The sequence below is a fragment of a genome, unplaced genomic scaffold, assembly GCF_019419815.1.
Source record: "Pyrus x bretschneideri cultivar Hongxiangsu unplaced genomic scaffold, Pyrus_bretschneideri_v1 Contig6, whole genome shotgun sequence".
NCBI lineage: Eukaryota > Viridiplantae > Streptophyta > Magnoliopsida > Rosales > Rosaceae > Pyrus > Pyrus x bretschneideri.
Window position 1 is genome coordinate 9,245,081 of NW_025999798.1, and position 70,620 is coordinate 9,315,700.

At 37.3% G+C, this 70,620-nt stretch overlaps 8 protein-coding genes and 1 pseudogene across 11 annotated transcripts; 3 read left to right on the forward strand and 6 right to left on the reverse strand.

Annotated features, from left to right (window-relative positions):
• Positions 1-11,168: 11,168 nt before the first annotated feature.
• On the forward strand, positions 11,169-17,511 carry LOC103955607. 4 transcript variants are annotated; one of them, XM_048571758.1, is made up of 15 exons: positions 11,170-11,448; positions 11,532-11,606; positions 12,184-12,265; positions 12,526-12,629; positions 13,263-13,389; positions 13,769-13,863; positions 14,434-14,557; positions 14,772-14,852; positions 14,990-15,088; positions 15,443-15,601; positions 15,705-15,765; positions 15,855-15,928; positions 16,126-16,170; positions 16,466-16,642; positions 16,738-17,511. In XM_048571758.1, exons 2-15 carry the CDS (start codon positions 11,569-11,571, stop codon positions 17,242-17,244), a joined length of 1,773 nt encoding a protein of 590 aa, XP_048427715.1. In that variant the 5' UTR covers positions 11,170-11,448; positions 11,532-11,568; the 3' UTR covers positions 17,245-17,511. The 4 variants fall into 4 exon arrangements, with proteins under 4 accessions (XP_048427718.1, XP_048427715.1, XP_048427716.1 ...); XM_048571759.1 differs by having other exon boundaries at positions 11,170-11,371; XM_048571760.1 differs by having other exon boundaries at positions 11,172-11,448; positions 16,472-16,642.
• LOC103955606 lies at positions 17,304-20,932 on the reverse strand. Its single transcript, XM_048571757.1, has 2 exons — positions 18,410-20,932; positions 17,304-18,210 (listed from the first exon to the last, which is right to left on the reverse strand). Exons 1-2 carry the CDS (start codon positions 20,504-20,506, stop codon positions 17,770-17,772), a joined length of 2,538 nt encoding a protein of 845 aa, XP_048427714.1. The 5' UTR covers positions 20,507-20,932; the 3' UTR covers positions 17,304-17,769.
• A 3,206-nt stretch (positions 20,933-24,138) lies between these two features.
• Positions 24,139-25,490, reverse strand: LOC103943550 (guanylate kinase 2, chloroplastic/mitochondrial-like). The gene has a single exon (XM_009353857.3). It carries the CDS (start codon positions 25,284-25,286, stop codon positions 24,405-24,407), a length of 882 nt encoding a protein of 293 aa, XP_009352132.2. The 5' UTR covers positions 25,287-25,490; the 3' UTR covers positions 24,139-24,404.
• A 6,267-nt stretch (positions 25,491-31,757) lies between these two features.
• On the forward strand, positions 31,758-32,429 carry LOC103943697 (NDR1/HIN1-like protein 10). Its single transcript, XM_009354039.2, has one exon. It carries the CDS (start codon positions 31,758-31,760, stop codon positions 32,427-32,429), a length of 672 nt encoding a protein of 223 aa, XP_009352314.2.
• A 2,153-nt stretch (positions 32,430-34,582) lies between these two features.
• Positions 34,583-38,138, forward strand: LOC103943551 (BTB/POZ and MATH domain-containing protein 2). Its single transcript, XM_009353858.3, has 4 exons — positions 34,583-35,300; positions 35,817-36,165; positions 37,048-37,327; positions 37,682-38,138. The coding sequence occupies exons 1-4, from the start codon at positions 34,879-34,881 to the stop codon at positions 37,861-37,863; spliced, it is 1,233 nt and encodes a 410-aa protein (XP_009352133.2). The 5' UTR covers positions 34,583-34,878; the 3' UTR covers positions 37,864-38,138.
• A 485-nt stretch (positions 38,139-38,623) lies between these two features.
• On the reverse strand, positions 38,624-44,581 carry LOC103955612 (mitogen-activated protein kinase 15). The gene is made up of 10 exons (XM_009367510.3): positions 44,091-44,581; positions 42,801-43,209; positions 42,537-42,664; positions 42,360-42,419; positions 41,412-41,561; positions 41,135-41,290; positions 40,841-41,052; positions 39,986-40,087; positions 39,709-39,869; positions 38,624-39,567 (listed from the first exon to the last, which is right to left on the reverse strand). The coding sequence occupies exons 1-10, from the start codon at positions 44,112-44,114 to the stop codon at positions 39,275-39,277; spliced, it is 1,695 nt and encodes a 564-aa protein (XP_009365785.2). The 5' UTR covers positions 44,115-44,581; the 3' UTR covers positions 38,624-39,274.
• Positions 44,582-47,399: 2,818 nt separating this feature from the next.
• On the reverse strand, positions 47,400-50,745 carry LOC103955614 (endo-1,3;1,4-beta-D-glucanase). The gene is given in 8 exon segments (XM_009367513.3): positions 47,400-47,915; positions 47,996-48,096; positions 48,434-48,523; positions 48,688-48,778; positions 49,095-49,215; positions 49,801-49,822; positions 50,402-50,461; positions 50,464-50,745. Coding segments are annotated over 8 exon segments (705 nt in total). The 5' UTR covers positions 50,543-50,745; the 3' UTR covers positions 47,400-47,774.
• A 290-nt stretch (positions 50,746-51,035) lies between these two features.
• On the reverse strand, positions 51,036-54,113 carry LOC103955613 (endo-1,3;1,4-beta-D-glucanase-like). The gene is made up of 7 exons (XM_009367512.3): positions 53,834-54,113; positions 53,244-53,265; positions 52,630-52,759; positions 52,231-52,321; positions 51,951-52,040; positions 51,706-51,806; positions 51,036-51,411 (listed from the first exon to the last, which is right to left on the reverse strand). Exons 1-7 carry the CDS (start codon positions 53,979-53,981, stop codon positions 51,271-51,273), a joined length of 723 nt encoding a protein of 240 aa, XP_009365787.2. The 5' UTR covers positions 53,982-54,113; the 3' UTR covers positions 51,036-51,270.
• Positions 54,114-59,153: 5,040 nt separating this feature from the next.
• The window catches only part of LOC103955656, a 14,197-nt pseudogene continuing 2,730 nt past the window's right edge, over positions 59,154-70,620 (reverse strand).

Genomic DNA, 70,620 nt, shown 5'->3' on the forward strand with positions numbered 1-70,620 from the left:
ACTCGTCATCCTCAAAAAAGTTACAAGGCTGTTAAGGAGTGTGTTGTGTGCGAATATGTAGGTGGTCAAGAACACAGTGATTGGATGAATCGTGCTACAGATAAAGCAAAACAGGAAGCCATCCCTATTCAAATTCAGAGTGCAAAATCACCATCCGATGATGCTTATGGTAAGAATAGTTGAACCTAGCTAGGAATGGATGTTATATTATGGTATTAGTATTCACGTATGTCCAGTGTAGGCAGGATATCAACCTTTAAAAAAAAAAAACAAATCTCTAGTCTTTTGCTCTATGTAAACATTCCTTCTCAGTTTGTACCACTGTAGAAGATATGGATGTTTATATTTTGAACCTAGGCAGTTGGTAACTATATAGATTGCTTTGTTATTTTTGTTTCTGTATGGATGGTTTATGGAATCAAAATCATGTAAGACTACTCTGTGTATTTTGTAATTATAAAAATGTGTACCATTTTAACTTATATGTATTCAACTACAGTTGCACTAATTAAATATCATAACAATATAACTGGTCAATTCATAATTCATAATTCATTTCATACCTTGATTATATTCTTACTGCTCAATGATCGAGTGCGAGATAAAAAAGAACAAGCAACAATGCTATATCCAGAAGACTTCAACATACTGTAGTGATTTGAATTAGAACAAACCCATGCTCCAGTGCACCTCCAATCATCCTTCCTACCTGAAGCTGCCACATAAAGACACCAGTTTAATATATTGCATATAATACCAAATCAAAAAATTATTAGTCAAGGCAATGCTTGGTTCAGGATTGAATGTCAAAATGTACAAATATTTCCATATCATACAACACTTCCATCGAATCAATACTTCCTATAACTATTACCTTAATCAAAAGTGAGATGCTTTTATAAGCATTCTTCGAAGTCATGGGCGTCTACATTGCTTCTAACTCGAACCTCATCATTATCACCAGTTGCATGTTCCACATCCTGTCTATCGCACGGATCATGATCATGTGTTGAGGGCATATCAAAGAAATCATGTGGTCTCGTTTTGATTGCAACGTGCTATTCAATATTTGTTGGGTCTTGTACATAGAACACTTGTAGTGCTTGTGATGCGAGAATGAAAAGGTCACTCGCAGACGAAATCTTGTTGAAGTTAACCAATCTAAAGCCATATATGTCTGTTTTTACTCCCTGACTAGTATTTCTGGAAGTGCCATCAAACCAGTTGCACTTGAATAATATCAATGTGTGTTCCATATGGTACTTGATTTCAAATACATCAGTCAGAACTCCATAGTAGTCTATCAAACCAATAACAGGATTCCAGTCATGTGGGCTAGCATAACTTGGAACATCAGATTGTAGGAAAACACCATAGTTTTGGTATTTTCCATTGGATTATGTGCCTCTTACTTTGAACCTGAATCCATTACATACAAAAATCTTATATCTCTGACACCACTTACTAGGTCTATTAGCAAGCGCCACCAAGTTGTCAGTTGCCCTTGGATCACCTGATTGTTGCAATTGATTAACCTACACAATTTACACACAGGTTCATATGCATAGTTAAGAATAGGAAGATAAATAGGAAACCATTACACACAGAATCAACTTATTCCATACTAACATGTTTTTCAAACCAATCTGGGAATGATCTAGTAGCTTATTTTTCTGCTTATAGCATGGTTACACCCCTCCCTCGAGTTCTTTGAGCATTCTCCACGCAACTTTTGTATGTGAAAATAATGTCAATGTCACTTTATATAACCACAAGTTGAGTTTCAGAATTTGGTGCCATTCAATTACAGTATATAACATTTAAGTTTAATCACCTCCTATATGCCATTGACTTATCATAATTGGCTAAAACATACGATTGTGCAATCTCCCAATTGTGGTTGTCAAGATGATAATCTTCCTGCATACCAAGTGAATGCCCGGTGGCACAAAATATGTCAATGTCACCTTCATGGTCAGGACGTATTCTATCTGCATTTCTGCTTGGACGGTTCAAACATGTCTCCATGCCTTCCAAGTACATCGCACAAAAAGACAAGCACTTCTTAGCCAGATATCCTTAGGTCATGCTTCCATCAGGTCGATTTTTACTTCGAACATACTTCTTCAAGGTCAGTAGGTACCTAATTTAAATAGTACACAATCAATTTTGCTGTAATAAATTATATGATGCAAAAATGTAATACCCATGGAAACATATTAAAAGTTAAGGAACACCTCTCAATTGAGTACATCCATCTATAGTGTATTGGACCTGCAAGTGCAGCTTCTTTGGCAAGATGTATTGTGAGGTGAAGACTGACGACAAAGAATACATGGGGTAATATCCTTTCCAATTGGCATAGGATCATAACTATTTTGGGTGTAAGTTTGCGAAAGCCTTCCATTGACCCTTTTTTAGTACACAAATGTCTAAAGAATGCACTTAGTTCCAATAATATATGTGCAGTACCATTTGGGAGGCTTTTGCGTATGGCAATTGAAAGGAACTGCTGCATTAAAACATGCCAATCATGACTTTTAAGTCCCCTTGCAATCTTTTCCTTTACATGCACAAGCCGTGAAATATTTGACGAGTAATTGTCAGGCACTTTTATTGAGGCTAAAACCTTGCAAAACAATTCATTCTCTAATGGTTTCATAGTATATGCACCGAGAGGCATATTTGGCTTTCCATTGATAAATTTTCTCTGCAACTCTGGTTTCATGCCCATCAATTCTAGGTCCAACCTTGCATTCAAGTTATCCTTGCTTTTCCCAACGATACCCAGTAGAGTTGCAACCAAACTTTCAGTGACATTTTTTTCAATGTGCATAACATCAAGGCAGTGTCGAAGGACAAGATGTTCCCAATACGGCAATTTGAAGAAAATACTATGTTTCTTCAATGGCCCAACTATTTGTCTAGGTGGTGGTTTTTTTCTCCAACCTCTTTCTGTGGGGTTTTACCATATTTGAACCGTAAAATGGACAACCGCCGAGGGCATTCCCATCCATTCATGGGGGAAGGTGCTTACTCTCTTTCGTCAGAAAGATTAAAGGTTTTCCTCTGTCGACGAAAAACATGTGACATGGGCAAGAAACGACCGTGACCCATATAACAATATTTCTTACCCTTTTGTAGATATGTTGACTCAGTCTTGTAGTTACAATGAGAACATGCAAATTTCCCATGTGTGCTCCAACTGGACAAGTTCCCATAAGCGGGGAAGTAGCTAATAATCCACAAAATAGCTGCTAGTAAGGTGAAGGTCTCTTGCCTAAACGTATCATATGTAGGAACCCCTGAGGTCCATAATACCTTCAGCTCGTCTATTAATGGTTCAAGGTATACCTCAATATCATTTACCGGAGATTCTTTTCTCGGTATTAACAAAGCCATCAATATGAACGGTGATTTCATACACAACCAAGGTGGTAAATTGTATATGGTCAACAATACTGGCCAGGTGCTATAGTTGATGCTGCATTTTCTGAAGGGGTTGAATTCGTCACTTGCTAACCCAAGACGTACATTACGTATTTCGCCACCAAATGTTGGAAATTTCATATCTAATTGCTTCCATGCAAATGAATTAGCTAGATTCTTAAGAAGCCATCCTCGGGGCGAGAAAAACCATGCCAACACATGTTCTTTGCAAGCGAGGTGTAATAGGAAAATATGTTAGCACCTTCCGAACACACCACATGTATGACAAACATCTAAACCACTGTTATGTTTCCAATACAGCATGCAGTCATTTTCACATGCATGGATCTTTTGGTAAGGCAACATGAAAATTTTCAGCAATCCTTTTGTACTCATCACCTTCTTCGATAAAGAATGACCATTTGGGAGTATATGTTTGAAAAGATGAAGATTAGCTTGCACTGCACCCATATAAGCACTTGTTTTGAAATGCTCGTATTAGGAAATCCATTTTCTTCATACCACAACCCAGATATAATTCCATGTTGGCGTCTTGCACCATGGCTTCAAACTTACATGCATATGCAGGTATTGGAGCTTCCTGACCATTGTGATTATTAATAGGCATGCCACCCATTACACTGGGACCTAAGAAAATACCTTCAAGCAAGGGGCCTAGTTGACAATGAGGAGTATTAACAACAACAATTTGTTGTGCAACTTGGCTACTTGGAAAAGGGTCACCTAATGTTTCTCTATGCCATAGCCATGAGCCTTCCAAGTATGAATGGCCCATACCTTCGACAATTAAATACGCTTCGACTTCATTGTTGCTCAACCAGAACCTATTCAAGCATTTAGCACATGGACATTTGATGTTGCCATCATGAGAAGAAACTTGCAATGAGTTTGAGATAAATTTTGCTAGCCCTATTCTGTAATCCTCTGTAAACAGATTCAAAGTGGCCTAACTTTTGTCCATTGTGATTTAATATAATCAATAGTTTCCTGAATTGGAACAATAAGGTGCCTAATGATTAAGAAGTCAAGTAAAATATGTAACTGAAACAAATTAAGTAAATATAGTATGCAAATAAAGAGGAAAATTTTTACAAACGCAACTGCAAGGAAGAGTATATATTGTACGAACGAATCATTTGTAATAGGAAAACAAAAATTCAATCGATTTTATGAGTGACATTGTATGTATGAGGACTTGTACATAGAACACATGGTGTAGGGGATAGTAACAAGTTCATATAATTCACCAGAACAAGGAAGAAAAAAAGTTCATATACTCAATACTCTCGGTCGGGTAGTCATTAATATAACGAAGCTTAAAAACTGGGGAAATAGAAGGGGCAAGAAACTAGGAGGCCGATAAAGAAATTCTTTAGTTGAACCCTAAAATGTGAGTAATTGGAGAAGTGAACGATTAATAAGCATGATAAACAAATTGAAAAGTTTGATCTAAAAAATGTTGAATATTAAATATAAGAAACACAAAATTACCTATTTTTACTCCCCAAAATCAATTCAATGTCTTGCAACCCTAAATTGATTGTACGAAACCCAACTGAAAATAAATAATGAACTGAGGAGCTTAATCCATTGAGAAATTGAAAGGGCAAGGTTTGAGAAGCAGATAACTAGCATCCTGGGAGTGGAGCTTCCACTGCCCATGCTCGTCGCCAACTAAATGAGGTCGCTCACCGTCTCGGCCGCTACTCCCTGTCCGCATCCTGCGAGTGCGACTGGTTCACGAAACTGCCCAACTTCATCATTGATGCAATAATGACCAAGAAATGCGATTATGGTCCAAGGCTCTGTCCTTCTATGGGTTTTGACTTCTGTTTTCCTTTGTATTTCACTTGCATCCGTAGATTCTCTTCTCGAGACTAGTCTTCTCCCGTTGCAATATATATCGCACCGTTCAAAACAAAAAAATTGCAATATATATCCCAGCTTTCAAAACAAAAAAATTAACCAGCACCACTTCGATGCCTACAAAATAAATAATAAAATAAAAAAGTAGAAGAAAAGTTATTTTAAGAAATAAAGCTATTTAACAGACACCAATCATTGGTGTCTCAATGTTGAAGGCCACCGATATCAACGACATCCCACTGTAAAGACACCAAAAAATAGTAAGAGTGAGTTCTTTATATCTATGGCCACCAATTACAAATGGTGTGCAAAAAATGGTGTCCTATAAGCATAATTCTAGTAGTGCGTGAGTATCACTAAATGGATTTCTCCATTTGTGGTGGCAAATCCAAATCTTTTTTTACTGATCTGATTATGCACTTGGATTATATCTTGCATGAATCTAGACTATTGAAGTGTGATTTTGAGAGATATATGTATTTCTTTGAAATACATGGTTGTTTCCATCTTCATGTTTACTTGAATTATAAATATACAAAAAGGATAAGGCAAGTTTTTGGTCTTCGATATGCGAAGAAATTACAAAAAGGAAAGGATAAGTATGCTTGTGGGCACTGCATATATAAGTATACATGTTCCTTTTCTGGGTTTGCCTTAAAGGCGCTAGTTTGATAGGATTTGCCAACAGATGCAAGTTTGGTGTTTAATTTTTATCGAACAATTTCATGAAAAGACATTCGGTGCTTTTAACCAACACAATCAGTTATGATTGGTGAGGTTTTGTAGTGAACCAAAAAACATACGTGGCTTTCCATTTGAATGGATGTATTTGTTGCGAAGCAGTATTCTGCTTTCACTGACAAAATTAGAACACAAATTTTTGTATCAATCAAATGGATTGATGATTGATCTTCATATGCAACATGTTTCCGATAAGCATGAGCATTGCATTCGCATAAATAATTGAGTTTGTGCAAGAGTATTTGAGAAGCACATAGTGCTTGCATTTGTCAAGGTCGATGATCATGACAAAGGTAGTATAACGAATGGGCATGAGGGCGAAGAGGTATTTAAAGTATTTCCTCTATCACCGACTGGATGTATTATCATATAGTGATAATAATGTTGCAAAATCATTTATATGCTTTCTTCGAAGTGATATATTTATAAATTTCAAGAGGCTCAGAGTGGTATTGAGTGTCATTTAAAATGCTGAAAGTGAGGGGGTCATTCAAAAAGGACAAGACCATATTGAAAATGTGAAAAACATTTCGCATATTTGAATTCGACATAATGATGCTTATTAAGTAAGTATATAAATGGACATGGCCATTGGGTCATGCATGTTTGTCATAGTAAGGAAAGAATAAAAGTCAAGAAGTGATTTTCTTATAATTTCTAATTAGGCATGAAGGCCTAAGAAGATAGATAAAGTCTATCTTTATTGTTTCCTACTTAGAGTACAAAAAAATGATTGATTGAGCAATAGCATTAAAAGCAACAATAATTTTGAAACAATTGTGGAGGTAGGTTAAAAGTAATTTGCTAATTGAACAAGACAATCCAGATACCATATTTTCCAACGAGTGATTGTTTAAGGTATGGTAAGGTTAGAGACAACTTTCAAATACCTTAAATGTGGGGGAAGTCTACTTCCTAGTGTTAGCAAATTACTTACAAAAGTCCCAACACATATATATACTTTTGAGGACTTAAAATTGAGAAACAACTACTCTCATTAAATATAATTTTATAAGATGGATTGTGCACACCATTAAAGATAGTCAACCTTAGTGGTACCAATTATTAAAGGTTTAACTAGAGAGTAAGTTGATCATCGAGGGGAATGAGGCTAAAGCCAACATAACTAATGAATTAGCCGAGCGGAAACCTAACTTAATTGACTGGAGATTTCATGGTCTAAGTTCAATAGGCAAATTAGTTCGGTACGATTCAAAGAAATTAACACACTATATATCTCATTCCTATGATGGAATAAGTGTGTTGTCTGCAGAAGTTTAGGATGTATATTTATACTTAATGACAATGATATCTTATAAATAAGAGGAATATTGCAGAGTATTCTTTAACAGTGATCACCTATGTAAGAGTAGAAATGGGTTGCTTCTATAAGTCTGAGATGGCTAAATTCTTTAAAGCTTTCATGATTTCGGGATTTGTTCAGAACCAAAATGAACACAATCGTATGAACCAGAATATATTAGGATTAGTGATATGTGTTGCTTATTGTTTCGGTTTACTGCTGCGGTGAACAGTTTAAGATTTCATATCCAGCGTCACCAAGTAAATCCAATAAGCATTCACTAGGGTAGGTTCAAGTCCAAAAAGACACATTTCCCGATGCATCTCTTGTCCCCCTGTACTCTCAAATTCTTCTAGGTTTTCATTCGTGTGGGGGATTGTTGGAAATTAAATATTATAATTATTATATTATAATATTTAATTATAAAATATGAATGAAAAAATAAGAGTCAGTCAAGTGTTAAAGGTTTTGTATCAAAGGGTGCCGCAAGGGGTGCCATCCCCTTTAGTGATATGTTTGTTAAAGGGTATTACTTAACTACCAAAACCCTAAATGATACATCTCTTCGGCAAACAGTATATTTGAGTTCTATAAAAACTCAAAAACAATTGTCTTTTAAGAAATTTTTTAAGAGAAGAGTTTTCGCCAATGTCTGAGTAAAAATCTGAGTCGTGTCTTGAGAGTACGGAATATATGAAGTTCGTCAGAATCTGAAGATTGAAGTGCTTTGACTTCGGATTATAGATTGTTGAATCCTGGGAGATGGACGCTACCGAACTATAAGTACAAGAGTAGGGGCGAAATTCTGTCTTTAAGACATCACATTTATGCAAGTCTCAATCTCCAAATTTGTCAGTTTTTCTAACTTTTTCAGAGTAGGGGCGAAATTCTGTCTTTAAGACATCACATTTATGCAAGTCTCAATCTCCAAATTTGTCAGTTTTTCTAACTTTTTCTCTAGTTGTTTATATTAATCTCATATATAATTGATGTTGTGAATTTCTTTATAATTATTATCATTGGAATTATATTGTTAATTTCATATTTTCTAATATTGCTCCAGCAATGAGATCATATCTGCTGCTATCTGTGGCTGAGTTTTTCACCTGCTTTCCAGCTAAAGCTTTGTGTTGTTGTGTGGGAGAGTCTATAACTAGTCTTGCTAGCATCTGCAATTCTGAATCTCCAACAAAGCACTCAGCTTTTTAAGGTACAAAACAGTTTATAAAATTTGGACGCCAATGTGATAATAATGTAGTACATGTGCGCGCGCGCCGATTTTGGTTTAGGAAATAGGTTACTTTACTCTCTTGGTTGAATAGAAAGAGACTTACATCTGAGACGTTATTGTGATGGTGTTTTAATGTGTTTAATTCTATCACTTGATAGTTTGTTACTGATTTGAGATATTGTCACAGTGACATTCTGAGCACAGATAAATTATTCTCAAAACAAGTCCAAAATGACTTACTAGTCGGATCCAATGTGAGGTCAATGTAACCTTTACTTCTAATTAAATGAACTTCTCTCTCATTTTTCACCTATCTTAACTTCAATTTTTTTTCTATGTACTTCATTCTTCTATGTTCTACATAACTCATTAAATGTGTTCATGCAATATCTTTTTGGCGATGAGAAGTAATTTTTCAACACAGGATGGTTGCACGATGTGAATGATTAGTTGACTGTTACTCATATTCCGCGACTGTCATGTCTTGCAAGTTGCAACGAAGAAAACCTAGTGCATATTTTGAAATTGGACTTTCTTCTTTTTTTCTTGTAGGGTCTAGTTTCCAATGGGCCACAATGAAGTGGGATGACATCATCATTACTATTATTTAAGAAGAAGAAACAAAACAATATGGAGTAAAGTACTCCGCCCATGTATAATTTGTTAAAGCTAAAATTAAAGGATGCAAATTGGACCGTTACCTTTGTTGGTTTTGGCCTTAAATTGTATCCTATTTTTGGTGGCCAATGCATTATTTGGCAAGTGACTTTACCTCTAGAATATATATTTTGTATCCAAATAATTCATCTGCAAAATCTAAACTAAAGTTGTAGAGTCCAACCCAACATTATTCTTTCCGGATTTTTTTGATGAGGATTATAAGAATCTGTAAATTGTATCTGTTCATTGTACATCGTATTTTTATTAGGTATTATTTGTATTTAATTTTAAATAAAAATATGTAAAATAATTTCTAACTACACGATGTACGATAAACAGATATAATTCACGGATCTCTGAGATCCTCACAAAGAGGACCCGGCGAGGAATCCGGTTATGAATCCAACAAACTTGGTCAGATGATGGGCTAGAAAATAACAATACTTGTGTTTATGTGCATGACATCACTTCCCTTAAACATGATTAAGCAAAATATCCAAATGTTAATTATTCCTTTATAACAATTAATTTTTTCTTTCTATTTTTGTCTTCTACATACTCAGGACTCGTTTGAATGTGTTTTTTAAATAGCTAAAAGCATTTTTAGTGAAATTGATTTTGGGTTCCAAAAACACCTTAAGTGCTTTTTGGAAGAAGTATCAGATATTTAAAGTAATTTTTTGTGATACAATTGAATTTTACTAAGGATTGGTTTAAAAAATATTTTCACAAAAAACGGTTCCAGTCATTCTAGAAGTAATTCTAAACGAGTCCTAATTATTTGTGTGACAAATTTTTCTTGTTGTCGGAGTTGGACATGAGAATAATCGTTATGCTCTAGTTAATCTTTTATGTACGAGGAAACGACTATTCTTAACATTTTTTATTCGGCCCTTTAAATGGCTAGCTACTCTTAACATTTTTTTTATATAGTTTTTGGATGACTAGTCTTATCATTTCTCGATGTGATCAAGGTGGTTAGCAAGGAATTGGGACCAGAATGATTGATTTGCTTATTGCTTGAAGGCAAATGGATGATCCCGTGACACAAAGTGGGAGACCATTTGGTAAGCTGAGTGCTACTTCACATCATGAATTACCAACATTGGTAATTGGTCATTATCATTACCTATTTTACTTTATCTACGCAATTTTTGATTGCAGAAGTCAGAAGCTGTCCTAATTTAATACCCTACATGATCTATAATCCATTTGCATTAGTTTACTTTTCTTTGAATAGAGAGATACCGTGTAAATGATGAGGAAATGGTGCATAATTGTTTTTAATAAAAAATTTACCGGGAATTTTAGTATGGTCGAAGGAAAAAAAGAGTGTTCCGCACAAACAACTGAACAATTAACTATCCTCTAAAAATTTATTTTCAAAAGGGAAATAGTATTGGAATTTATATCAACAAAATCAGATTAAAAATAAAAATAAAGGATTGTTTTATTCACACCTTACGTATTGTGCTTTTAGTAGTTAGGATCTTGTTCTACAATGAAGGACGTGAGTGACTTTGAGAGCTTGAAGAAAAGCAATCTTAGAATACAAGTCTAAATTAACTTGGGGTGTATTTAGAAAATTGTTTATTTATTTATAATTTTTAAGGCCTAAATAGTCATTTTATATTAGATAGATAAGCCACTAAGCAATAAAATTTTATGTGGAGTGTATTCAACAATAAGTGGGATGTTAAACAAAAAACCCAAAATAAAATTATAAGTAGGAAACCACTATCTCTCATTTGTATTAAAATAAATACAGTTAATTAGTTTCTATTAATAATTAATCGCATATATTTTAATACATTTTTATGAATATAAAATACATTCTGCACCGAAAACCCGACCCTTTTACCCGGTTCCAGCTCTGAAATGGAGACGTATGCGTACGTGCGAGGAGAGAGGGAGGTTGGGAGAAAGAAAAAGAAAAGAAGGGCCAGAGAGGCAAAGAGAGAGACATGCGTCGGGACTCGGAAGGAAAGAGCAACAGCAATCAAATTAATTAAATAATAATAATTAATACTTAAATAAATACATATTTTTTGTTCTTCTTGTTTGCAAGGAAGCAAACACAAAAATTCTTCTCATATTTCCACCCCAACAGCACCGGGCAGGTCCTTTCTTCTTCTTGTTTTCTTATTGGTCTCTGCAACTCCTGATCACCCATCAAGTTCAATTTTTGTTTCTTCAGGAATTATTTTTTGTAATTTGATTGGTTTTTTGTAATATTTATTGTATTTTTTGCTGAAAGAAGTTAAATTTTTGGAAGAACAGCTAACAGCTCGGAGAGGGAGATCGTTTTTTTGAATCTATGGAACAGCTTGTAAACTTTATTATTCGGCCTCCCAGGTGAACAATCACCCTTTAGCCCTCAGTTTACTCTGTAGCTCTTAGATTTCGTATTTTTTGGATTTTGGGATTAGATTTTGTGATGGTGGGTTTTTGTTTTTGCTGTGTTTGGTTGCTGAGAAAATGGATTTGGAGCTGAAAGTTCGAATCTTTAGTTGCTTTCCTGTTTGGGTTCTCAAGGAAAAAGAAACCCTTTTGCTGAATTAGCCCAATTCAACTATTTGTTTATTTAGAATTCATAATTTTCTACTATTTCCTCTTGTTTAGTAGAAAGAAATAGAGTATGAAAGCATATGATTTGAAATTTAATTTGATTAGCGTATTTTTTTATGGTAGAGGTGGAGTTGAACCTTGTTTCTGTTTTTCTTCTCCTTCCTCGTATGTTGGGAAGTAAGATCATTTTGTGTAATTTCGGTATTTCTCTGTCCCATATTTGTTCTGGTGTTAATTTAAGATTTTGTGAAGTTTATTTGTTGAACATGATACTTTGAGCGATTTCTTTGCCTTTCAGAATTAGAAACCGGAATGATTTGTAACTGTTTGAAGAGTATATGAGTTTACGGGTGTTTGGTTTCAGGGCTGAGTACGACCCAAAAAATGATTTGTTGGATCAAGAGTTCATACTGAAAGGGAAATGGTACCAAAGAAAAGATGTGGAGGTAAGCTTTCCATATTCTGTATGTCTGCGGAAGGTAGATTAAGTATTTTATTTCAGTTTCTGAACTTACAAGTGTTCGTCCTGTTGGAGGGCGTAAAAACCTTTTGGATATGCAACCCTTGTGATTGTTTGTCTCAGAAGTTTTTTTATCTTGATCATTATTTTCTGAATGATGTTCACTTTCTGCCTGCTTATGACTTGAGAATTCCTGTGGTTGTCACTTGTCACCTTTCAATATAACGGTGTTTGAAAATCCTGCAGGTGAAAAATAGTCGGGGAGATGTCCTGAAGTGTAGCCATTACACGCCCATTGTTAGTCCAGAAGAAAAGCCTTTGCCTTGTGTAATATACTGTCATGGAAACAGGTCTGAAAATTTATGCTTAGTTTGAGTTTCCATGTTTATTTCATGGGCGTTTCATCCAGTGTTTACAGCCTTTCTGACATTTCAGAACTTGGAAGAATGCAATTTTACTGTTAAAATATGGATTTCATGTAGTAACTAGTAATGAAACAATTCTAAATGCCCTTGATCTTCACCAAGAAAATGAGGTTGCTCGACAAATACTGAAGGTCATAGTTACCTCTGGTTTCACATTCTTTTTAACCCTAGGATATACAGGTGATGTTTATCCTTAATGGTCACTTTGATTCAGTCATATTAATATAGCCTGGAAGAGTACATCCGGTCAGAGTCTTATATCAGTAATGATTTACTATAGAAGAATATAATACAAAATTATGTTATTCTCTTGAGGTTTACTTACAAATGAGAAAACCTAGTTGTCTTTACATGGGCTCTGGGATTCAAAGGTCCTCAACAACCCTACTGATATTATTTGCACATATCACACGTGTGAAGCATATTTCATACTTCATAGCTATGTCATCACTCATGTATATGCTTGTTGTGTCCCTCTGATCTAAATGATGTTTTATGCCTTTTTATTTTTCCTCCATAGAATATAATGTGACTGACGGCAGCATATTTTGTTGACAGTGGGTGCAGGGCTGATGCCAGTGAAGCAGCCATTATTTTGCTTCCATCAAATATTACAGTTTTCACTCTTGATTTCTCAGGATCCGGAATCTCCGGAGGAGATCACGTGACTTTAGGGTGGAATGAAGTAAGTACTCAATAACTATTTATAACAGATTCATCATAACGACTGGATCACAACAACGTGGAATGGGTTTGTTCCACGTTATTTCTATATTGTATGACGACTACTGTTGACTTAAAGAATTTGTAAGTTGAAATTGAAGGTGTAATAATGGGCCCACATAGAAGAGAGATTAATTTAAGAATTGGTCCATTGAGTATCCAAAATTGTAGTTAATATATCTTTGAGGGTGCTCCATAAGTTTTCTTGGTTTGTCAAAACCATCTTTGTGAAGATGAATGCTAACTTCTTTATGAAATTTTCTTTGTTTCTCCTTATTTATGCATATAGTTACCATTCTGAATCATGGGAATTGGCACCTGACTTTCTAACTATTTTTCAGAAGGACGACCTGAAGACTGTGGTTGATTATTTGCGAGCAGATGGAAATGTATCTTTGATTGGTTTGTGGGGCCGTTCAATGGGTGCTGTTACTAGGTTTTGCTCATTCACTTATTGCTTAATTGTAAACGTGCATATATGAATGTAGATTTAGGAGATCTTTCAGTTAATTGTATTAAAGGTTGGATAAATTTTGAAACACAAAAAAGGCGTATCAATGTTTCTGCAAGATTTTTATGGCCAGTAATTAGTTCATCATTTCTTCTGGTTCTTGGTATGGTGGCTAGAGTTATGACCATTTCATGAGCTCGTACCTTGATGGCTGCAAAGCCTCACATGGCACCCGTGGTTTTGAAACTATCTAATCAATCTGTACTTTTGCTTGTATTATGTGTAATATTCCCCTAAGTGTTTGCATGTGGCCATTGTCCTCCTTAACTGATTGTATAATAAAATACGGATAACATTTAAAGGCTATGACAACCATAATAACAACAATTGAAGAGTCCATTAGGTTGAACAACAAGTGAAGAGATTATGGTGTGCAAGGTGGTGATAAGATATATTAGTATATGAAACCAGATGTACGCTCTGCATCAATACTTGGATCTTTGTTATTACTTGAGGGTTAGCGTATCTGCTATTAACCATATACATATTTGGCAGTCTTTTGTATGGAGCTGAGGATCCTTCAATAGCAGGAATGGTTCTTGACAGTCCGTTCTCTGATTTGGTTGATTTGATGATGGAATTGGTGGACACTTACAAAATTCGTTTGCCTAAGTTCACTGTAAGTAGATCCTATGTCTGATTGTCTGGGTGTTGCAACTGAATTTTGGTGCATATTGTGGGAATCGATTGCTCTTAATTAAAGCCCTTCTGATGGTTGCTATCAGTTCTTGCCTATATTGGGCAATGAAGTTTTGTTGTTTATCAGTTGTAGCTGCATACTGAGTCATGACTGTTATAACCTCTGACCTTGACCTTTTTTTTCGCTTACTTAGGTGAAGTTTGCAATCCAATACATGCGGAGAGCTATCCAGAAAAAGGCAAAATTTGACATAATGAACTTGAACACCATTAAGGTACCTTATCTATGAATGTTTCTGAATATAAGACAAAACACATTGGAATAGAAAACCCAAATTTATGTTCTTTGTCACGATATTTCATACACTTAAAGTTCTCTTAATTTCTGGTTGACTATTTTTTTTTTTATTAGGTGGCAAGCTCTTGCTTTGTTCCAGCTTTGTTTGGGCATGCCATTGATGATGATTTCATACAACCCCATCATTCAGATCGTATATTTGAGGCTTATATGGTAAATATCCATAATGTGATTACTATAATTTTGGCATGACATAAATTCTGGCTTGCATCTTATGGGTGAATCTGTGTCTTATACAATGTTGGGTGCGTGTAGTGTCTCGTACGGTGTTTACATGGAGTTGAAACAAATTAGAACTCTCAATTTTCTGTGACGTCTAATGAGTTTGGTATCATTACACAAATCAGCTAGCAATTAGTCTAGTGGTATTTCTTGTCCAATTGTAGAAGAGCTCCCAAGTTAGATTCTCCTTCCCAATTATAAAAGGAGATGCCTCCTGCTTCTACTCTCCCTTGGTTTTCATCATTCTGTCTTCCAAATATCCTTATGTAAATGAGAACTTTGCAGGGAGACAAAAACATCATCAAATTTGAGGGAGATCACAATTCTCCACGACCTCAATTCTACTTTGATTCTATAAACATCTTTTTCCACAATGTTTTGCAACCCCCGGAGGATGAGGTTGTGGAAACATTTTTTGACACTTTACACGAGACCTTTGGTAAGGTAAAAAAAGCTGCAATTCATTTGGCTGTAAGTTTCTATTGTATAAGAATTGCTAGATTTAGCGTTCACAGCCCTTCTCAAATGTTGACTGCTGTACCTGCAGGGTAGTTGGAGAAGTGTGCTCACAGCTGATTATGATCACGGATGTTCAACTGCTGCTGCAGGTGATTAAAGTGCCTTATTTTCTCTTTAACTTCTCAAGTGCACCGGCTCTTTATTTGGCTAATCTCCTATCGATTACTTTTACCTGCAGAAGCACCACCTGGCAGCGGCCAACAGGATGCCATTAGACAACTCCGTTCAAGAAGACCCATGAGTCGGATGGAGGTTAGTGTTCATTCTTATTTTGTTTGCACAAATGAAAAACGCTGCATTAAAAGAATATTTTAAAAAGGGAGTACGTAGATATTTACAACTGTTAGAGTGGGGAAATACAGAATAAAGCATTTTGAATGATGTTTACTGTTCTGCAGGTGGATTAACTATATTTTTTTTTCTTTTTATCTTCTATGATTTTTCCTCAGGTTCCTTCTGGTATTTCATCTACCGATGGGCAATCTGAATCCAAGGTATTTTGCATTTTCTCTTATGATGAAACTGCTTCCAAGTCCCAAATTTCCTTCCTTGTAATTAACATGATGCAGTAGCGTGACATATGCCTGATCACTTGATCAGTATTCTGAAATAATTGCTCAAATTAATAAAAAAAGAAACCTTTGTGCCAATGTAGCTGATACTTGTGACAGATTGGTACATGATGTGGCTCACAAATTTTATGGTACATTGGTGCAAGAGTAGTTCGAAGTCATCATGTCTGGTTCTATCTGTTAACTCATAACTAAGTTAAATGTCTTGATTATATAGGTGCAGAATGGACAAACTGATAATGGCCCATCATCTTCTGATATGATTAGCTTTGAATTCACAAATGGCAGTCCTTGTGGGCCCCATGTTCGAACCACGATGGACGATGATCAGTATGTAGAATACCAGCTTGATGACCTGGAAGGTTTTCCAAGTGATGTTGATGAGGAAGAAAGGGTGAGTTAAATAGTTGACCTAGATGAGTTCTGGATTCAGGACCTTTTTGAATGACTGCTGAATTTGAATTAACGTTTTAACTCATAAATTACCAGATGTTCATGGAAGCAGTGATGTTATCACTAAAAGACTTAGAAATGAGAGGCTCTCAGGCAGAGGAACAACCGCCCTTGGATACACCTGATTCTCTAAATTTGTTGCAAAAAGATGACCAGCCGGATGATGCATCTACTGCAGAGAAGCAAGAGCTGTTGGAGACAGAATCTACTTCCACTTCAGTTAGGCACTTAGGATCCTCGAAAACAGAATCTATTTCTACTTCAGTAAGTAAATCCCACGATTCGAGACCTGAAGATCAAACTCCAACAAGGGTTCCAACAGCAGAACCTGCATCGCAAACGCCTCTATCCATAATGGATGGGAGCGCGGGGCCATCTAGCCAAAGCGATACATCAGAAAGCATCCAAAGAACATCAGATAGTGACTTGTCAGCCAAGACGACAGCCACAGTAACGGTGGTAAAAAATCCTGCAAGCAATGTCATGGATGGTTTGATACGGCGTTGGGATTTTAACTTCTTTAGAAACAACCACAGTCGATAGATGACTCTTTTCCTTATTTTTTTCGTTTTCTCCGTGGACAATATGATTGTATTTGTTTGTAACTAAAGTGTCAGGGTTCATGATTTGTAAAATGCTCGTCTGGAAAAGGAAAACCCGAACCGGAAAACGGAAAAGAATAGAAAGATTGCTGTGAAAAGTTGTATTGATTTTAGTTGTAACATAAAAAAAAAAGGTGGTTTCTTCTGGTTCCAGATCCTTATATTGTGTCCGCAACACAAATGAATATATTATTTTGTTTTTCTCGGAGTTCTGATGTGCAAATTATCTGTCAATATCTTCCTTTCACATGTGCCACGTATAATTTTTAACAAGTTATGGCTGGTGAGCAGAATCGGGACTTCAGGTGTAAGGGTAAATGCTCTTGATAATGTCGTGACAGAAGGCAACAACTTCCTCGGGTTAAGTAGAAATTTGAATGTTGATAATTCGTGTATTGCATTTACAGTACAAGAACTTTCTCCAAAATATTAACGGAGTTTAAATATGTGTTTTAAGTGTACTGCATTATGCTGCATCATTTGACCCTTCAGCTAGCAACCCCAAAGCAGTCTCTACCAGTGAATGGATCATGGTGCTGTGCCGGCTCATTCCTACGGTACCAGAGAAAATGTTGAAGCTTTCGAGTTCTGCGGTTGTCTCTAGCACAAAATCCAGCTCCTTTTCCATCCCCAAATCCCTGAAAACTCGGACATTTTCCGGTTTGTCTCTCATCATACAGATTGCCAGCTCTATGGAAAACCTCCTTATTCTTGGAACTTTGATCGGTGGATGCCTGTACTTCTTCAGAATTTGGACTAGTTCATTTGCCACTTCTCCCTCAGTGATTCCGGCTTTCTTAAACATGAGGTTTGATTCTTCGGGAGACAAGAATGTAAGAACCGGTGCTGCTAGTCCTACCATTGCTTCCTGCAGTTTGTGTTCTTCTGAAGTGATTGCTCGAATCACCTGCAATCGAAGACAAATGAGTAAGAAATGAGTCTCCAGAGCAGAAAAAAAAAACCTACAGCGACTCTAGTCACATGTTATAGTCGATTTGTCGAACTTAAATGTATCAGATTCTTCGGCAAGAAAACATTACTCGTACTTAACATATGTTAGTGCCGAATAAAAGTAGAGGTAGGCAATGCAGCAAGGAAGAACTTACTGTAGGTGCTGCATTTGTAACTCCCTTCAGCTGGTGGAAACAGTTTGAGCCGTTGTAGGTGCACAGATTCCTAAGAATCCTAGCAGCGTTCATGCGAAGCAATTGATCCTCAAGAGCTTCAACGAGGTTCTCAAGTACTCCCAGTTTTAATATCCGCAGACAATTATTCTTGCTCTCTAACACCAGCATAGCCAGCGCTTCTCCAGCTTTGGTCCTCACCTGTTTATTATTCTCCAGCATTCCCTTGTTGAAGAAAATGTTGAACAACTCCTTAAGAACTCCACCTGTTCCACCTACTCTCTCAGTTGCATCTGCTTCCAGTGCCAGACTCGTTAAGATTTCAATTCCCAATTCTTGCAGCATTGGATGTTTCTCTCCACATCTCAAAATATCTCTGATATTGCTGATTGTGAAAACTATCTCCGAAAGATTTCTCCTTAGGTTCTTTCCTGTGTTTCCGGTTGTGCTTGCAAGCCTCTTCACCAACTGGAGTGATCGTTTCAGCGTCAGTATCTGATCGTTTGGCATATCAGTCACTTCATTTAGAAGCCTCTCATCAGCATGTGTAAAGTCTATGATCTTGGGCAGGAGGCCTCTTGTGTTTCCAATCTTCCCACAGTTGTCGTGAACACGCGCAAGTTTCTTCAAAATAAGTAATCCCAAATGATTGAATGTCAAGAATCCGTAGTTTGGGTGGTCAGAAATGATCCTTTTTTCACTGATCTCGTCAGCTGCACCACTTGAGCTCCTGCAGGTTTGGAGCAGAGATGAGATTGATTCCATTGCGCCGGGAACTCCAGCTACCCGAATGGAGTTCTGATTTTTGCCAGCGAGTTTTGACAAAATCTGTGCTGCTGACCTTCTGATCTCCTCCTCCTCTTGATCTGTCCAATTCAAAATCTCAACCAATCTTTCAATCACTGCAATATTTAGACCAATCTTCTGCAATGTATCATGTGAATACCGCTGGTTCATTGAAAACTGTCGAAGAATTCTCGCTCCAATGAGCTTCTCATCGGGGGAATTCGAACCCAACAAGTCTATTCCAAAAGTGACCATATCCATCTTCAAGCCATCAAAAATGCTTCCATCAATACACCTCGAATACGCATCATAAAAAAACCTCCTAACCGAAACCAACCCCGAAGGCCCCAAATCACACTCCTTGTTCACCTCCTCCAACAATTTACAATAGCTTATCATAATCTCACCGTAAGCTTTCTCCATAAGAAACAACAGAGCTTCTGCCAATGCTAACGAATAAAAAATAATAAGAGCAGACTGCCTGTTCCTCTTGTCAGTGTCCCCCTTTGCGACCTCTCCATAGTTGTGCTTCACGAGCTTCACGAGCGAAAGAGCCACGCATGATGAGGCGGACAGGAGCTGGAGCCAGTAGAGCAGCTTACTTACATGCTTCGCCCGAAAAATCCATTTCGCGTAAGGCAGGAGAGGGACTTCCGAGCTTGTCCAAGTCCGGACTATCTTCCTCTGAAGATCAGAGTTTCGCGACGACTCTGAATTTCCACTAGTCCTCGTAATGTCTCTGCTGCGTTGACTTTGTTTCCTGACCGCAAGTTTCTGCACAGGCCTGAAAAATGCTCTGATGCTGCGGATCACGGCACTTGAGCTGATTCGCAGCTCACGAAAGCTGTTGATACCAGCATCGGTTATGGACCATGTGGCCTGGTGCTGCCACTCCAGCTCATGGCTCCTGCTGAAAATTCTTGTCCCTTCTATCAGCAAAATGATCGTGATGAACCAGAAGTCAGTCTGGTCTAATACAATGGCGAAACCGCCTAGCAGAACCACAGTTGCCCAGATGAAACCGAGGGTTCCTAGGCCGGTTGCTGTCTTTTCGAGCACTGCTAGACGGAGCGCGAAAAGGGTCAGCTTTTTCTCTGGTGCTGGGACTGGCTGTGCAGTTGGAGGACCAACGGAAGCTGTAGCGCTGCTGTCTGTCTTCCCAATGCTGTTCTGAGGCTCGAACACTGTGTTGATCGTGGCGCTGCTTGTTTCGTTGAGGCGGGGATGAAGAAGCTCGTCAATCTGCAAATGAATGCTTCCTTCACCTTCTCCTGAGTTATTGTGCTCAACCATGTTGCTCTCTCTCTCTCTCTCTCTCTCTCTTTGGTTTTTCAAACGTAGGGGATTAGGCGAGATTAGCTGCTCTGGATGGTAGAAACACTCGTGACCCTCACTTCCGATTCGCCTCCTCTCCCGGTCTCGATTTTGGATCAAATGTGATTGTATTGCAGAAGTAGATGGTAGAATTGAAGCTGTAGAAAAGGATGAGGGGATGGATTTATAAACAAGGAGGGAGGAAAATGAGCTTGGGGAGCACGTTTAATCTGTGGAAATGGAGAGGAAAGAGTGAACGTCATATTTTGCTTTTGTAATTTTCCTCCTTATTTAACTCCTAAGTTTGTTATGTTTTGTTGGAGATTTAGTTTTTGCTCTTCTTCCCTTAGATTCAACGTCTCTTTCTTGCTTCCACAAATTAGTTTATTGATTAGCGTCGCAATCAAATTGGTTAGAGTAGTATTTTTTTTGTTTTTTTGTTTTTTTATGCGGAATTCATTTTAACAATTCTTTTAATATATTGTGAATTTTCAAGTCTAGTACATGGACAACACAAATTAGATGTCGTGAAACACATGTGATCATTGTGCTTCACACACATGACAATCCGGATCTGATATCATACTAACTATATTGAAATATTTGAGAATTGAAGAGAAAACGAAGAAGAAAATATGAACAGTGGGAGATAAGTTTGAATCTCCTAAGTTAGAGAATAAGCATACCATGATGATACCGTTGGTATGATATTAGAATAAAGTTAATAAGAGCAACTAATAAACACAGAAGCCTACCTACTTTCAATAAGCAAAAAGTGCCTTTTATATATAACTTTTCACTTTATCTGAAAGAAAACCAATAAGAAAGAAAGGGTGGTGCCTGCTAAAGAAATTGCTTGGTGTTTTTCTCTCAATTTTGAATTTTCCACTTTAGCTTGGAGACATTGACTTCTACTTTTTTTTTTTTTCTAAAGACATTATGTTCCCAAAAAGTCATTTATGTAAATCACAGTCTGATTCATGTACAAAAACAATTTAGTAAACATAAAAGAAATTTTATGCACGTCAAACATCTGTAAAAAAGAATGACCTAAGTATTTTCCTTTTGTTTTAACGATTCTTAGAGATATCCGCATCTGTCTTTTTTTATATAATAGTAGCCCCTAATCAATAATTTCCTCCCAGTCTTCCTCTTATTAGATAAACTTTCCAATGAAATGCTATATTAATATATTATGCCAACTAAGCATCTGATAATCGTTAGGATATGAGAACATAATGTTTTTAAACTAGCCAAAATTTGAGTCCTATTAATTAATTTAAAACTCCAGAGCATTTGCTCTTGCATCCGATACTTCGTGTTCAAATCTCCCTTCCTATAGTTTAATATAGATTATCGTATCGTTTATAAAAAAAAAAAAAGAATAATTATTTAAAACTTCATCTAATCATATACATGCATAAGCCAGCATAATTGTTCCTCTAACATCAATTTATAAAAAAGATCGTGGATTTATTAAAAAGAATATTCCTCTTATGTGTAGGATTCGCAAATTAGTTGGTCATGGTTTGCAGAAAAAGGTTTTTATTAGTTCTATCTACACATTCATTTTTACTTTTGATACATTCTTCTTAATTTTTAACCGTCAAATCCGATCATCAAATCGAACAAATTCAAGAAGTATAGCGCTTCTTTTTGGATCAAATCTTGCATAAAAGGGTTATGAGTTCATTTGTGTCAAGTTGAAGGCTCAGATGGGTCCCGCTCCCCGCTCTCCGCTCTCCTACAATCCCTTCAGAGTTTGAGTGCACGGATCCAATTTCTGTCAAAGAGTGTTTTGGGCAACAGCTAAGCCTGGAAGGCCGTGGCTTTTAGTTTTAGTTAATTAAGGTTGCATTTGATCTTTATTGGCTCTAAACTTGGTTCCTTCTAGTTAATTCCACGTACATAGAAAGTCTCGAGGCCGAGTGATTTTCGGTTTATTTGGAACACGGCTACGTGATGTTACTAATTCACTAAATCATGTTACCTATAATTTATTTTCTATTAATCCACTAAATCATGTTACATGATTTTCAGCTTATTTGGAACACCTCTACGTAATGATACGTAATGATACTACACCACTGTAGTCTATAGTTGTATTCCTAGCCAATCAAATAGTTACAGTCCTTGATTGTTTTGAGATGCCGCCACAGTTGTATCTAAGTTTTAGGTAATCTGTCCATAATAGTGGAATGAGTAGTGGAAGCAACATTTTAGAATTGGGTATTGAATGAGTCTGCTGTTTTGGGTGGATTTCAAGTTTGAAGTCATGGGTGTTGAATGAGTCCTATGGATTAGGTTAGATGCTAGAGTAAGATAATTTGGCTGTGCTAGGGGGAAGACATATTTTAGACAACTTGATCAAATTCTTCTACCTAAGCCAGGTCATGACCAATCGGTCCAATCTTCCCGTGGGGCAGCATCGAAAGTTCGAAACCATCAACCAAATCAGCTCAACACATAAAATTGAATCTTCAATTCAGACTGACTATACTATATAGAATAGCAGCAACAGTCGCTAACATACGGAAAAAAACAGATAGCGGCATTTACCAACGTTCTCAGGCCTTTTCAGAACAAACAGAATACAGCAAAAACAAGCAACACTAAGCACTTCAGGTCCCTCTCTTAGCTAAATTCCAGCTCAAAGTAGAAAACAAAAACTAAAGTGTGGCTCTAAGCTTATTAAGCTATATGATGGCTAGAGGAAGTCAACGTCAACACACATCAGCGTTTAATCTATACGAATTCAAGACAAACAAAGAGATGACAACGGGGTAGGATTGAATTATGAACTTAACCACTTAAACATCATCATGAAACATAGCAGTCTATACATTGGAGAATATAAAATTAAATGTATGATGCAAGATCTAATTCTGGACTATCGATACCTGACCAAGAAAATCCAACCGGTGAGCAGCTTGGGTTATGAATTGGGAAAACTATGTAGCCCATGAGCAGAAATTATTTGAAAAATAGGAACTTTATGCATGTTTAACAAGCCTAGCTACAACACAACAGATCCATGTCAATGGCTACTAGATTAATTAAAAGACTTTGCACAATGGTGCAGTAAATATTTGCATCCTTCAAGTGACAAACAAAACCACATAATTCTTTGAACCAGTTGAGCATAATATGGGGAATACCGGAATAGGCAGGTTGAGCAGACAGGTTCGGCATTTAGACCGCCATAGATGATATCTGATAGCAAGGAGATCGAAACCAGATTTCACTCTAAACATGCAAAGCTAACATAGATTGATTTCTCTAATTCACCTGTTTAAATGTCCCGCTAATATACAAAGACAGGACTTCTGTAAACGTTGAGCAAAGCCAGCGTGAAGTGAAGCATTTTGGTTCAGTATGGAGTACAATGGCTATCAAGGGGTTGTATAGCAATAAAAATATGTCACTTCTTGTTGCTTATCTCGTAACGAACTCATTTTACTAAAAGTTTGTGCCATAAACATCTCCAATGAACCTGAATATTTCGTAATCAACATACCTTCCACTAATTAGTGCATCAAATTCGACCATATCTAACACCATACGCTTAAGGATCACTAGTGTGGATGCATGCTTAATAAAGATAACTGCGATAAAGATAATAGCTTGCTTCCAATTTCTTGAACAACACATTGTGATTCTGTGAACTGCAACTACTTAAAGCAGTTGATTTTCCTAGGTTCTAAAATTCACATTCAAATTGTTACAAAATAAACAACTTCCTATAAAACCATTAGAACTCGGATCATAGCGTGCATTCTTCCACACGCGAAACTAATCCATTCAAATTGAACAGTTTATAACTAAAATTAAAATCGAAAAACACAAATTCGACCTGCTACCACATTTACCTCCACAGCTATATCACAGAACTCTTCTGCTGCACCTTAGCTTTCTCCGCGTCAATAATGGACTCTACCAACTTAACAGCACTGTCCAACCTCCCCTCCGCATTCACCACCACATAATCGAAATTCTTAACATGCTTCACCTCCTCCCTAGCCGTCGCAACCCTCACAAGAAGCGACTCCTTCGTCTCGGTTTTCCGGTCAATCAGCCTCTCCACAAGCTTGGCCTCACTCTCCGCCATCAAAAATATGAAAACACCCGAGTTCCCAAGAATCTTCCTCAGAGTCTGAGCACCCTGGATGTCGACTCTCAAAACGATGTCGTACCCTTTCCCCAATTCATCCCTAATCTGCTGTTTGGGAATCCCCTTGTAGTCTCCATACACCAGCGCGTACTCCAGAAGCTCGTTCCTCTCCACCATTGTCAAAAACTCGTCTTTGCTCACAAAGTAATAATCTTTGCCGTGAACTTCGCCGGGACGCATTGCGCGGGTCGTCGCCGTTACCACGAAATGCAAGTTCTCGTTGGAATCCTTGAGCTTTTTTATGACGGCGTCCTTCCCGACCCCGCTGGGGCCGCTGATGACGATAATTAGGGGGCTGGGGCTGGGCCAGAGCGGCTCGGAGCTGAAGGCCGATCCCAGAGAGGACTCCAGAGCGCGGAGGAGCTCGGAGCGGTCCGCTTTTTCGATGTGGGGAATGGGAACCGAACCGGGTCGACGGGCGTCGCCCATTTGGGAGGATAAGGGTCGGGTGTTGGAGGGAAGTGAGAGGGTAGGTTTTGGGTAGGGGCGGTGGAGGGAATTGGGGGTTGGGAGGATTTTGGGGCGGAGGAGGAGGGGGGGAGGAGGGGAAAAGCGAGAGAGAGAGGAGGTGAGGAATCTGCGAAACATCGAGAGGGAGAGAGAGAAGGGAGGAAGGTAGGTGGGGGTGCACTATATGAGGTTGGGGAAGCAGAGCATGGAATCGAAGCTCTGCGGTTATCGGTTAAAGTAGATATGGTCCTTTTTTGGGCTGAGCCTAACCAACACCAACAAGGCTTGGGGGCCTTGGAAAGGATGGCAGGCGGCGGCACCGTGCAATTTAAGGGGGTGTATTATGTTTGTGTAGAGAAAAAGAAATATACGGAAGATGTCCACTATCACCTGGTGTTTCAATTTAGTAAAATATGAAATGTATTGAAACGATATGCTACGATAGTGTAAATTCATCTATACAAGTTACCCTCGTTATACGAAGTTTGATAGATTTTTATAATTGCAAGTGGCTTGTAGCTAAAGTTAGTTAAGAACATTCGCTCATGCATCTGAAATCTCGTTTTTGAATCTCCCTTCTCGTAAGAGCAAGTCCACTCATTTTAGGAAGGCAAGGGCAAGGGCAAGGCATTGAAATTGTCCTTACTATTCACTATGAACAATAATTGCCTTTGTGCAAGTCCACTCATTTTTGGAAGAGTAAAAACAATTACTAGTACAAATATATTTTCAACCACTCTCATCACATCACGTGTCATTATCCATTAATGGCAGAGTAGGTATCAGAGTAGGGACCACTTCCCGGCCCGACTCCATTACCGTAGCACGATATTGTCCGCTTTGGGCTTACCATTCCATCACGGTTTTATTTTTGGGAACTCACGAGCAACTTCCCAATGGGTCACCCATCATGGAATTGCTCTAGCCTCCTTCTCGCTTAACTTCGGAGTTCCAATGGAACCCGAAGCCAGTGAGCTCCCAAAAGGCCTCGTGCTAAGTAGAGATGGGAATATACATATAAGGATCACTCCCCTGGGCGATGTGGGATGTCACAATCCACCTCCCTTAGGGGCCCGACGTCCTCGTCGGCACACCACAACCAGGGTTAGGCTCTGATACCAAATTGTCACATCCCGGCCCGGGTAGGACCACTTCCTGGGCCCGACTCCACTACCGTAGCACGATATTGTCCGCTTTGGCCTTACCATTCCCTCACGGTTTTGTTTTTGGGAACTCACGAGCAACTTCCCAGTGGGTCACCCATCATGGGATTGCTCTAGCCTCCTTCTCGCTTAACGTCGGAGTTCCAATGGAACCCGAAGCCAGTGAGCTCCCAAAAGGTCTCGTGCTAGGTAGAGATGAGAATATACATATAAGAATCACTCCCCTGGGCGATGTGGGATGTCACACACAAGGCCCCAAATCCCCAAAAAATTTCCATCTAAAATTTATATGTAATAATGCTATATATTAAAAAATAATAATTGCTTTTATTAGCATTTAAAATCTCATTGTGCATTTCCTTGTAAGTGTAATTTTTTTTTCTTTCTAAATATAAAAATTTGGAGTGTACAATGAGATATTTAAAATGCTAATAACAACACCCTAAAAACGATTTTTTTTCAATTCTATTATAAAATAATGTTATATATTCAAGTGAAACTTTCAAGTTAGAGTTTTTGAAGGTTATATTTGTAGTTCTTTTACTTATTATTTAATGACATTTATAAATTTACAATCAGTGAGTCTTAAGTTTGTTTTTATTTAAGTTATTACTTTCTAGCATCAGTACATTGTCTTGCGTTCTTCTTAGCAATAATTATTGCAGTAGGATAATGACTAGGAGGATTTGAAGGGCATTATGACATTAATATTTCCAAGGTTTAGCCAAGGCTTAGCTCAGGACCCTACTACTCATCGTATTTGATTTGGTCTTGCTACCGCACAAGACTTCAAGAGTCATGATGATATTACTGAGGAACGTTTTTATCAAAATATTTTTACCTTTCATTTCAGGCAATTAGCAATAATTTGTTTGTGGACTTCCGAAAATCTGTTTCATGTAGCTTGGCAAGGAAATTTTGATGCATGGGTACTTTTTCTTAAAAACCTATCTTAAGAAGAGGTCATTTTATAAATTTCGCACATGACCCCTAAAATCTTAAAGACGACCCTGGTTGTTATGCAATGCCTCCATGAACCTCCCTAAAAAGAAGGGTCCGTTGTAGCTTGTAAACCTGCTCAACAAAATGTCAAAAACCAATGATTGCTTGAAGGTGTTTGGAAGAGCTACCAAATAATGCCGGTGAGCCAAGAATTTTCCTACGGATGGGCGACGTGCAAAACTCCCAAAAGAATTTTAAGCTAAAAGTACTCATATAAATCAAACTATACTTTTTTTTTTATATAGACCGAGTTTGATTCCCATCGATTTTCTTTTCCTTGTCAAATCGTGAAATCTTGTCCTTGGAATTTTACTATTCATTACGTATCTCGTAATTTAAATTCGTATTTCATGTTTACGTTATTTTCATTAGTTAATTTTAACTCTGTTAGTTTTAGGAATTAAATCGATTAGTTATTCGGTTTGAATTTTCGTAATTAATCTTTAAAATTCGTCGACCTTTTGAAGTCACAATTAGTGTTTTTAAACAAATCTCAAAACCATGAGCTCATGGACGAAAGTCGTTTGCGAGTCCGGATTCTAATGGTATAGTTACGGACATTTGAATTGTTATTTAAATTTTAGTTTATAAATTAAGTAAACTCCCACTAGGTGGGAATGAGAACTAATCAAGGGCTTGGTTTCGGCTCAATCGGTTAATGGGTTAAGTGGATCAATCAGCTAGAAGGAGAAGGGACCAATTAAAAATTAGAAAGGAAGGCAGCAGCCAATCAGGAGAGGAGAGAGAGACCCCACTTTTCCCGTCTACCATCCCCGCGCAGCAACCCGTTTCTGATCGAGCGATTTCCGGCCACTTCCACCATTTTTTCAAGCAATCTTCACCCATCCAACACCTGCAAGCCCTTCCACAATCCCCCATTTACCTTATTCACCCAGATTTGAGGATTTTTAAGTCCAAAACCGTGTAAAATCGTGTGGGTGAACCGTGGAGTTTTGATGGCGATTCCGCCATTCCGGTGAGTCTAACCACCCACTACCACCCTTAATCAACTCCCCTTGGACCCAGGAACAAGATCAACCAGTTTTAGGGGCGTCGGAGCACTGAGGAAGGAGAATCGAAGCTCACCCATTCTAGGGTTTCTGGCGGGTTTAAGTGAAATTGGAGCTTTTTCCGGTCAAATTGGACTTGGTCACAGGTATAAAACTTACTCTACTCGTTGAGATCTTCATTCCTGTAAAATTTGGAAATTTTTGGAAAAAGTCGAATTTCTGGCTAGTCAGGCGGCGCGTGGGCCGAGGCACCCCCTGACCACCCTAAGGTACATTTGATTCCCCGATTCCATATTTGACATCCGATTAATAGAATTCTATCGTTTGAGTATATTTTCGTTAAGGTCCACCACTTGAATATTCTAACAAACAATGATCCAACCATTGGATCACCATCAAACTTTGAGCTATTATTGTACGTAATATTTAAGGACCTTAGGAACTTACAAATCGAAAATCTAGTGGTTGAATCTTACGGAGCAAGTGACGAAGGATAGTAGACCCTACCTTTGAGCGACAGTTCAACTTCTCTTAAAATATTATTAAGAGGAACCTATTGAAGCTATGGTTATATGAATTATTGAAGAAATTCTAAATGTGGGCTTATATTGTGTTTAAGGCGGCGATAGAGCGTGACACCTTGATTCTCGTGCTTGGGTGCGTTAGCGCGGATCCCAGGTGAGTGACTTTAATATATGTGATATAGTTATTACCCTGAAAACTCCCATGCTAGTATACTTTGTGGATGTACCATAGATTTCTAAAATATGTTTTTATGATAAATAATTGTTTTTATAAAGTGTGCCATCAATCTACTTTATGAAATGTTATGTGACTTGGATATTTGAGCTGTTTATGAATTGTGTTTTAAAATATGTATTTGATTGTTTAATAAACATGAGGGCTAGTAGAGGACTGTTACCCTCGTGTCACGGGGTTAGTTAACGTCGAGTTTGCACCATGTAGCAGTGGTACATGGATGGTCCTATTTGGTTAATTCGCGATAAAGGACCATACTATTTATGGATTGTGCTTGGTTAATCCGCGATAGGCGATCTTTATATCTTTGGTATGGCCATACACAAACTTAGGGGTGATCATGCTTGGTAATCCGCGATAGGTAATCACTGCCTAACAGATGTGTAGGAGTGACTCTGCTTAGTTAATCCGTGATAGGGGGTCACTGCCTACTTGGTTAATGCAAGGAATGGCTCTGCTTGGTTAATCTGCAATAGGGGCCATTTCCTGTTTGGTTACTTATGTAGGCTTCGGACGAACTGCGTCACTTTAGCCCTAGTTTTTAGTGTTTCCGTGAACTATAGTTTTGAGAACCTTGTGTTTTGATTTAGAAAAACTGTTGGATGTCTGGGTGACTCATTCGGAGATTTCAAAGACTTGATATTGATTTCTTACGAATGAATTATATTTGAGGTTTATAAATTGTGATTGATAGCTGGTTTTATTATTATTATCACATACTTTGCATTATTGTCACTCACACGAGGTTCGCAGCTTATTCGGGTTGTTGTTTGCCTGATGCACCATTCCGATGGTGTAGGCACTGATCATACAGGTGACAAGTCTGAGTAGACTCCGAGAGGTCCATAGGTGGGGGTAGCAGTGCAGTTATCGGAGACTTAGAGCGTTAGGGTTACCCCTCTCTTGTACTTTATTTTTTGGGACTTTCTTTTGAGCACCTCGGACTTGATCCTAGTCTAGGGAGGGTTGTGTTTCTTGTTGGAGTGTACATAGCCACCCTCATAATTATTTTGGGTTATTTGTTAAAGTATTTCATTTTGTAACTTATGACATATTCAACGAACGTTACTTCCTTTTGTCACGTGTCGATTCTTGATGTATGTCGAGATCTGGGCGTGACATAAATAACTATTTAACCTACTAATGCTATAGCTCTACTAAAATAATAACGATAATAACTAGTCTTTGTTGAAATATCCCACATTGGGCAGAGACAGAGAAAAAGAAGACTAAATATCATAACCCCACTCCAACTAATACATAGACTTTTTATGATAAAATCTTACACCTGAAAGAAGTAGCAAAACTACAATGAGTGCACTGGATGCACGGAGTTTTAGTTTTTCCTCCTTTTTTTTTTTTTTTTTTTTTTTCCTATCGGCCTCCACCCCCAACTAGCTCATCTCATGCCAATCTCCCCTTTATAGGAACAACTATTTTTACCTTGATTCCTCTTATCTTTTTTCTTCTCGAGCTCAAAAGAAAATCTCAATTAAACACAATACCTAAGTTAATCTTTTATGATTTATTGAGCCTAGTGTTAATCTCATTTTGAATATACTAAGTAAGAGTGTACAACTTGCTATGCTTTCATTAAGGATTGTCAAATTCATTTTCCACTTTTGACAAAAGATCTCCTCTATTCTTGTTTGCCGTGTGTTTAACTCATAATCTTGGTGTATAATACGACCTTTCAGAAGTATGATAACAAATCATGCACAATATAAATGAAAGTATGATTAACTTCTAGACGCTTATTTACTATGACCTTAACAATAACAAAGCATTTTTCTATTAAATGGGGTCGGCTATATGAATCTTAAAAAACCATTCCACTCGGTTGTGTGCCATGTCTTTCGTTAGATCCAAGTATTCTAAATCCTTTTTTAGAGTCTCTTCTAAAGTCTTCTTAGGTCTTCCTCTACCCCTTTGGCCATGAACCTCTGTTCCTTAATCGTATCTTTTAACCGGAGCGTTAGTAGGCCTTCGTTTCACATGTCCAAACCACTATAACCGATTTTCTCTCATCCTTCCTTCAATTTCGGCTACTCCTACTTTACCTCGGATATCTTCATTCCTAATCTTATCATTTCTCGTGCACCCACACATTCAACGAAGCATTCTCATCTTCGTTACACCAATTTTATGTACATGTTGATGCTTCACTGCCCAACATTCTGTGCCATAAAGCATTGCTGACCTTATTGTCATCCTATAAAATTTTCCCGCTTATTTACTATGACCCCATTGTTATAATATTCTGACTCCATCACCAATTGTGCAGGTGGTAATTAATAAGTTGGTGATAATATCGGTGTTGTTGAAAGTGGGTCCTTGACCCGTCTCTTTGATTATTTGACAGTCTCTCCCATATGCTTACGCGTGTAAGAAATTAGTTTTTTTATGTTAAAATCATGTTTTTTCGGTTTTTAATATAAAAAACTGATTTATATTTTCTTGTTAAAGAATTGTTCAAAAAAGGAAATGAAGCCACACGTAAACCACCCACTACACGTATTAGAATTGCCTTTGTAATACCTAGTCCTACCACGCGTATTAGAAATGTCCCTGTAAGTCGTGTGTGTGTGTATATTAACGCCCAGCCTCGTTTCTCATGATTCAGTCCAGTTTTCGCAACAGTGCCCTCTTTCTTCTCTCTATCATATATCTTAGCCATGGGAGTAGCCATGTCTGCAACTTATACTCCCATATCTACAGCTAAAAGCTCAGACGACTGCGAGAATCCCGATTCCGTACCCATTTCTGCAACTAAAAGCACTCCGTTATCAGCGTGCGATCAAATATTTTGGGTCTTGATGCTTGCTCTTCTTCTCATAGCTTTTGCTCTTCTCATTGGGCTCAGGGTGTCGCCCGAAATAAGTAGTTCGGGGTACAAATGCCCCGACTTCACCGTCAACGGCGCTCATCTCACCCAGTTCGATTACACCGAGAGCAACCGTACTCTCTCCTACAACCTCGCCCTCAACATCACCCTCACAAACCCTAAGAAGAAACTCTTCCTCGGGTTGATTGACGTCAAAGTCAGTGCATACTATCAAGACAAGAGAATTGGGCAGGTGACTTTGATGGATCGGTCGATGTCGTTGACACCCAAGAACACAACCATTTTTCAGAATGTAATCGTTCAAGGGCACGATATGTTGTTCGAGCAATATCAATCAGTGACCCGCCCTGCAGCAGCTGAGCTTTATAGTATCGACGTGGTCATTGCTTTCCAGGACATGTATACCGTTCAGCGGGGTGAGGTCATCTACAATCTGAGGCTTCCTTTGAGTTCCAATGGAACATATTGGGATGCTGACAAGATTACAAACTGCTCCATGTAAGAGAGAGGCCAATATCAAATTAATTCAAGTAAACAAGCATTAGATGAGAAATTTGTTGTTTGAAATTAAAAATTGGCTAAGTCTCATTTCTGGTTCCTGTAGTTTAGCTGTTGTTCACTTTTGGCTCCCGTGTTTTTAATTGTCTCAATGTAAGTCCTTATAGTTTAGCAAACGATGCAATTCAAAGATATTTTAATGAAATGTGCCACTACAGGCATGGGCATTCTAGTCATTTCAAGAAAATTTAGGACGCCTTCATCTCCTTTTGGCATGTTTAATAAATTGGAAAACAATAAGGAAGAGTTGAACAAACTAACAGGTGGTGTTGTGGAGAGTTTCTGTTGTTAATGAGTAGAACAATCGATGACCATGTGGCTAGGAGGAGAATTGAAGGTATTAGACGCGCAAACCACCCATGTGAGATCAGAATGCTTTATTCTATAAGGCTATTGTAGGGCCATAAAATATTCAGACTAACGGGAATACGTCATGTGTACAATTTATCAAATATGATTATTCTATTCTTTAACAACATATGCAGACTGTTAGTCAAACTCTAATAGGCCACATTCTCTACGAAGGCCTTAAAAGTCCACAATCAAGGCCCCCATGCCCAATTCATCGTCAACGGTCCAACTCGATCGCCATGCGACATACACAGATTACCCTCATATGCAATAGGTTTGCCTATCCTTATCTTAGCAGAGCAAGACTATCTGAAGCATATTCTCGGAATCTCAAGAATATTCCTCCATCGGTTTGCATACTAGATAACACTCTGACAACAGGTTCAAAGAATCTAGACACTAAGGTTAACTCCTCAATTCTCTTTAAATAGCCAAGGCAGCCACTTTATTTTGGTAATCAAGAACTCTCACCACACCCTTATTGCTTCCTACAATTTCTATGACTTAAGCATCGAAGACCCTTTGGATAATACCACCCCGGTGTTGGTCCAACTCTGTTTGTCTCTTTTCTTTGTGTGTGTATGTTTTCGACAATTCAATCCTGGGGGGAAATTTGCTCCCATTTGTGACTTAATTTGTTTTCTAATTATTGGTATTTGTTCAAGGAAGAATTTGCTCCCATGGATGCTTTATATCAGACCATACAAGTAGTATTTCCATGTTTCCCTTGCCTACTTTGTGTTCTCAATATATATAGCTTTGTTTAGCTACTAGCAAGATAACCAGAAAAGAATTGTGGCTTTGTTTAGAGTTTTTGCTGGGTTGATGTGGATGTTGGGCAATTGCATAGGATAATGTTAGAGAGATTAAACTTATAGATAAAATTTTGTAAACTGAATGATATGAAAATTACTGATTGAATTATTACTTAATCATTGATAAACGTGATCATTCCTATTGGTGACAAATCATTTTATTTGTAAATTTTGTCTACAAATTTACAAATGGACGGAAAATGTTAAATGTCCTTGAATTGCATCATTTACTAAATTACAAGGACATAGAGACATTGAAACCAGTGACCCAAAATGAACTTCAACTAAACCATTACAGGACCAAACTTGAGATTTGACCTTAAAATTACTTTCCAAATTTATTTCTACATCAGAAACAACTTACTGATTTGTGCTTTTAAAATGATTGAAAGTGTTTTTAGAGAAAATGTTTTTGAATTTCAAAAATATTTAAGTGTTTTTCTAAAAGAAGCACCAATTTTGTGTTTCTTCCGGGAAACACTTTAAGTGCTATTCATGGATTTACTAACATATTTACTAAGAATTGTTTCCAAAAATATTTTTATCAAAAACGCTTTCAGTCATTTTAAAAACATATCCACATTCTTCTTTCAAAAATTAAAATAAAAATGCTAAAGAGACTTTTTCAAAAGTAGAACTCTGCATTTTAACACAATATTTTATAATGTGAGCACAAAAATTAAAATTAAATTGTGAAGTAATATATAGTTTATAGAGAGTCCCACTCTCATAGAGTCTCATTAGGATTTCTCAAATTAAAAAGTATTTCCCACAAGAGAAAATGAGTGTTAATGTTGTTATATCTTTTAATTGCTTATTTTATTGACATATTTAATTGCTTAATCAATGTTATTCTGATTGTTATATGTTGTCGTCTTGTTTCCTTAAAAGTAAGAACTCGAACCTCATTCCAACCTTATAAAAACCATTACCCCCACTCAATCAGAATCAAAATATTAATCTCACCACGGTCACCCCATCCACGGCCAACCCACCACGAACCCACATCGCCGCCGCCCGCCAATTCTGTTCTCGCGCTCCAACCCTTCCGATCCTCAAGTTTGGACCACCAACTCCAACCCCAAAACCCCCCAATTTTACATTCCAACACTGTTCAATCAAAACCCTAATTCCAAATACAATCCAACCCCTTTAACAATTTCCCTCCCTGAGAAACCCCAGAACATCAAAATCGATCCTTTTCGCGCCACCGGCCAGTAATTGTTAATGGACAGAATCGGGGTCCGCAATGAAGCTTTAAAACACAGCTCGTCCCCAGCGCCGCTGGCTCCGCCGGTTACGTGCTCGACGTCGTGCACGGAGACCGTAAATGGGTGCCACGAGTTTAAGATCAGTGGGTACTCCCTTGCCAAGGGTATGGGAATCGGTAAGTACGTCGCCTCCGATTCGTTTGTGGTGGGTGGGTACACGTGGGCTATATATTTCTACCCGGATGGCAAGAGCGTTGAGGACCACGCCGGGTATGTGTCGGTGTTCATAGCTCTGGCCAGCGAGGGCACCGACGTCAGGGCGTTGTTCGAATTGACGCTTTTGGATCAGAGCGAGAGGCAACGGCACAAGGTGCATAGCCATTTTCTGAGGATGCTCGATGGCGGTCCTTATACGCTTAAATACCGTGGAAGCATGTGGTATGCATTGTGAATTACTCTTTCGATGTATAATTTTGTTTTAAGTTGTATGTATATATGTCTGTATTGGATTCTGATTGCATATTGTGTGTTTAAAAGTGTGAAAATTTTCCTTGAATTGGTTAAACGAATGATGTTCAAGGTTTGAAGTTTAACCATTTTAGTTCGACTTCCGCCACAAACTTAAAGCTCCTTGAATGCAATTCGGAGATAAAATACCTCATAAAATTTGTTTAAATGTAAAGAAAGTAAAAGACCAAACAGTATTATCTTCTCTTATATGGTCTCGTCTGACAACTGGATAACCACTTAAAAGTTTTGGCCATTGTTTGCAGAGTGTATTATGTACTTCATGTTTTGGCAAAGCTGTCATTAGCATTGCTAGTGAGCATTGCAAAACACCGTAATTGTTTGGGCCTGGATTTCCGCAAATAAATATAGCGTATACGACATAAATTGTTGCCTGTAATGCTGTGGGTGAAAAACATAACTGGGTTCAACTTTTGGATGTTGCAGGGGTTATAAACGCTTCTACAAAAGAAGTCTTTTAGAGGGATCGGACTACCTTAAAGATGATTGCCTTATAATAAAATGTCGTGTTGGTGTTGTTAAGACGAATACAGAAGGACCTAAAACATACAATATAGCAGAACCACCTTCCAATATCGGCCAGCATTTTGGTAAGCTTTTAGAAAGTGGGAAGTTGACTGATGTAAGTTTCAAAGTTGACGAAGAAGTATTTGCTGCCCACAAAGTGGTGCTCGCAGCACGCTCGCCTGTGTTCAAGGCACAACTTTTTGGTCCATTAAAAGATAAAAACACTGATTTCATAATAGTTGAAGACATTGAAGCTCCCGCATTTAAGGTACTCTTGCTCTCTCTGTATGAAGGCTTCTCTTCCGCTGCACGTTTCGTTCCCCCCAGCAAAAGCGTTAATAGGTGTATAACTGTTAAAATGAATGGGGAATATGCTTTGATTTTCGTTTTTGACGCATATGGCTGAGAAATCAGTTTCAAACTTTAGCAGAAGTTTGATTGTCTCAAAGAAAGTGTTCATGTTATGGTATGAAGCAGGACATTTCTATAGGAAGCATAAACTAGGAGATCATATACATGAATTTTTTCTGCCTTTATCACCAATTTAGTAAAGCTGTTCATGCTTTTTTATGACTTTATTTTGTTGTTTATATGGATTGGTGGGTGTGCTTAGGGATGAATACTCTCTTCTTCAATTCAAATTACAATCTTAAATCATATAGTAACAGATGATAAAGGAGATGTCATTTTTGTTTATTAGCTTTATATTTTGACTGCAGACTTCAATGTGTACAAGAGAATTAGTTTCATTGTGGCTGATTATACATGTTACCTATTTGCAGCTCTTTTTTTGTTCTAAAATGTGAGTTTTTATTTGCTGAAGGATAAAAAGTTCATAGTAATGCAACCTTCAAGTGTGTATCTGATGCAGCTAGGTGTTTTGTTTTTGCATTATTCAACTATGAAACACATGTATTAAATTAACTTAATTCAAATATTTAATGGAAACATATCTACCAAGTATTTCATTGTGTTACTTCTGTCTTTGTTATTTTACTGCATATTTAGCATTGGCATTGACAATGCCCTGTTCCCTCTTCAATACATCTTTTATGCACAGAAGACGGTTGCTAACAGTTTGATTGATTTCTGCTATTCTAGTAAAGGGAACATATGAGTTTGATTGATTTCTTGTTTTGGATTTCTGCAGGTATTACTTCACTTCATCTACTGGGATTCTCTACCAGACTTGCAAGAGCTTGTGGGGCTGCTAAATTCAAGCTGGGCGTCTACAGTAATGGCCCAACATCTTCTGGCAGCGGCTGATCGCTATGCCCTCGAGAGGCTCAAACTGATGTGTGAGGCTAAACTTTGCGAAAATGTTGCCATAAATAATGTTGCAACAACGTTAGCCTTGGCAGAGCAACACCAATGTGAACAACTTAGAGCTGTATGCCTCAAATTTATTGCAGTGCCCGAAAATTTAAGAGGTAAACTTTTTTCTTTATCCGATTTGTTCTGACTGTTAATATTTCTAGACAGCTATTTTTTAAAATAGAAAAATCGTCCATTGTTGGTCTCCCAGTGTTCCTCGATTCTTCAATATCTTCTTTTTTCGTTCAAATATGAGTGAACTTCTCATGCATATTGGGGAGGGGACTTCCATTTTGTGGTGGTTTGGGTTTGGTTTTGAATTAAAGAGGTTTCACTTGTTGGTTGGAAAATGAGAACTTCTCAGGCATATATTTTTCTTTTCATTTACTCTAATAATGCGGATTGAATGTCTGTGTTGCTGTCTGTTGAATAACTTTATATTGACAAAAAGGCTGGTAAATTGTTTTCAGCTGTGATTGAAACTGAAGGATTTAACTACTTGAGGGAAAGCTGCCCTTCAGTCATCACCGAGCTACTGCGTTACGTTGCAAGTAGTGGTGATCATTCTTTTGTTACTTCTGGGTACGGGAAGGGGAACTTATTAGACGGCACTGATGGGAATGGAAGGCGAGTTAAGGCAAGGTTGTATTGATTTGGAAAATAAGCAATTAGAAGAATAAAATAAAAACAAGAGCTTTCTACGATGCATATTTTGTACTGCACTGGCTAATTCTTCGAAAAGAAGGATTAGTGGTTAGTTGGTTTTTTGTTTGTTTGTAATATCTCGTGTTGTCGAGGATCTGTTGGTGATGTAGTTTGTAAACCTCGGATGATGGCTCTGGCTGTAGTATGTGTGCATTTTTTCTTGGTCCAGATTGGAGTTGTCGTTTTTATAGATGATGAAAAATGGCAGCATCTTTACTATTATCACTTTTTGTGCTCTGTCATCCCTCTCGTGTGATTGAATATGTAGAATTTACGAAGTTACGTCATTCGATTTCGTCAGCTTTGATACTATATATATTGACATGTTGATTGTTTTATGAGGATTCATCGCGCATGTTTTGCTTGAGGAGATCAAAGTTTAATAAATTTAGATACAAGTGAGGTTTTCTAAGCGCGTCCCGACTCCCAGAATTTCAGACTGCTGAAAATTAAGAATCGATTTATGGCTCGTTTGGTGACAGATTTTATTCATTTTTTCCTTCACCATGCCATGAGCATTGAAAGTTATCCAACAATTTGATGATTATCGAGTCTTCGACACCAAACAAGCCCTTAGCATAAACTGAATCAAAATGATTTTCACTGATAACGAAAGGAAAATGATTTTCACACACTATTATGACGGACTTAGATGCATAGGTGCATGCATGAAGGTAGATCAATGAAGTCTGGATCAGACTGGATCAGAACATAAAATTGAAAGCGGTTGTATTTCACTGTACCATTCAAGCACGAAGCACCTAACCCAATTAACAAAGCAAAACAAGTTTAAATTTGCCAGTAAAAGTACCACAAAATCAAACCAGTTAACCCCCACAGATTTCCAAACATGTTCAATAAAAGGAGGGTGAGAGAGATCATTATTTCAAGTAGAAAACAATACAAGGTGAATCTACAAACATTGACGTTACGCCAGAAGGTATAAAACGAAAAATTACAACAGTTACTATGGTAAAAAAAGGACAGATGAAAAGAACCAGGTAAGTCGATGCATAGCTTGGCATTTCTTCGTTCCAAGTTGTCACGTGCCCCTTCACGTCTTTGTTCTGATTCGAATCAGAGAGTAGCGGAATCATGAAGACAGATCATACAACCCCTTCACTTTCACTTGGTGATATAAAGTACAATTGTTCGCTAAACTTCCTCTGGTGGAGATAGAAAGGGCTCAATCTTTTTCACGCAGATGTGGCATTCTCCGGAACTGTTATTCGAATCACTTAAATTGATGAAGTTTCAATTAGTGATGGATCAATCCTGGTTAGCATGCGGTGGATAACAGCTCCATCTAACATTTGTTATGGCTATATTGGATTCCACCATATAAACCCGCCAAAGAGTCAGTACCATTGGCTACCAGTTCCACCCTGAGCAGCAGCAACTTTCCTTGGTATGTATTGAGGAGGCTTTGGCTGCAGCCCGTTGGAACCTTCAACACCTTCACATTCTCCCCTCTCATTTTTACAGGGCAGATTTCTTCTCGGATATGAAGCTGCACTTGCAGCAGGGTATTGAGCCGGAGAACCTGGATTCCTCACCACCCTTCTCTGCTCAAGAGCCTCTGCTGTAGCTGCTGCGCCGCAATTATTAAAGCGTAATACCGACCCCACAACTTTCCCAGGCCTTGCAGCTCCTGCATCAAAAAGCAGCGTTACAAGTTTAAAAAAAAAAAAGTAAAGTGACTAATGGGAACAAAATAAATATTGCAAGAGCATCTAGAGGGCGAAAAACCAGACACCCTGTTAACAACATTTATTTGTAATCATGTCTGCACCTTGGATGGTATGAGGAACTTGAATTGGGAGCCTTGTCGTAGGGACCCCACTGCTCCTGTCCGTCTGTGGTTTCTCAGCTTCTTTGATGCAGCATCTTGAGAGGTCATCTGTGACATTGGTTGAATGCTGTACCTGGTTATCTGAATATGAAACACATGCCCTACAAGCACAAAATTTAGTCAATCACCAGATTTCGAATCAGATTGCGAACAATTCGATAAGAATACTAATAGAATTCACAGGTGATGCTTAGAAAACAGGAGCTACAAGGGATACCTGGGTAGCGATGCATGTGTTCTTTCAGGTGCAACAGCTGTTGTGCCATTTCCGTAGTGCTCCTCAAGATAAGTGAATTGCTTCTTGAAATGGTCAACAGCACTGTATTGAGAAAGCAAGTATATTAAAAATTAAGATAAACCTTTCTCCTTTGAAGAGCAATAAGGCTCACAAATCGGAGGAAACTTGGTTTGCATGCTCTCCTGGTGGTTTGCATGTTATTCATCCACCAAATTTGACATTCAAGGTTTAGATTCCAAATCAAATACTTGATTACATGAAATAGACCTAATATCTGTTAACACTCTGTCTACTAACATTATAAAGCCATAGTTCTTGCCTTTTCAAGATTGTAAGACGTGCATATCTATCTTACTTGTATACCGATTCCTGTACCTTATATACCTCCCACCTCAATAGCAAACTGTGAAGGCTCCTGAGAGTGACAGTTCACCTTCCTACACTAGGAAACCCTAAGAGGCTTAAAGTAGTGCATTTGAGTTTTCTTTGTTTATACGCTTCAGATGCAATATCACAGAATCATTCTTATGGAAGCCTGGTACAGTGCTAAAGTTTGATCAGATCATCATGACGTTAGCATGAGAAATCATCTGCTTCACTGGGAAGAGCAGTCAGGGTTTTATTTCGAGGTGCTTCAACTTTTCACAACTCAGAGTAACAGTTCTATTAAAACACCGACAATGTTGACCAGACATTTTGATGTTATGAGATGCAGAAAGTTGACCAGACAATGAACATCTACATGATTATAACTACAAAAGACTCTTGTAAGAGAAATGTATGAGTAGGCTATTTTAAACTAGGTTGATAAGATAAAATTTAGGATGAGAATACCTTGGATACATGAAGCCAGTTGGCTCAGATCCTTCTAAGTACTCCTTCAACATCTTTGGATGGTATTCAAGAGTCTCACGGTAAATGAGCTCCCTTACATCTTCCTTGGTTATCCTTCGCCTCTCAAATTCAAATTCCATCTTGGTAACAGGCTGAGCAGAAGGTTCTCTCTCCACCTTTGCCAAACCCTTAAAATAGGGATCAGCAAGAGCCTAAACGAAGCAGAAGAATATCTCCATTAGCAGAATTTTATACATAGTAAAAAGTAATGAAAAATTTGCATTTAACATTTACCTCTTCAGCAGTCGGTCTATCCTTTGGTTCAAATGCCAACATTCTTTCTAATAAACGAAGAGCAAGTGGGTCTGCATTAGGGAACTTCTGGGAGAAAGGAATTTGCTTCTTCTTTCGCATACTGCTCAAGTATCTGCGCGCCTTCTCATTGCGTACCTGTTTGATAAAATTTAGAATTAGACTCAGAAAACAGTAACTCAGACAATGAAATGTACACAAAATAACATATAGCCAGGATTTGTTAATACTGTAAATAAATTTATTACAGCAAACTGACCCTGGCAATTGTATCGGCAGATGGTGTTCCCAATAGTTCAGTCATCAGATCCAATTGATGGACAACGTTTTTGCCAGGAAATAGAGGCTTTCCGGTTAAGAGCTCCGCAAAAATGCATCCTATGCTCCATATATCTATTGCTGGTGTATACTGAAAATCAAAAACAGAGTGTCAATAGACTGAAAGTCACACCTGGAAAAGGAAGCAGTAAAACGAACACATTCATTGCAGTAGACTGAGATGGCTATGATTGGTGACTGCATGACCTAACTTAAAACGGTTACTGTTCAATGCCATATAAGAAGTATACGTACTCCCAATATCTAATAGTTGGCAATATTAACCTCACAGACAATGGAAGGCCAACCAAAGAAAGATTTTCATAGAAGATAGTGACGGTATGGCTCATTCTAATATTATATTGTATAAAATTATTAACAATCTGTCAAACGGCACCCATTATAGGAAGGGTTACAGATGCAGTATTGTTTTCCAGGCAAAGCCTTTGTTAGCAAAAGGGTTAACACTTAACAATATAGGATTGCCAGTGCATGCCAAAATTAATTAATTAATTTCTCTTCCAACAGAAGAAAAAATACCAATATAGGATTGCTAGTGCATATTAGGTCGGAGCTGAGTTCCTTGTAGGCTACAAACCATGACAATAGATTAAATAAAATGTCCTAAATCTATTGAAAGTAAGTTAAGGAGAAAAGGGCAGATGGTGGGATCACTGTTCACCGCAAAATTAGAAGTGAATCGGAGAAAATAAGAGATGAAGAAGCATTGCATGCAATGGGGCAATAACACACACACACACACACACACAAAAAGAATCAGTTGGAAACTTTTTAAAGAATCATTATAGCACACGGAGCTACAACTACAATACCAGATGAAAAGATCAAACTGCATCCAAAATAATGAAAGGGATAATCACTCTTGCACCTTTGAGAAAAATGATCCACACAATTCAGGGGCCCTGTACCATCTTGTGGCAACATAGTCCTGCATAGATAAGAGAAAGTTATAGATAAGACCTGAACAACTTACATTTGCAGAAAACATTGAAATCTGATGCCAAGTGGAAATTGAAACTCACAAGTTATTAAATGAGAAACTTACTGTCCAAAATATAGCGGTAGGAGTATCACTGAAAGCTACTCTTGCAAGACCAAAGTCACAGATCTTGAGCTTGCAGTCAGCATTTGCTAAGATATTTTTGGGTTTTAGATCTCGGTGAAAGACATTTGCTACAAAAACCAATATATAAAGAAAATCAGAACTAGTATTGTCAGGATCCAATTGAGTTTGAGGTAAAAAGAATCTGCAGTAATGCTAAATCTTGTAAGAAACTGCGAACAAGGTCATTACAAAGTATGAAACTACCTGTGTGTATGTACTTCATGCCTCGAAGAAGCTGATAAAGAAAGAACTGATAATGTTCTGGTGTTAAATCGTCATTTGCTTTAATAACCTGGTGTAAATCAGATTCCATAAGTTCAAAGACAACATATATGTCTTTGAATTCCCTTCTGGATGGTGGTAACAAGATGTGCTTGATCTCCACAATATCAGGATGACGTAGGAGCCTAAGAAGTTTAATCTCGCGAAGAATGCGGGTGGCATCCGATACGTGTTCAAAGATATCATTTATTTTCTTAATCGCAACCTTTTCTCCAGTATGTGTATCATATGCGGAGCAAACAACACCATAGCTTCCTTTACCAATGACTTCCTCTATTTTATACCTACTACCCTCACCATATTCTGTGAAGAAGTCCACATCTGCAGATGACTGTATGATCATAAACATACCATTTCATCAACCCGAAACCATAAGATAGGTCAGTATGCAATTGAAATGATGCACAAATGGAAACAGTTGGCCTGTACCCTCCACAACACTACAATGTTAAACGAGACCAAAAATACCGAATAATTCGCATTTGCAAATCTAAGTAGAAGATGATGAAAGAATGTTTGGAATTATTTCCCTGCATCAAGCATAACTGAAATGCAAAGAAAATCATGCCAATCCACCCTAGTACATGTCACAGTAAGAGCATCATGCAGCCAAGATGAACACCCACTAGTTATATTCTTGAAATATTTCCCTGTATATTTTGACTGAAGACTACTAGTGTTTATCATTATACAGGAGGTAAACAGCAACAAATGTAAACAGAAGATTTGTAAATGATACAGAGTATTAATTAGTTGAGTAAAACAGAGATGCACATGTTAAGCATAAAAGCAATTTATGCAATGCCTTGTATTTCAGTTTGATTAACTTTTAGTCCATGAATTACCCATAAAATGTTTTACAATACAAAATGAAAACTGAGCAACAACAGCTTCATATGACAAATACATTAAAGTCGGCCTTTTCCCGGACAGAAAAATGCACAGAAGAAAATGGCATAGAACTGAGACATCAAACATGGCACACTGTTCAGTCCATATATAAAAATAATAACATAATACAGCAGAAAAATATACTAAACATGGACCACAAAGTAATTAACAATTATCATGAATAAATTAACAAATGCAATAGCAAATCTTCCAATAAAATCATCAATAACTACCAACATGAACATATGATTGCAAACATCAAAAGGACAGCAGAAACGTTTTGCATTTTTGCAGGAATACATCAGAAGTAATTGAATTTACCTTTTTCCTTTGATCAGACTGCATCTTAGCAACAAAGCATCCAAAGGGTTTCTAAGCAGCAATCCAACAGGTGCATCTAACACTTGAGTTTAAAAAAAACCCAGACCCGGATCAAAAAAAGCAGCAAAAAGATAACCCAAATCCCACTTAAATCGAAACACCCAGATGACCAAATGTCCAAAATATCATCAAACTAATGATCAAAATCTGAAACCCAATACAATACTGAAAAAACCCAATTCCAATTCGGATGTTGTGAGAGCAAAGCAAAGAGCTTTGGTCCAAAAAGAGACAGCTAAAATGGTTTAGCGGAAGTATCCAATTTAGTTGGAAACAAATATTTTACAGATTAAGTGTGACTTCTGCTAAGCAATCCAGCGGAAATAACTAACTTTGGAGGATCTTAAGATGGCGGTAATCTCTAACGTTTTCCAGATAATATATATATTAAAAAAAAAAAAAAAAGGATTATTTTGGAGAAAAAGGTAATGGGTTCTTCCAGAGCAGAGTAAAGTGCTTTTGGATTAAGCAGAATTGGGAGTTGAAGAAGTGGCAAATATGTGCAGATTGGACTGGAGATTTCTGAGTGGAAGTGCTTCTGGATCTCGAAGAGAAAGGGGAGAGAGAGAACCGCAGAACAGCGTACTCCAAGTCGGAGCCTTTGGAGCGAAGAGATAAAGGGACAGAGAAGAACAGTAAAATATTACTAAACTGAGGAAACAGCATAATGTTTAAAGATGGCAATTAAACTGTATTTGTGGTAAAAAGACCTCTTTGCCATTCAGTTTGGGCTTTTTTTTTTTTTTTTTTTTTGGTTTACCAAGATAATTATAGCATTTGCCTCTCAAACATAAGGAGGAGGAATATTTTATGACGTTAACATGAGAATTGACGTTGACTGTGAAGTGACAGAAAATTTATGGAGAGTCGCACTATTAGGGAGCCCCCATAAATTGATGATATGTTTAATTGCTTGGAATGAGGGAATCATGTTGAGAAAGAAAATAAGATATGTTACGGGGATCAATCAACCTATATGAATTATGCCTTTTTAAGTATCGAATTGAAGATTTATAGTTTAAATTGAAATCATTTCAGTAACCATTTCTAGTAAACATGAAAATATTCATTTCTAGCAAACATATTGAATTTGATTATATAATTCGTGATAACAAATATAAAACTGGAAATGAGATAGTTGTTATCATATAAGGATTTGGATCCTTTCCTGAGCTAATGAAGAGGATCCTCCTCATCAATCATCGTTTATCCAACGGCTACAATCATTATAACTTTAAAGGGACTCCCCTGTTTGTAGCCGTTGGATAAAAATCCAACGGCCCACGATGATTAATGAGGAGGATCCTCTCCATTAACTCAGGATCCAAATCCATCATATATTTCGTAATTCATGTATAAATTTGATTATTTTATAAAAATATTGTCAAATAATACTTTTCTTTTGAACGTTTGAGTCCTTAAATGATTAAATTAAGCAATTGAACTGAAAACTCAAAATGAAATAGATATGTTTCTACACTACTTAATTCAGGAGGTAGCTGATACCTAACTTCATTAAAGAAACAAATTTTGAAGAGCTTGGAGGCGGACGAGGATCCTCACATCATGGTCGTTCGTCGTATCTTGTATGGTTAATTTTCATTAGATATTATTTGTGTTTAATTTTAAATAATAAAATTTAAAATAATTTTTGATTGCACGATAAACGATTAAGATGTGAGGATCTCTAAGATCCTCACAAATTAATCCGGATGTAACAAATTTTAGGATAAAAATATAAATTACATAACAATTTATTCAAAATTCACTTCTCATTTCTTGTTTTTTCATGCACAGAAAAATTAAGATAATGCCACCGTTTTATATTTTATTTTAATACATTACCAATTTTTATTTTAGAAAAGGGACCTGAATGACGTGTTTCAGAGGTTCATTTATGCAACAAAACTTGTCATGTAATTAATTGTATATTATGTCTATTTAGTGACGGATGTGTACTGGGATGAAGATGATCCTAGAATCATCAAAAGTCTGAAAAATATATATGTAAAGGTTTTTCAAGACTCTTTGAATATTCGGTATGCGTTTTTTTTTGTGTCCATCAAGTATTTGATGTAATGTCTACTAAGCATAATTTGACAAATTGCATCAATAGCACTAGACAGATTTCGATATCACTATTCAGATTGCTTGGGTATATACCGATATTGAATGTACGCAACAAAATTTGACTAACAATAACAAACCCACAAAATGTTTGATGAACTTTCTCAGTGAATACTTACAATTGAAGATGCACAAAAATCTCCCCTCGATCTTACAAGTCGATGTTTCATGGCCTTCACCTTAAAAGGTATTAACCGGATTATGATCAGTACTTTGAAGGAGAACGTTCACAATGATATCAGGAGGGTTCTCCTTTCAAACTTTGTAACAACCAATAGATAAAGAAAAAGTGTGAACAAAATTAACGCTCGTTACTTAGGCTTATACCGTCATTAAAGTTTCATTTACAAATTGACAAGACCTTGGACGTTTTGGATTATAAATCAATAAAAAAAAATTATTATTCGCATTTGAAAAATTTTCTTGTGTATTATTCTTCATAATTGTATTTTTCGTTATATATATATAAATTTTGAAGTGCATAATAATAATTTTAGAATGTCAGTAACAATTCCTTAAAAAATGATTGATCCTTTTTTTTTTTGGCAAAAAAAATTATTGATCTTTTGATAAGTAGACCTCTTATTTTGGTAAGAGAAATTAAGAGGTAATTAATGTACTAATAGTAATATAACATTAATTTGCATTAACCAGGTAGGCGGGCCAGGTGCATGTGCGCATCACATGGGATCTCCAAAGCATAATCTTTTATAATCATGAATTTGGATCTCCAAACTACTTTATCTTCAGTTCGGTATTATGCTTTTCTTTTTCATCATTGGACAGCCCGGCCATATAAAATTAAATCAGAAATTAACACTTTGGTTTTGTTTCATAATTGGTAACACATCGAACTCTGGCTGGACTTAAACAACTAACAAATCACATATTAAACTACAAAAATAATTTCAATGCATTTAATTTTCTTGTACAATGAAAAATCTGATTTTCTTAGGCTTTTTTTTTTCCTTTCTCATTTCTCATTTTTGAATTCATTTTCAGTGATGTGGGTATGGGATGAAGTTTCAAACATACTCCCAATTTATGGAAAAATAGACGGCATTAATAATAAGGACCACTGGTGCAACACATTGTTAAGTTCGAGGAGTAAAGAAACTAATATCAGAGTTCAAGGATTAAAATTTAACTAGAGGTAAAGTTCAAAGATCATTACTACAATTAAGTCTTATAGATAATATTACTTCTCTAAAGTATACTAAAGAAGAAATAAGAGAATTTTAAACCGCGATACAGTGGGTTGAACATAAATAAAGACTGCAATCCATCACTCGCCAAAGCTGAATTATTGACTTAAGTATATGGGTTGAGATAAGTGTTTGAACACGGGAAGTTGTGGGTTTAAAAAAAAAAAACTCTAGTCACCAGGACAATTCACAACTTATAGATAAAAAGCAGTTGATAAGAGGATTTAAGGTACTCCAAACTACCTGCGTCTTCCCAAGTGACGATAAAACACTTCAGCATTGATGGTTCCAGTCACTTGACATGCTCCAAGAACCACCCCAACAAATCTTGATGAGCCTCCTCAGCCGCCTTGACAGCCGCCTCGTCTTCATCGTCATACCTCGATGTCCACCCGTGTGCCACCTTCGGGAATATCTTCACATGGCTTTTAATCTGTGATTCCATTACACAGACAGTCACTTATAAGGAGTCTGCATTGATCAAAATCAATATCAATGAAGGGGTATTCCTACCTCAGGTTTTGCAGTTAAAACCTCTTCAAATTGTTTGATGACTTCGGGTGGATACATCTCATCAATCTCAGCTCCGAGTACAGAAATCGGAACCTTAACCGCTGAAAGTAGTACCGGGAACAGATCAATAATCCGACACAAAATACTATCGTTATTTCTTGAAAGAATTGTAATGCCACATTTTGTCTCTTCCTCTAAAATCTCCATACTCGAAACAATAATTAGAGTGCTATATTTAGACCATTTAAATGTGTAGAAAATTTTCACTGCCAAAATCCCCCACAACCATTTTTTCATACCGTGCAGCCATGAGATGTGGCGGCCAGGGCTGCGCAGGCGTCGCGCAACACAGGTTTGTTGTCGTTTTTAAATTTTTCTGTGGGAACAGAGAGAAGTGGGTGTGGAGAAACATTTTGGCTGTAAATACAGAAAACGTACCCTTGATATCATCCAGACTGACAGATGAAGGATGACACGGAACAGCAGCTTGGATAAAGTCATGCTTCGCAAGATCAACGACACCCTTGGCTAAGAACAGCACAAATAATTCAAATGTCATATGTAACAACCTATGCCGTAACGAATTGAGCAGGAAAATGAGCACTTACTGGTATGAGACATTGTTAAACTGGAAGAGTACTAATGAACCAGTAAACAGATATACATAACGGAGAGCAGGAAAATGAACTCACCGCCCCAACAGAAGCCTGCAGCACCAATTGCAGAAACACCTTTACTTCTTAAAGCTTCAATGACCAGTTTTGCATCTTCGATTGTTTTTTCCTATCGACATGAAAACAAGAGCTCACAAGCTAAGTTTCAGCAGCATTCATGCACTAGACAATTCCATATCAAATTTTAAAACACCAATATATAAGGTCCTTGGACTTTTTGCCACAATAGTCGAGAGGCGGAAACATCCTATAGTTCAAGACCATATGAAGCCCAAAACAACAACACTGGGACTGCCAAGCTGAAATGAAAATGTCTCCCAAGGTCTAAATAAATTCACGAATCACATACATACAGATACTTGTGAAAGGACTTATATTAAACAAACAAAATATTTAGAGATCTGCATCAAAACAAAAGAACCAACCGGTGCATGAGCTTTTTTCCAAACGGGTATAGAGGCACGGTCCCAATTAAAAGGGTCTCCGTTCAAGAAGTCTGGGAGCACAACAATGAACCCAGCAGCTGCAATTTTGTCTGCAAGCTTCCTTTTGAAGAGAAGGGCAGGTCGCATTAGTTAAACGTATATGACAATGTGACAATCTCGCAAAATTAATAGTGATACAGGTGAAAACCACAACCGTTCTTCTAAACAACAACTTCTGGTGTTGGAAACTAGAAGGGCCCGACCAACTGTCATTTACAATTGTACAGAGCTGACACTAAAAAATGGAAACGAGAAGAGAAGGGCAGGTGGCATTAGTTAAACGTATATGACAATCTTACGAAATTGATAGTGATACAGGTGAAAACCACAACTGTTCTTCAAAACAAGAACTTCTGGTGTCGGAAACTAGAAGGACCAACTATCATATCTCGACAGCGTCACGAAAAGGGCATCAGAACAGGTATTTGATATAAAATCCGATTCAAAAAGTAGTTACATTAGACCTATTATAGCCTTATTTTTTTATTTATTTTTTTTCCCTTGAGGATTAATGTAACTTTGAGTATTTAATTTCAAAAGTGTTCTCCAAGTCATCCAAGAAAAAGCGACTCGAAAGAACTTATCTGCCAAGCTATTCAAAACAAATGAATTAACAGTAGAAAACAGATGTGGGAATGAGTCATACCTAGCCTTTGGAGCTTCATATCCTGCATGGCCAAACAAAATGTAACATTAACAGGTGGTTTTCTGATAGAACAGCAATGCAATCAACTGTATAGCAGAGACATGGTTTGAAGGATCGAATATCAATTACGCTATTCGAATTCCCAGTTGGAAGCAAACTGGGAAAGAAAGAACAACAATCATGCAAAAACAGAAGAAAGAAATAACAGAAACTGGGGAACAAGTAAATAGTTGATCAATTAATCAAACATATGCACAAAGCCAAAAGGAAAAGGAAAATGTAAAAACTGATTCCTCCATCAATTAATCAAACATATGCAAGAGTGTCAAAGATTTTAGAGAGCCCATTACTAACACATCGTAACACAGATAGTAAGATAGACAAGACCTCGATATAATTAGATATACAACCACCAATATATATAGGTTACATTAATTTTGTCAATTTTCCGACGTGAGATTCTTGCACCCATTAATTTACACAAGCTAAAAACACACACAGACAACTCTAGCTCACAAACTCAAATCATAACCTGAACAAAAAACGCAAACTTTAGAAACAAGTAAAAAAAGAAAGACTTTTGGAGTGGTGGGTAAAATACCAAAAGCGTCATGGACGAGAAGAACTGAAAGCCTGGAGTCAGGGGAGCCGGTGACATAGGACCGCCGAGCTTTTCGACGTGGCCGGAGCCGCTGGACGGGTTCAGGGCTGGTGGGTTTGAGCAGCACTCAGAGCTTGCCATGATTTCTTTGTTTTTTTTTCTTCTCTGAATTCACAAACACACACACACACTCTGTCACTGTTTGATTGAGCTGGGGGAAATTATTTACTGGTAAATAAAAAGTTTGGAAATTTGGACATGGTGAGTAGATTTATCGGAATTTGACATTAGGTACTTAATCATTTATTCAATTCTTTATTTTTTAGATTCCAAGGCCGTGGCACTCCACTAAGACACTCGACTGACTATTGTCTTTATTTTTTAGATGACGGAAGGAATGACCTAAAGCCTAACGCCAAAAGTTCGGGCGAATACGTAATAGCCGCAGTCCAAGACTCCAAGGCCGTGGCACTCCAAGGCAGACTGAGTATTGTTCAACTTGAGAGTTACTCGCATTTCTCAACTATCTAGAAAATATCTCTCGTATTATAGAAAACCGTTTAACGTGTGGTTTTGTTCCGATAATTAGTTTAAAATAACAAAAAAAATTTACTTTATGATGCACTAATCAACATCATCAAACGTGTGAACATGAATTATACCACTCAGCAAATTCCAAACCTTTAAAGAACCACATTGTTCTCAAACCTCTACTCTTCCAAGCGACAAATTTACACACAAATATTGGCATATAAAATTGCAGACATTGTTCTGATTCATAGTAAATAGAATGCAGTTGGTACGATAAGGTTCAAATTATTCTTGTCATTCACAGAAAATAGAACGCTTCACAGTAATGACGATACCATTCACTTGACATGGTTCAAGAACCACTCCAATAAGTCTTGATGAGCCTCCTCGGCAGCCTTACAAGCTGCTTCATCTTCATCGTTGTACCTAGTGGTCCACCCGTGTTCCACTTTTGGAAATATCTTCACACGGCTTTTGATCTGTGATTCCATAAACCAAACTGTCATTCCAAATACATAAACGCGAAACGTTGAAGAAATAGAGCCACATTAAGAAGGTAGAATATCTAAGCATAATATATGAGCCCTTGAACACCTTTGGTTTTGTAAGGGCAAGTTCGACCTATAATCCGTGACATATTTCTACCAATAACCCATGACAGAATGAGAACGACTAAACCCGAAGTCATCTCAAGGGCTAAAAGGATGTCCATGATTAAAATCAACAACTACATTGAAATCATTGAAAAGTGTTTGGATCAAGATATTTCCAACCTCAGGTTTTGCAGCTAAAGCCTCCTCAAATTGTTTCACGACTTCAGGTGGAGACATATTATCAATCTCAGCACCAAGTATTTGAGTGGGAACCTTAACCGCTGCAATTTAGTTCCAGGAATAAATCAATAAACTCAGGCCGAACGGATTTTATTTTTCTATTTACACTTTCTTATCGTAAATGATAGAAAACTTAGGTATGTGTTCGTTTAAATATTTCTTGAAATTAAACAGTGAAATCGTACCCTTGATATCATCCAGAGTGACAAATGAAGGATGACACATAGCAGCAGCTTGGATAAAGTCATGCTTTGAAAGTTCAACGACAACCTTGGCTGAAAACAGCACAAATGATTTAATGTCAACGGAAGCATCCCATCGGTTGAACTAATAAATTAAGGATGACAAGCAATACGAAAAGAAACAAAAATTGTGGAAATACAAGACATTCTATTAAACTGAAAAAGCAACTAATAAATTATAGAATAAAGAGAAGAATCCACCAGAAGGGGAAAATGAGCTCACCCCCATAACAGAATCCTACAGCACCGACTGCAGAAATACCTTTACTTTTTACAGCTTCAAGTACTTGTTTTGCATCTTCTAATGCTTTGTCCTGTTTAGAAGCGAAACATTTTAACAATACTTGCACAATCAACAGTTCGGATATAAAACACCACAAAATCAGGTATTTTTTCGGGTCAGGGGTGGAAACGATCATATAAACTTTAAGAACAACAATAATTGGACCTCCAAGCTGAAGCTACACGCATCTTCAACTTAAAACAGCCCCAAAACGAGAATTACACAAAAGCATCATAACATTTTATGTGAATTTAAGAATCACAAAGGGATACTTGTAAAAGTATTTCAATTATAAATCAGTAAACAATTTCTTGATCTCTGCATGATAAGAGAACCAACCGTTCCATGATGTTTTATCCAGCCAGGGAAAGCGGCAAATCCCTCCTCTCCGAGTACAAAAGGGTCTCCGTAAAAGAAGTCAGGGACCACAACAAAAAAGCCACCAGCTGCAAGTTTGTCTGCCAGCTTCCTTCAAAACAGTAGGTGGCATTAGTTGAAGGGTACATAAGATTATGAGAACACGCAAATGATATAGTGATTGATCAAGTGAATAACACAACTGTGCTTCGATTTTTTTTTTAATGATGTTGGAAACTAGAAGGATAAACTATCCCAGTCTATCTTTCTAGATCGCATAGACTCGGATCAAAATACAGGAGGTGATCTTCTAAGCATAAGGAAATACCATTTTCAAAAGTAGGGAGCTCGACAGTTGCTACGTCCAATATATATGATCTTAAACTAATGGTTGTAACTACTTGAAAATTTAGTTGCAGGTAACCTATTACAATCTTTCTGATTCTTTCCCTTAACGACAAGTAATTATTTCAAAGTGTCCACCAAGACATCAAGCAGGTTCAAATTCACGAAAATTGCAATTCAGAGAACTAATCCATCACACCGTGCAACATAAATAAAGGAGCTGTAGCAAAACAGATATGCAACAGTCATACCTCAAGTTTGGAGCATCATATCCTGCACAGAACAATAAACATGTTAAATTAACAGTGATGTGTTGATACAACGTCATAGACTCATACGAAGCAATTTTACAGTACTGATCGAAAATCAGTTATTTCACCCGAACGGGGAAGGAACAGAAACAGGAGAAAGAAACACAATAAAGGGCAAACAAACTATGCTATGATATGACATACGGTTACAAAGATCCTCCTTATTATGACTGAGGCTAGATTATCATCAGTCAACCAAAACATATTTATAGCACCTATTAACATTTTCTTCCAAACTATGATATTTTCCACTTAGCGGGGTATTTCGGCTAAACTATACAATAGGTCTGCCATAATAATTAAGTATCAAACTCTAATATTGCTAGACTGTAGTATTAGTGACATAGCACGAATTAACATAAACACCCTAAAAATCTATACCCTTTAAACAAGAATCACATACAGACCAATCAAAACACAATAAAGAAACTAAACCCATGCCATAAAATGGAAAGAAAAAAAAATTGCAGAAAATACTGAACCAAACTAAAAAGCAGAGATTTTTGAAGTGGTGGGAGTTGGGAAAGTACCAAAAATATCAGAGACGAGAAGAACGGCGACCTTGGAGTCAGGGGAGCCGACCAGATAGGTGTCGAGACCGCTTAACTTCTCAACGTGACCGGAGCCACTCGATGGGTTCAGGGTTGGTGGGTGGGAGCAGCACTGAGGGCCTGACATTTTTGTTTTTGTTTTTTTTTTTCTCTGAAACAAACACAGAGTCTGCTAATCTAATCCGGCCAAATGGTTCATAAGGTGGTTAGGAACAGATTGTGTGAGACAACGGGAGGCAGATTGTCTGCCATCTGTTTGGGTCTCCTTCTTATCCCTTCGTGGTTAGTGAAGGGATGGGAAGGGCACCCAAATATGAGCGCACACAATCTGCCTCCGAGACAAAGAGTTGAGTTGACTCGTTGACTAGTTGATTAGAAGGAAAGGTTAGGATTTAGGGAGGGAGAGGAACCCTAATCTTATATTCTCACCTATTGTAGGCATATTTGATTGAACTAATCTAAGGGATTAGAGAGAGAGGGGCCAGCGGTAGCTAGAGAGAAGAGAGAGTGATTTAATTGTGAGCTGTTTGTATCAAACCATTGTGTTTTTATTTATAGTAGTAGGATATGAAAAAACCTTATCCTTTTTAGATTACAACTCTTAATAAGTAATCAACTCCTAATAAGAATATAAGAGATATTCCTAAATTTATTAGGATTTACACAATCACATTATTATTCTAAATATCACTGCAACATCACCCATATTTTAATACTAATTTTTATCCTTTTGTAAGATTATTTCTTATATACTAAAACTTAAACATGGTGGGTACTGTGGATGACCAGTCCGAGTACAGAGTTGAGGGTCTGCCACGTGGCAGGTAGTGAGAGGAGGAGAAGTTTAGAAAATCTGGAAAGGGGATTCTAATTGGGTGGATAGGGGACCAAAATGCAAATTTCATAAAACTCTAGGGGAAAAATTATGAAAGTACAATTATTTGGGGGTGGGGTTTAACATGTGATTTAAAATACATGTTGGATTGTTTATGAAATGCGAGGGCTAGTAGTGGACGGTTAACCCATTGTCATGGGGATTTGTTTGTTTCGATATTGTTTCATTTCTCGCTTTGTTGACCCGTTCTAAATTTAGTACTTGTGCTTTGTTTCATTTCATTCAGCCTTTGTAAATTGAGCACTTGATTCATGTTTTGTTTCTTCGAGCCGTTGTTAAGTTCTTGGACTTCCGCTCGGTTTCGTTGAGTGGTCTGAAATAAGGTTCCGTTGAGTGGTCTAGTTCCTTGCTCTGTCTAAATTCCGTTGAGTGGTCCGGTTCCTTACTCTGTCTAAATTCCGTTGAGTGGTCCGGAATCCCTCGAGCTCTGTGATTCTGTTGAGTGGTTCGGAAATGTATCATGCCTTGGATTTCGTTGAGTGGTCTGATATCCATTGTACTCTGCGATTCCGTTGAGTGGTCTGGAATCATATCCACTCGAATTCCATTGAGAGGTTCGGAATCCCTTCTACTTTACGATTCCGTTGAGTGGTCCGAAATCTTATCTTGGTTTGGATTCTGTTGAGTGGTCCAGAATCCCGTTTGGTATTTTGGTTCCGTTAAGTGGTCCGGAACCCAATATTGTTGGATTTCGTTGAGTGGTCACATTCTTCAGAGATGTAGGCTTTGATCAAACTGTGTCGCTCTAGCCCTACATTTTGGTGTATTGCATATGTTATTGATTGATGTGATTGTAGAACGGTGTTGGAAAGCACATGTGTGTGTGAATGGTATGATGACAACTCTTGTTTGGCTTATGGTTGATGTGTAGTGTGGTACCCTATATTTTTCACTAGGAAGTATTTTATGAAAAGTTTAGAGTTTAACAAATGATGAATTACGAATGACTTGATCCCTATTTAGGGTACATAAGTAGTCTAACGAGAAGGTTAGATGCAGCCAATCCGAATCATGAGTTGTACTTTGTCCATATCTCGGAGACTGAGTATGTTAGATATACAAGTACTTGGTGACGTCACGTGTCGATCCTGAACGTACGTTGGGATCAGGGCGTGACAAAATGTAACATGAACAAGTAGTTTGCTGATAGAAAACCAGCAAGCAACTGTACAGTAGAGACATGGTATGAAGGATTGAATATCAATTACGCCTATTCGAATTCCAATTGGAAGCAAACTGGGAAAGAAAGAACAACAATCATGCAAAAACAGAAGAAAGAAAGAACCGAAATTGGGGAACAAGTAAATAGTTGATCAATTAATCAAACTTATGCACAGCACCCACAAAGCCAAAAGGAAAATGAAAATGTCAAAACTGATTCCTCCATCAATTAATCAAACATATGTAATGGGGTCTAGGGGTATTCAATCAAGATTTTAAGTGATTATCTGAAATTCAATGTGTATTCAATCATGATTTTGCCTCTCAAATCCCTTTTTTTCATCGACAGGTAGGGTGAATTCCAAGGTTCCTTATTCCGGTTATAAAGCGGAAGAGGAGGGAGAATGGGCACAGCCCCAGCAGCAGCCCGCGTTTTCGACCCGAATCATGGAGACCTCCACCAGGTTTTCGAGCTCAGGGGGAGGAAGGGAAAGTTTTCAGGTGAAAAAAGGCGATATATGGTCTCAAGCAGTCTCCTCGGGCTTGGTTCGAGATATGAAGTTTGGTTATGACGAAGATCGATGGGTTTCCAGAGAAGCAATGCTGATCATTCCGTGTTCATAAAAAGGAGAAAAAAGGAAACTACTGTTCTCCTAGTGTACTCAGTTTAGAACTCTAAATTAACCAAATTTATATATTAGTAAGAACTGCATCCCTTAATTATGTGCGAGGAATTTCCCTCTGGAAGCGGGTTAGTTCCCGAAAATGCTCGTTAAAGTTGGGGCTAAAAATCTTTCTTGAGATAGTTTATTAAAATCCTTATAAATCTGAATGTATTCAATTACGATTTTAAAGAAATTTATAACATTCTAGGTATATTCAATTATAATTTGATTTTAAAGAATTTCAAAAAGTTGAGGAATTAGAGAGAATTTGAGAGATTTTGTAATGTATTTTAAGCATCCACAAATCTCATCTCTCCTCATGAGATTTCGGGAGAATTGAATCAAAATTTTACATGAAATCTCTATAAATCAACCCATAAAAATCTATATAAATCTATTGAAATCTCTTCAATTTCCAATTGAATACACCCCCTAAGTGTTAAAGATTTTAGAAAGACGAATCAGCAGTCCGTTGCTGACACACAGTAAAACAGATAGTAAGATACATACAACCTCGATATAATTAGAAGTAAAACCCCTCAATGTATGTAGGTTAGATTAATTTTATCAATTATCTGACATGCGATTCTTGCACCCATTAATTCACACAAGCTAAAAACCAGTACCCATTAAGCTAAAAACACACACAGACAACTCAAACTCACAAACTCAATCCATAAACTGAACAAAAAACGCAAACTTTTGAAACAAGTAAAAAAGAAATACTTGGAGTGGTGGGTAAAGTACCAAAAGCGTCATGGACGATAAGAACTGAAAGCTTGGAGTCAGGGAGCCAGTGACCTAGGAATCGAACCCGCCCAGCTTTATGACATGGCCGGAACCGCTGGACGGGTTCACGGCTGGTGGGTTTGAGCAGCACTCAGAGCTTGCCATGATTTCTCTCTTCTTCTTTTTTCTTCTCTGAATTCACAAACACAAACACGCTTTGTCAGTGTTTGATTGAGCTAGCACAGCTTTACAGAGGGGAAATAATTCTCTGGTAGGTAAAAAATTTGGGAATTTGGACATGGTCAGCAGATTCATCGGAATTTAATATTTGTTAATTTATTCAAAGCAGTACAACAGGACAGTTGATTGACTTGTGCATATTGAGCAGTTACTCACATTTCTCAACTATTCAGAAAATCTGTCGTATTACAGAAAAATCGCTTAATGTGTGGTTTTAAAATAACAAAATTTATTTATTTTATGATGCCCTAATCAACATAATTAAAGGTATGAGCATGAATTATACCACTCACCAAATTCCAAACTTCAAAGCACCATATTATTCTCAAACCTCTAGTCTTCCAAGCGACAAATTTTACATACAAATATTTGCACATAAAAATACAGGCATTATTCTGGTCCACTGTAAATAGGTTGCAGTTGATACGATACAATAAGGTTCAAATTATTCTAATATATCAGAAAATGGGCATTTTGATATAGGCGTCTCATTTTTTTTTATTTTTTAAACTAAACATACACTCCTTTTGAAAATTTGATCAAACATTTTCCTAAAATTTTGGTTATTAATTTCATTTTTTCACATAATTTCAATTTTATTTAGAATTTTAGTTTTTTCACGACTTTTTCTGGACATTTTGTTATTTTTTATTCTATTCCTCTTATCCTTGTATTTATGCAATTATTATCCATCTCTATGCATTTTTTTTATTGTTTGTTATAATTTTACTTTTTTTTTTTTTGTGAATATAGTAGAATATTTATAAAATAAAAATTGTCAGATTTTATTATTCAGAAGACCCAACACATAATAAAGATTTTTTTGATTATATAGCTACGTCTAGTTACCTATAATATGGACACATTTAGTTTTATAGTGGATTTGATTTTTTGTATTTCTCAGTACATTTGAAATGTAAATGTACCAAAATGATTATCTAATAGAGACATATGGTTTTGTGGTACATTTGTGATTTTTTGTTCATTTGTTCATTTGGTATTTTGGTACATTTGGAATCTAAACGTATCAAAAGGGTGACAATGAGCACACTTGGATTTATGGTACATTTGAAATTTTGGTACATTTGGTTTCTCTGTACATTTGAAATCTAAACGTACCAAAAGGGTTACATAACAATGGGTACATTTGGTTTTATGGTACATTTGAATTTTTGGTACATTTGGTTTCTCAGTACATTTGAAATTTAAACGTATCAAAAGTCGATATTTTTGTTCTCAAATGTACCATAAGTTTTAAGTATATTTTTTATATATCTATACGTGAAAAAATATGTATTGAAGACTTTTTATTGAGACATTTTTAATAGAAAGAGATTTTTTTTTTAATACTGATAATAAGGTAATGAGGAATTAGTTAATTAATTTTTTATTTTATTTAAAAAAAATGTCATTTAATGCGTAGAAGGGGATTGATGAAATTAAATTCCTACATTATAGGCAATTAGTTGTTAAGCTACCTTATGCCTCTATATAAATGCATTTAAATTAATGACATGGAAATTAAATAAATGGAAAATTATTGAGGTTGCAATTGAACAAAGCACCTTAAAGGAATAAATGTTTAATCTAACAACTATAGAAAAGATGTAGAACATTCTAATTTTCTCATCAGAAAGCCACTTTAGAGTAAAGAAGGTTCAAGAACCACTCCTTCAAATCTTCATAAGCCTCCTCGGCAGCCTTACAAGCTGCTTCATCTTCAACGTTGTACCTTGTGGTCCACCCGTGTTCCACTTTCGGGAATATCTTCACTTGGCTTGTAATTTGTGGGTCCATAAAAACAAGAGTCATTCCATATATATAACGTGCAACATAGAAGAACCCAAGTCACATTAAGAAGGTAGAATGTCTAAGCATAGTACATAAGCTCTTAAAACACCTTTGGTTTTGTACGGGCAAGTTCGACCTATATTTAGTGACATAGTTCTACCAATAACCCATGACAGAATGAGAACGACTCAACCCGAAGTCATCTCAAGGGCTATAGGGATGTCCATGACTAAAATCAACAAATACATTGAAATCATTGGAAGAGTCTTTCAATCAAGATATTTCCTACCTCAGATTTTTCAGCTAAAGCCTCCTCAAATTGTTTCACGAGTTCAGGTGGAGACGTACCATCAATCTCAGCTCCAAGTATTTGCGTGGGAACCTTAACCGCTGCAATTTAGTTCCAGGAATATATCAATTAACTCAGACCAAACTGGTTTTATTTTTCTATTTACACACTTAGAGCAAATAATAGAAAACTTAGGTATGTGTTCGTTTAAATTAACACCTACACTAATTAGCTAAGTATTTCTTGAATATTAAATATTGAAATCTTACCCTTGATATCATCCAGAGTGACAAATGAAGGATGACACAAAGAAGCAGCTTCGATAAAGTCATGCTTTGAAAGTTCAACCACAACCTTGGCTGAAAACAGCACAAATGATTCAATGTCAACCGAAACATTTTCCCATAAGTTGAAGTTGAACTAATAAATTAAGGATGAACAATCCGGAACATAAATTATCGAGTAAAGAGAAGAATCCACCAGAAAGGGAAAATGAGCTCACCCCCATAACAGAATCCTACAGCACCAACTTTAGAAGCACCTTTACTTCTTAAAGCTTCAAGTACTGGTTTTGCATCTTCGAATGCTTTGTCCTGTTTAGAAGAGCGAAACATTTCAACAATACTTGCACAGTCAAGCTGGAGCCACACGCATCTTCAATTTAAAACAGCCCCAAAAAGAGAATTTCACAATGAGAATCTTAAAACATTTTATATGAACCAACCGGTGCTTGATGTTTTATCCAGCCAGGGAAAGCGGCAAATCCTTCCTCTCCTAATTCAAAAGGGTCTCCGTAAAAGAAGTCAGGGACCGCAATAAAAATGCCAGTAGCTGCAAGTTTGTCTGCAAGCTTCCTTCAAAACAGAAGGCAGGTGGCATCAGTTGAAGGGTACATAATTGTGAAAACACGCACATAATATAGTGATTGATCAAGTAAATAACACAACTGTGCTCCGAAAAAAAAAATGATGATGTTGGGAACTAGAAGGATAAACTATCCCAGTCTATCTTTCTAGATCGTATAAACTTGGATCAAGATGCAAGAGATGATCTTCTAAACATAAGGAAATACCATTTTCAAAAGTAGGGACCTCGATAGTTGCTACGTCCGATATATGATCTTAAACTAATGATTGTAACTATTTGAAAGTTTAGTTGCACGTAAACCTATTATAATCTTTCTGATCCTTTCCCTTAACGATAAGTAATTATTTCAAGGTGTCCATCAAGACATCAAGCAGGTCCAAAATCACGAAAAATGCAATTCAGTGAACTAATCCATCACACCCTACAACACAAATAAAGTAGCTGTAGCAAAACGGATATGCAACAAGTCATACCTCAAGTTTGGAGCCTCATATCCTGCATAGTAAAAGAATTACACTCGATACTGAGCTTGTATTGATTTCTTGTTTATATAGATCTTTACAAGTGTAATGATTCCATAGTTATCTGCTTTGATTGTTGTGGCGGGAACTGGGCTTTTCAAAAGTGGTTTATCACACCCCCGCAAGTTGAGCGGTCGCCGGCGAACGGAAAGCTTGGAGAGAAGATAATTAAAACGACAAGTGGACAATCCTTTAGTCAGGAAATCTGCAAGTTGATCTTGCGCCTACTTGCAACTCTCGGCGTGTGACCTCTTCTCGAATATAATGATAATCAACTTCCACATGTCGTGTTCGAGCATGAAAAATTGGATTGGAAGCCAGGGAGATTGTAGAAATATTATCACACCACACTTTTGGAGGAGAAAGCTGAAGATGCAGATCTTTGAACAACTTTTGAAACCACGAAATAGTGGCTGCAATGATAGCGAGTTGGCGATATTCAGACTCCGTGCTTGAGTGAGACACTCCTCTTTGTTTCTTGGAACTCTAGGACACAAGGTTGGAACCAAGACAAATACAATACCCGTTAGTGGATTTGCGATTGTCAGGGTCCCCGGCATAGTCAGAGTCAACAAAAGCAATGAGTGTGAGAGGTCCAGGTTTCTACACTAACCCATGATCAGGAGTGGACCTTAAATAATGAAGAATGCGTTTAACATCAATCTAGTGTGTAGTGGTAGGTTTATGCATGAACTAACAAACCTGATTAACAGAAAATGCGATATCAGGATGTGTGAAAGTGAGATATTGAAGAGCACCCACCACACTCCTGAATTCGGTGATGTCCTGTAAAGGTTCCCCATCGTACATATTGAGACGTTTGCCACTAATGGCAGGAGTGGAGACAGGTTTGCAATCCACCATATTTGTACGTTTGGGCAAATCCAAAATATACTTGGACTGAGAAAGATGAATACCATTGCTAGAGCGATTAACCTCCATGCCCAAGAAATAATTCAAAGAACCAAGATCTTTCGTAGAAAATGCCGAACCCATGTCCTGGATCACACGGTTAATACATTGTAGATCGTTGCCTATTATAAGGATATCATCAACATTGATTAATAAGTAAGTGCAAATTAATCCTTGACAGTACACAAAGAGAGATGAATCTGCTTAGGAAGCCACAAAACCAAGGTGTTCCAACTTCCAGGTGATTAGAAAAACATTGAAACCAGGCCCTAGGGGCTTGTTTAAGTCCATACAATGAACGTCGCAATTTGCAGACATGAGTGGGAAATTGTGGATCAACAAAACATGTGGATTGTTTCATGTAGACTTCATCAGATAATGAATCATGTAGAAATGCATTCTGAAGATCTAGTTGCCGTATTGGCCATGAAAATTGAACAGCAAGAGCAATAATCATACATATGGTAGAATGAGTCACCATGGGGTTAAAAGTTTCTCCATAATCAGGTCATCTCCAACCGAAGAGTCCAGAGGACCAGAGGGCCAAAGCGTCGAAAATAGCCTAAAAATTGTCTCCAACCGAGGGCTAGGCCAGAGGGCTGTGGAATATGAGAGGGCCCCACAGAATTGGAGAGGGCTACCCAGAAAAATCATCTTTCTTGTTAGTTATAACTGACAGGAATGCTTAAGAAAAAAATTCAAATGCAATGGCTAGCTGACTTCAACTAGACATTGCATTTGATTTTATTTTTATTTTTATTTTTTACAGTTTTATTATTATTTTTATTTACAAAAATTTTCCTATAACTTCTAATTTTCATATTTTTTTTTAAATTCTATTTTTTTCCCTATAACTTTTATTTTACAAAATTTGTTTCATATTTTTTTTAAATTCTATTTTTTCCTATAACTTCTATTTCACAAAATTTGTTTTATTTTATTTTAAATTCTATTTTTCTCCTATAATTTCTATTTCACAAAATTTGTTTCATTTTTTTTTCTATAACTTCTATTTTACAAAATTTGTTTCATATTTTTTTTTAAATTATATTTTTTCCCTATAACTTCCTAAGCCATTATACAACATTAAATTAAATTAAGTAACATGAAACAACATTAAACAATATGAAACAACATTAAATAACATTAACCAACATACAAATTATACAACATAAAAAAAAAAACATTTAACAACATGAAACTTAAACAACATTTTAAAAAACATTTAACAACATAAAACATAAACGCCTACTCCATGCTTCTTTTGGCCCAAAGATGTGCAACAAGATCATGTTGTAGGTACTTATTTGTGGTAGGAGAATGTATCATTCTATAGCGCCTCATGTACTCATTTATAGAGATACTACCGGTTCTTGGATTGAAATGCAAATTAGGCCCATCATATATTTTTGCATGAGCCTTTCTTGACCTATTTGGATCTTCTTGGTCGTCATCGGACTCTCCATCAATATACCCATCTTGCTCATCCTCCACTATCATATTGTGTAATATGATGCAAGACATCATGATGGAGTCCAAATTTTCTCTACTCCACCCTCTTGCCGGTTCGCTGATGATCTTCCACCGTGCTTGTAGAATACCGAAAGCTTTCTCAACATCTTTCCGATATACCTCTTGGTGTAAGGTAAACAACTTTTCTGCGTCATTCCTAGGGTTTGGGATTGCTTGGACAAGTGTCGCCCACTTTGGGGAGATGCCATCTGCCAAGTAATACCCCATATTGTATTGACAGTTGTTGATATAGAAGTCAAGTTGAGGTGCTTTACCTTCTGTCAAGTTATTGAAGAGGAGTGAATGCCCAAGAACTGTAATGTCATTTTGGGATCTAGGGACTCCAAAGAAAGCATGCCAGATCCATGTGTCATAAGAGGCAACCGCCTCTAACACAACAGTTAGCTTTCTCGACCTTCCGCTAAAGCCTCATTGCCATCCAATGGGACAATTCTTCCAATCCTAATGCATGCAGTCTAATGACCCTATCATGCCCAGAAACCCACGGTCTTCAGCTTTGAGAAAGAGTCAATTCAGATTTTCTTGATTTGGCTCGCAGAGGTACTCGTTTTTCTAAACCTGAACAATTGTGTCACATAATTGTTCAAGAGTATCAAGACATGTAGACTCAAACATACCATGGGTTTCATTCATCGAATCAGCTTGGGAGCCATAGGCCATCAATCAGAGTGCAACAGTAACCTTCTAATGAGGTGAGAAACCAGGGCAGCCTGCTCTGTCCCGCTTCTGTCGAAAGTATGGATTGAACTGCTGGACATCACAAAGTAAACGCTCGAAGACATGACGCCTCATCAGGAAGCGACATCTGAAATCCTCTTCTATGTACACCGAGTTAGGCTTGAAGTAGTTGTTCATCAGATTGGCATGCGACATCATTCTGTTTCGTGGTTTGTAAGAGCGACCAGCAATAGAGCCACCCCATTGAGGTTGTTCCTTAGTTGGCTAACACACCACGGCCGCAGCCATGGTTACTGCTCTGTTTTGTTTATTACGCCTTACTTGAACTTCTTCATCAAACTCCTCATCTTCTCGTCTCATTTGTGCCCAATTTGCTTCCAATTTGGAATTGGATGAGGACCCCCAGTTGGAATCCAAAGAGGATCCAAAGTTGGAATTCATTGCAAACTTGAATTAAAAAAGATTGAATTCAAAGTTGTGTGAATTATAGCCCAATATCCACCCTATTTATAGCAAAAGAAAATTTCAAATCTGACGGCTAGCTGACTCACTAAGCCGTTGGATTTGAATTTAAGTTATAGTTTTTAAATAATAAATTATGTTTGGCCCTATGACCCTTTGGCCCTCTGTTGGAGACAGAGGCAAATATGACCATGTACTGTTCATTAAAATATTAGTTTCTTGAAGAACCAGATGGATAAAACGAGCCCTCTGACCAACCCTCAGTTGGAGATGGCCTCAAGTCGTGGTTGCTGATGAAAACCATTTGCCACAAAATGAGCCTTAAACCTATCAATAGACCCATTAGGCTTACGCTTAATTCAAAAAACCTATTTATTCGGAAGGACATTCATGGAAGAGTGATAGGGCACCAATAAGCATGTGCCAGCACGCTGTAGTTCATTAAATTCATCAGCCATGGCAATTCTCCATTCCTGAAATTTATTAGCTTGACTATAACATGTAGGTTCTGACGAGGGAGTGATGGTGGAGGTATGGGCTTGACTATAACATGCCGAGTCTGATGAAGGAGTCATGGTGAAGGTATGGACATATTTAGGGTTACGTTTGTAGGTGCCAGCTTTGGTGCATGTGACCATGGTATGGACTGATGTGGATCCTAAAAAGGCTAAGGGTGCAAAAGGAGGGGATGGTAGTGGGATAGGGGGTAGGTTCTAAAGGTATACAAATGGAAAAACACATTGGAGTTAATGGTTGTGGGGTAGAAACTGATGAGGTTAGGTGGGTTGTTGAGATAGAGTTTGAGTGGGTAAGGGAAGTTGGAAATGGTGTAGGGATATGAACTGGCAGATGTGATGGTGAATTAAAAATTAATTCAAGTGACCTAAGTGCAATAGGACTATTATCATGCAGAGAGGATGCTATAGGAGTAACACTGGAGTTTTCATGAAATGGAAAACTATTTTCATCAAAAACAACATGCTTGGACATGAACACACGACCCGAGGATGGGTCAAGACACCTATACCTTAATTGATGTTGTGAATAACCTAGAAAAATACATTTCTTGGAACGAAAGTGTAATTTATTTGGCATGTATGGACGCAAATAAGGAAAGCAAGCACACCCAAAAATCTTAAAAAAATCATAGGATGGTTCTCGATGAAATAACTTTGTGTAGGGAGAAGTTAATTTCAAAACTTTGGTTGGCAATCTATTAATCAAAAAATTGGCAGTATGGAGAACTTCAGCCCAATAAGATTGAGGCATTGAGGCATGAGCAAGAAGAGTAAGGCCAATTTCAACCAAATGACGATATTTTCGTTATGCCATAACGTTTTGTTCAGGATGATGAGGGTATGTATATTGATGATGAATGCCATGTGTTTCTAAATACTCTTTGAAAGTTTTGTTTATATATTCTCCACCACCATCCGTTAGAAAAGTTTAAATTTTTCGTTGAAATTTATTCTCCATTTCAGTTTTAAATTTAACAAATGTCGAGAACACATCAGATTTTAATTGTAAAGGATATAACCATGTATAACGTGAATAATCATCAATGAAGATCACATAATATCGATATCTAGAAATGGACAAAGTTGGGGACGTCCATACATCCGAATGAATAAGTTGTAAAGGAAAATTTGAAATTGATGTTGCTAATGAAAAGGGCAATTTCTTGCTTTTGCCCAGAGGGCATGAATGGCATACAAAATGGAAATGGTGCCTAGTAAGAGGCACTTTACTAGTTGAAACTAAATGCTTTAAAATAAATGTGGATGGATGACCAAGTTGAAACATGACTCTGGAGAACCAGCTGCCAACACCGAAGTTCCAGTTGCACAGAGAGAAAAGTTTGAAGCATATGTAATGCATGAAAGATGCCAAGGCTTTCTCAAAAATTCAAAACGAAGTCACTGGCAACATTTTTCCAAGAATCATAAGAGCCCAAACAGCAAAAAAAGCGTGGGAGATATTAGAAAAGGAGTTCCAAGGTGATAGCAAGGTAAAAGCCATCAAGCTCCAGACGTTGCGCAGAGAGTTCCACAATTTGAAGATGAAGGAATCAGAATGCATCCAAGACTACTTTTCCAGAGTTGTTAAAGTGGTGAATCAAATTAGAACACTTGGAGAATAGATGTCTGACCAGCAGGTTGTTGAGAAGATCTTGATCAGCTTGCCAAAAAATACGATTCGATTGTTTTGGCCATTGAAGAGTTGAATGACCTCACCACTTTATCACTAGAGCAATTGATGGGTTCTCTAAAGTCTTATGAGCAAAGAAGGCTGAGACGAAATAATGAGCAGTATCTTGAAAGTGCTTTCCAATCGTAGTTCACATTCAAATCCAAGAAGTTCTTCAAGAAAAGCAATGCTCGAGATGACCAGCAAAGCGGGGAGCAAAGAAGATGGAAGAAATGTGAGTCTAGCAGAAGAGATGATGCCGAAAGCAACAAAGGTAATAAGCCTTTTTGCAAGGTTTGTAACAAAAGTAACCATGATACAGCTAATTGTATTAACCGTGGGAAGCCAAATGTCATTATTGCAACAAATTTGGACATTTTGAAAAGTAATGCAGATTCAAGAATTCTAATCAAGCAAATTTTGCGGAGAAGGATGATGCAAAACAAGGAATATTATTTTAAGCTAGTCAATCAAAATCTGGAGAAGGAAATAATGTTTGGTACGTGGATAGCGGTTGCAGCAATCATATGACATCAAATGAAAAATTATTTGTTGATCTGGACACATACATTACTCCAGAATAAAGATGGAAGATGATTATTATCACCAAGCATTGGGGAAAGGCACTGTTCCTGTCCAAACAAAAAGGGGAGTCAAATATATCCGTGATGTTTTGCTTGTTCCAAATATAGCTCAAAATTTATTAAGTGTTGGGGAACTTATGCGAAATGGCTACAAAGCTGTTTTCAAAGATGTGGATTGCATTATTTATGACAAGAAGGATAATGAGCAGCTCATTGCATCAGTTCTGATGGAGACAAATCAAACTTTTCCCCTTTCAATGCATTGTGGAAATGAAGTTTTTTTGAAGGTTGATGTTGTGCAAGCAGCACCGTAATTCACTCCCAAGTCACAACACGTGGAGAGCAAAGGCACCGCTGGAACTTGTGCATACCGATATTTGTGGCAAAATGCCAATTTCTTCCTTAAGCCAACATAGGTACTTTCTTATGTTCATTGATGATTTTTTGAGGATGACATGGGTTTACATTTTGAAGGAGAGATCAGAAACTTTCACTATCTTCAAACAATTCAAAGCTTTAGTAGAAAAGCTAAGTTGTTGCAGCATCAAAATCGTTCGATGTGACAGAGGATGCGAATATACCTCTCATGAATTTGAAGACTACTGCAAAGATGAAGCCATTTGGAAGCAATTGACAGCATGGTATAGTCCCCAGCAAAATGGGATTGCCAAAAGAAAGAACCAAACAATCGTGGAGATGGCTAGATCCAGGATGAATGAGAAAGGGCTACCAAAAAGTTTTTGGGCAGAAGCTGTGTATACAGCAGTATACATTCTTAATAGATGTCTAACCAAAGTCGTAAAGAACAAAACTCCATTTGAAGCTTGGAGCGGATTCAAACCTTCAGTGAGTCATTTCAAAAATTTTGGCTGCATTTGTTATGCTCATATTCCTGCTAAAAAGAGAACTAAGCTTGATGAAGAAAGCCAAAAATGTATCTTTCTTGGCTATTGTTCCAGCACCGAAGGTTATGAGCTTTATAATGTTGAAACTAAGAAATTGATTGTGAGTAAAGATGTCATTTTTAATGAAAAAACTAGTTGGGATTGAAATGAAAATAAAGTGCAGGAGATGCCATATGCAATTGTGCAAGAAGAAGGTGAAATTCCAAGAGAACAACAGCAAGAAGAAGTCACGCCTCAGACTCCAATAGTTGCCGAAAGAAGAAGTTCAAATGATGCTAGAAGCAGTTCGAATGCAGAACCTGTTTCTCCAAACTACTCTTCATCAGAAAGTCCTCCATTAAGAACTCGGAGTTTGCAAGAAGTGTACGAGATTTGCAATTTCATTGGTGTAGACCCGGAAAGCTTTGAAGAGGCACAAAATCATGAAATATGGGTGAAAGCCATGAAGGAGGAGATAAGAATGATCGAGAAAAATCAAACATGGGAGTTGGTTGATTATCCACAAGATGGAGATGTCATAGACGTGAAGTGGATTTTCAAGAAGAAATTCAATCAAGATGGGAGCATTCAAAAGCACAAAGCTAGGATCATGGCAAGAGACTTTACTCAAAAGCTAGGTATTGATTTTTCTGAAACCTTTGCTCCAGTTGCACGATTGGAAACTGTTAGAACTTTGATTGCTCTTGCTGCTCAAAGGAATTGGTTGATTTATCAACTTAATGTGAATTCTGCATTTTTGAATGAAGTGTTGGAAAAAGAAGTTTACGTTAAACAACCCCTAGGTTTCATGCTTGAAGGGGGAGAAGACAAAGTTTACAAGCTAAAAAATGTCCTTTACGGGTTAAAGCAAGCACCTCGAACATGGTATGCTGAAATTGATAAGTATTTTGCCAAGCCGAAAAGAGCCAAAGTGAGCCTACACTCTATGTTTTGAAGAGAGGAGCTTCCATTCTCATTGTTTCCTTATATATGGATGACTTAGTCTTCACTAGAAATAGTCAAAGTTTATTACAACAGTTCAAGAAAGATACAATGAGCACCTATGAGATGAGTGATCTAGGTTTGCTTCATTATTTCTTGGGAATTGAAGGGGGAGAAGACAAAGTTTACAAGCTAAAAAAGGCCCTTTACGGGTTAAAGCAAGCACCTCGAACGTGGTATGCTGAAATTGATAAGTAATTTGCCAAGCGTGGTTTTGAAAATAGCCAAAGTAAGCCTACACTCCATGTTTTGAAGAGATGAGCTTCCATTCTTATTGTTTCCTTATATATGGATGACTTAGTCTTCACTGGAAATGATCAAAGTTTGTTACAGCAGTTCAAGAAAGATATGATGAACACCTATGAGATGAGTGATCTGGGTTTGCTTCATTATTTCTTGGGAATTGAAGTTTCTCAAACCAAAAATGGGATATTTATTTCTCAAAAGAAATAGGTAGAAAATCTGCTCAAGAAGTTCAATTTGTCTGACTGCAAAACAGTAGCTACTCCTTTGATGCCGAATGAAAAGATGAAGAAATGTAATGATGCAAAGAAAGCTGATGCCACAAAGTATCAAAGTTTGATCGGTAGTCTTTTATATCTCACTGCCACTAGGCCAGATATCATGTTTGCTTCAAGTATGTTTTCAAGATACATGGAGGAACCAAGTCAGCTTCACTTTGGTGCCGGAAAAAGAGTGTTAAGGTATGTGTAGGGCACGGTTGACTATGGAATTATATACAAGGATTAAGCACGAAGTTCAAGGCTCATCGGGCACACCGATAGTGATTGGGTTGGATGTCTTGATGATATGAAAAGTACATCGGCCTACGTTTTCTATCTTGGCTCAAGGATATGTTCTTGGCGTACGAAGAAACAAAGTGTGGTGGCACAATCATCTGCTGAAGCAGAGTATGTGGCAGCAGCAAAAGCAGCATCTTAAGCCGTATGGCTTCAAACAATTCTTGAAGATATCAAAGAAAAGCAAGAAGGAGGCACTGTATTGTACTGTGACAACAAGTCAGCCATTGCAATTGGAAAAAATCCAGCCAATCATGATCGTACAAGCACATGGCAGTCAAATATCATTTTGTCAGAAAAGCTGTTGAGAATAAAGAAATTCAGTTTAAATATTGCCGAACGGATGAGCAGCTAGCAAACTTACTCACCAAGGCACTTCTGAAAGAAAAGTTTTGCTACCTCAGAGAGCTCATTGGAGTTGTGAAGAAAGTGCATTAAGGAGGAGTGTTGGAATTAATGCACTATCCTAAATGCTAAGACTCTAGACATTCCCAAGAACAATTATTCTTGCGCTACCCTAAATGTTAAGACTCTAGACATTCCCAAGAACAATTATTCTAGAGTGA

Bases quoted from the DNA above. Each gene is read 5' to 3' on its own strand.
- LOC103955607 (XM_048571758.1), top strand. From the start codon at position 11,569: ATGGAACAGCTTGTAAACTTTATTATTCGGCCTCCCAG. The intron at 12,630-13,262 runs GTCTGAAAATTT...TTTTGTTGACAG, and splicing joins ATATACTGTCATGGAAACAG to TGGGTGCAGGGCTGATGCCA. The intron at 13,864-14,433 runs GTTTTGCTCATT...CATATTTGGCAG, and splicing joins TCAATGGGTGCTGTTACTAG to TCTTTTGTATGGAGCTGAGG.
- LOC103943551 (XM_009353858.3), top strand. From the start codon at position 34,879: ATGGACAGAATCGGGGTCCGCAATGAAGCTTTAAAACACAGCTCGTCC. The intron at 35,301-35,816 runs GTATGCATTGTG...TGGATGTTGCAG, and splicing joins AAATACCGTGGAAGCATGTG to GGGTTATAAACGCTTCTACA. The intron at 36,166-37,047 runs GTACTCTTGCTC...GGATTTCTGCAG, and splicing joins TTGAAGCTCCCGCATTTAAG to GTATTACTTCACTTCATCTA.
- LOC103955612 (XM_009367510.3), bottom strand. From the start codon at position 44,114: ATGCAGTCTGATCAAAGGAAAAAG. The intron at 42,665-42,800 runs GTAGTTTCATAC...TGGTTTTTGTAG, and splicing joins CATGAAGTACATACACACAG to CAAATGTCTTTCACCGAGAT. The intron at 41,562-42,359 runs GTGCAAGAGTGA...TTTGATTTTCAG, and splicing joins GTGGATCATTTTTCTCAAAG to TATACACCAGCAATAGATAT.
- LOC103955613 (XM_009367512.3), bottom strand. From the start codon at position 53,981: ATGTCAGGCCCTCAGTGCTGCTCCCACCCACCAACCCTGAACCCATCG. The intron at 53,266-53,833 runs GTACTTTCCCAA...TGTTCTGTGCAG, and splicing joins TCTCGTCTCTGATATTTTTG to GATATGATGCTCCAAACTTG. The intron at 51,807-51,950 runs GTACGATTTCAC...ACTAAATTGCAG, and splicing joins CACTCTGGATGATATCAAGG to CGGTTAAGGTTCCCACTCAA.
- LOC103955606 (XM_048571757.1), bottom strand. From the start codon at position 20,506: ATGGTTGAGCACAATAACTCAGGAGAAGGTGAAGGAAGCATTCATTTG. The intron at 18,211-18,409 runs GTAAGTTCTTCC...CTTCGATTGCAG, and splicing joins TTACAAATGCAGCACCTACA to GTGATTCGAGCAATCACTTC.
- LOC103943550 (XM_009353857.3), bottom strand. From the start codon at position 25,286: ATGTTTCGCAGATTCCTCACCTCCTCTCTCTCTCGCTTTTCCCCTCCT.
- LOC103943697 (XM_009354039.2), top strand. From the start codon at position 31,758: ATGGGAGTAGCCATGTCTGCAACTTATACTCCCATATCTACAGCTAAA.